Source organism: Carlito syrichta, unplaced genomic scaffold (genome assembly GCF_000164805.1).
Source record: "Carlito syrichta isolate Samal-C Ts95f unplaced genomic scaffold, Tarsius_syrichta-2.0.1 Scaffold310000, whole genome shotgun sequence".
In the NCBI taxonomy this organism is placed as follows: Eukaryota; Metazoa; Chordata; class Mammalia; order Primates; family Tarsiidae; genus Carlito; species Carlito syrichta.
Window position 1 is genome coordinate 193,201 of NW_007254096.1, and position 64,664 is coordinate 257,864.

The 64,664-nt window shown below is 40.0% G+C and overlaps 1 protein-coding gene across 1 annotated transcript; it reads right to left on the reverse strand.

Moving 5' to 3' along the window:
• Window positions 1-20,516: 20,516 nt before the first annotated feature.
• Window positions 20,517-60,550, reverse strand: LOC103270778 (polypeptide N-acetylgalactosaminyltransferase 1). The gene is made up of 9 exons (XM_008068297.2): window positions 60,389-60,550; window positions 54,077-54,284; window positions 48,641-48,811; window positions 46,295-46,412; window positions 44,130-44,310; window positions 42,974-43,113; window positions 28,820-28,918; window positions 28,211-28,345; window positions 20,517-22,505 (listed from the first exon to the last, which is right to left on the reverse strand). The coding sequence occupies exons 1-9, from the start codon at window positions 60,429-60,431 to the stop codon at window positions 22,359-22,361; spliced, it is 1,242 nt and encodes a 413-aa protein (XP_008066488.2). The 5' UTR covers window positions 60,432-60,550; the 3' UTR covers window positions 20,517-22,358.
• Between the last annotated feature and the right edge of the window lie 4,114 nt (window positions 60,551-64,664).

Sequence of the window (64,664 nt, forward strand, 5' to 3'; positions counted from 1 at the left end):
ATTGTATGAAAGCCCAGCTGAGCCCTTCTGGCTGGCACACAGTAGGTATGTGGTAAATATTTGCTGAATAAATGAATGAGGAGGCCATCAGCCTGCAGTGTCCGAAGATATCAACCTAGAATGCTTTGCCTGTTGAGGGAGGGGACTACATTCAGGATCTTTGATGGTCACCCCTTCATTTCACTCAGTTTTCCCATCTGCAAAGGGAGGAGATGGTAATGACAGTGGCTTCCCAGAGTTCTTGTGAGAATTTCTTGTTATTCTTGTTGGAAACAGCGGTATTGAAATCAAAGCTGACATTCACTGAGCGCGTTTACCTACATGAAGCATGACCATATCCTAATCCCTAGAACCTGTGAATATGACTACAGAGGCCTGGGTTGGACGTGATTGACAGAAGGTGGCACAGCAGTTGAGGCAGTGCCTGGCCAGGTGTGGAGCTCTGGCCCCACTGCAGATATAATGAGGCCCTCAAAGTCCATGTCCTCTCTTTACTCTAGATTTGAGCTGGCCTGGGGACTGGGCGGTCACGGATGGTCACCTCCGCCTTGTCCTCTATCCCTTTCCTGTCTCCTGTCCCTCCCCTCATTTCCTTCCTGCTTTATTCTCCAACTCTTGGGCCTTAGGCTTATCCAAGCTCCTCTATGGGCCTTCCCTGTGCATCATGGTGGGAGGGACTGGCCCACCCACAGGCCTGGACCACCTGGAGGCACAAACTTTGACACTCTCCCAAAGTCCAGGTTTCAGCTAAAGGTTGTTTACAAACTCAGAGGCTCAAAGCCCAGCTCTGCCATCACATGAGTCGTGTGATCTTGGCCAAGTACCTCTGGGAATCTGTCATCTCTGTCCCTGCATTAGGGCTGGGGAGGCCCAGAGGAGGCTGGGTATGAAGGCTGGGGGAACCTGGGCTCTTCAGGAGAGTTATTCTAAGTATTGTTACTAATGGCAAAAGTGCTTGGACAAGTCCCCTGGCCTCAACACGGTGGCAGATGGAGGACTTGTCAGAGGCATCTGTGACTTGCAGCTCCTGATTTTCCCCTTGGAGTCAGGCTGGGTGCTTTCCAGGGCATTTCTCAGCCTGTTTCTTCCTCTTGGAGCTGCAGCTGGGACTGAGGCTTTGGGGGCCTGGACTCCCAAGGGATGGTGCTATGCTCTGGTGTGGAAGCTGAGGGAGCCCAGGGCTGGCCCCTCTCACCTTTTGGAGTCTGTTGCACACTTCACAGATGCTTTATAAATAGATGCTTTGGGTCAGGGGCCACCCAGTACACCAGTCCTGGTGACACAGGGTTTGAAGTTCAAGACACAACCTCCCTCGACTCCCTTCCACAGGGCAGGATAGGGTAGGTGTGGACCTGACAACTAAGAAGTCAGGATACTGGTGTAGACACAAGACTTGTCCCTGACTGAGGCTTCTCCATATCCCGTGGTCTAGGCCATGAAAGGGCCTCTCCCACAAAGAGCAGGAAGAAACTGGAACATGGCAAGTTGATGTCATCTGCCCAGGGCCAGAGTGCAACGAGGAAGGAGATGAGGGTTTGAATTCAGGTCTGTTGCTTCAAGGACTGAGCCCTTTCTATGCCAAAAGGGTGCAGTGGCTCACACTTATAATCCCAGTACTTTGGGAGGCCAAAGGAGGAGTTTGAGACCAGCCTAGGAAACATAGTGAGACCTCCTCTCTACATAAATTAAAAAAATTAGCCGGGCATGGTGGCATGCACTTGTAGTCCCAACTACTTGGGAGACTGAAGTGGAAGGATCACCTGAGCCCAGGAGGTCAAGGCTGTAGTGAGTCATGATCGTGCCACTGCACTCCAGCTTGGCCGACAGAGTGAGACCCTGACTCAAAAACAAAAAAATAAATATTGCAGAAGGGGCTGTCAATGCACAGGCAGCTTCTCTAGCTGGAAAGATGTCTGCTTTAGACATCTGGCCCTGTAGCCACAACCCTGCCCTGGGACACCCACAGCAATAGTCTTGTGACCTGGGACAAGATAATAAATCTTCTGGGACCTCGATTTTCCCATCTGCAAAGGGAGATGATGGTAACGATAGCTGTTTCCCAGAGTTCTTGTGAGAATTTCTTGTTATTCTCGTTAGGAACAGTGGTATTGAAATCAATGCTGACATTCACCAAGTGTGTTCACCTACATTAAGTGTAGTGTGGGTGGCAGAATAATGACCTCTCAAAGAGGACCACATTCTAATCCCCGGAACTGGTGACTATGAATATGTTAGGTTACATAGCAATGGGGAATTGCAGTTGTTGCAGATGGAATGAAGGTTGTTGATCAGCTGACATTAAGTAGGGAGATTAGCTTGTATCATCTAGGGGGAGCCATTACAGGGGTCCTTAAAGTGGAAGAGGGAGGCCAAAGAAGAAGTCAGAATGATGCAATGTGAGAACTTGTCTGGCTCTTGCTGGTTTTGAAGATACAGGAAGAGGCCCACAAGCCAAGGACTGTGGGCCACCTCTAGAAGCTGGAAAGGGCAAGGAACAGATTTTCCCCTTGAACCTGCAGAAAGAAACCCAGCCCTGCTACCACCTTACTTTTAGCCCATGTCAGACTTCTAGGCTAGAGAATTGCAGGAATGATACATTTGTGTTGTTCTAAGCCACCAAGTTTTAGTCACCTATCACAGTAGCCATAGAAAGCCGTTGTGGAGAGTAAAGGTGAGGTCCTTTGTAAATCAAGCATGACAGCGAGGTGTGCTACAGAAAAAGGAGACTCTGCATTACAGCTACACTGCAATTCTAAGACATGTCCCAATCACAGATCATTAAAATGTTAAAAATATCAAATAAAAAGGGGTCCTTATGGTTCCAGACAAGATGGAACAAACACACTTCTCCCGATTCATTTTTCTATGCACAGTTAAAGCCCCTGGGCATTACATATCACACAAAATAAGAAGATGCTAAGAGGTGGTAGGAAAAAGGCAGACCAGGGAGGGACTAAGGACCCAAGGAGCAATGGGATGGTGAATTCTCTGAGTGGTTTCTTCTTTCCTTCCTTCCTTCCTTCCTTCCTTCCTTCCTTCCTTCCTTCCTTCCTTCCTTCCTTCTTTTTCTTTCTTTCTCTTCCTCTTCTTCCTTCTCTCCTCTCCTCCTTCTTCCTTCTCCTTTTCTTCCTTCTCCTCCTTTTTCCCTCTCCTTCTTCTTCCTTTTCCTCCTTCTTCCTCCTCCTTCTCCTTCTTCCTTCTCCACCTTGTCCTCTTTCTTCCTTCTCCTTCTCCCTTCTCCTTTCTTCTCCTCCCTCTCCCTTCTGCTTTCTCCTTCTCCTTCTTTTCTCCTCCTTCTCCCTTCTCCTTTTCTCCCTTCTCTTCCTTCTCCCTCCTCCTGTTTTCTCCCTTCTCTCTCTTCTCCTTTTTCCCTCTCCTTGTCCTCCTTTTCCTCCTTCTTCCTCTTCCTCCTTCTCCTTCTCCCTACTCCTTCTTCTCTTCCTTCTTCCTTCTCTCCTTCTCCCTTCTACTTTCTTGTCTCCTCCTTCTTCTTCTCCCTTCTGCTTTCTTATTCTCCTTCTTCCTTCTCCTCCTTCTTCCTTCTCCCTTCTCCTCCTTCTCCCTTCTCCCTTCAGTTTTCTCCTTCTCCTCCTAATCTCTTCTCCTTTTCCTCCTTCTTCCTTCAGCTTTCTCCTTCTCCTTCTCCTCCTCCCTTCTCCTTCTTCTTTCTTGCTTCCTCCTTCCTCTTCTTCCTCTTCTCTTGTTGTGTTTTGTTTTTTCTTACATACCTGCACCAGATACTAGAGAAGCCTGCAACCTGGACACACCAATGAGTACCGGCAAAACCAAAACAAAAACAAAAACAAAATTTGTTCCCAGCTAGGCATGGTGGCTCATGCCTGTAATCCCAGCACTTTGGAAGGTGGAGGTGAGTGAATTGCCTGAGCCCAAGGGTCAAGACCAGCCTGGGCAACTTGAGAGACCTTGTCTCTACAATAAACCAAAAAATCGGTCGGGTGTGGTGTCATGTGCAGGTAGTTCCAGCTACTTGGAAGGATGAGGCAGAAGGCCCATCTGAGCCCAGTAGGTCCAGGCTGCAGTAGCCCTAGGCATGTTGCACTTCAGCCTGGGCAACAGACTGAGCCTCTGACTCAAAAAAAGAAAAAAAACCAAAAACAAATAAAAACCTGCTCCCTCTAGCTAAAGGACCAGGAAAGAGGCAAGTTAACAAGACAAAAAAAAATTTTAATAACCAACAAAAAATCCCACAAACACTGTCCTACTTTAGCTAAACACCACAGAAAAATACTGTGGCCCTACCTCACGCTCGTCGCAAAGGACAAATAGGGAACCTAAACCTCCACTCTTGCCTAAGTATAACAAGGGACCCTAATCCCTCCTTCAGGGTGGTGTCAGAGAAGGCCAAGTGAGGAGCCTGAACTTCCCCGCCAACCCAGCAGGAACCCTCCTAGAGTGTTAACAGAGGCTGAGGAAGGAAATTTCCATTCTCACAGGATAGCAAAAGGTGACACCTTCTTTCCCCCCCTCCAGATTTGCCTGGCCAGTAAGTCTTAAATGAGAAAACACAATGAGCAGATATCAACACTGACATAATACACCGTTTGGAATCATCTGACAAGAATTTCAGAGCAGCTATCAAAAAAATACGTCAATGTCAGGTTGGGTGTGATGGCTCATGCCTACAATTCCAGCACTTTGGGAGGCCAAGGTGAGAGGACTGCCTGAGTCCAGGGATTTGAGACCAGCCTGGGCAACTTGGTGAGACTTCATCTCTACAAAAAATCAAAAAATTAGCTGAGTGTGGTGGCGCTTGCCTGTAGTTCCAGCTACTTGGAAGGCTGAGGCAAGGATCGCCTGAGCCCAGCAGGTCAAGGCTGCAGTGGCTGTGAGCATGCTACTGCACTCCAGCCTGGGTGACAGAAAAAGACTCCAACTCAGAAAACAAAACAAAACAAAACCAACAACAACAAAAAAACTTCAATGGGCAATTGTGAACATACTTACAACACATGAAAAAATTAAAATATCTCAGCAAATAAATAGAAAATTCCAGCAAAGAAAAACAAGATATAAAGAAGGATCAAATGAAAAGTTTTGAACTAAAAACTTATAACAACTGAAATAAAAATCTCACCAAATAGGCTCAACAGCAGAATGGAGAGGGGAAAAAAAAAAATAGTGAACTTCAAAATAGATCAATAGCAATTACCCAGCCTGAGCAAGAGAGAAAACAGACTAAATAAAAAGAACAGAGCCCTAGGGACCTGTGGGTCTATAACAAAAGAGCAAATTTCATGTCACTGGAGTTGCAGAAGGAGATGAAAAAAAGCATGGGGCTGAAAAAGTGTTCAGAGAAATAATGACAGAAAATGTCACACATCTAGTCAAAGGTATAAACCTACAGATTCAAGAGACTGAAAAGCCCAGTTGGGATAAGCCCAAAGAAAACTACAGCAAGACAGATCCTAATCAAAATTCTGAAAACTAAAGGCAAGGAAAAAATTCTTGATATCAGTGAGTGAATAATGACACCTTGCCTATAAAGGAAAAGCAATTCAAATGACAAGGAATTTCTCAACAGAAACCACAGAGGCCAGAGGAAGTGGTACAACATTTTTCAAGTGCTAAAAGAAAGGGACTGTCAGCCCAGAATTCTGTGAACATGTCCCTTAGGAATGCAGAGTAAGTCAAGACATTCTCAGATGGAGAAATCTAAGAGAATGTGTTGCTCACAGAGCCACCCTGTAAGAATGACTAAAAGAATTCTTAAAACAGAAGGGAAATGGTGTGAGAAGGAATCTTGACCCCTACTCTATTTCAAAATATATTTCTGATACAAAAATTAACTCAGAAAGGATTAAAGACATACATTTGGAAGATACAACTATAAAATGCCTAGATAAAAACATAGTTGAATGAATCTTTCTGACCTTGGATTTGGCAATGGTTTCTTAAATATGACACCAAAAGCACAGCAACCAAAGAAAAACATAGATAAATTATATTTCATCAAATTTTAAAACTTCTGGCTGAGTGCAGTGGCTCATGCCTGTAATCCCAGTCTTTGCGAGGTCAAGGCAGGAGAATTGTCTGAACCCAGGAGTTCAAGACCAGTCAAGGCAACATAGAGAGATCTCGTCTCTACAAATAATAATAATGACAATAATAATAATAAATTATCCAGATGTGGTGGCGTGTGCCTGTAGTTTCACTTGGGAGGTTGAGGCTGCAGTGAGTCATGAGCGTGCCACTGCACTCCAACCTGGGTAACAGAGTGAGACACCAACTAAAAACAACAACAACAACAAAAATTCTAAAACTTCTGTACTTCAAAGGAAAATGAAACATTAGCCCACATAAGGGGAGAAAAAAATCTTCAAATCTTATGGACTTGTATCTATAAGATATTAAAAACTCTTACCATACAATCATAATTTTCATATGGGCAAAGGATCTGAATAGACATCTCTTCAAAGAGCACGTATACATGGCCAATAAGCAGACGAAAAGAGGCTCAACATCATTAGCCATCACGGAATTAGAAGCCAATGAGATACCACTCCACACCCACAAGGATGGTGATTACAGAAAAAGACAGATATTAATAAGTGTTGACAAGGATGTGGAGAGATCAGAATCCTCATACAGTGCTGGTGGGAATGTAAAATGTTGTAGCTGCTTCAGAAAGCAGTTAAACAGTCCCTCAAAATGTTAAACACAAAGTTATCATATGAACCAGTCATTTTACTCCTAAGTATGCACTCAAGAGAAATGAAAACATATGTCTACAAAACATTTGTACATAATATTCATAGCAGCATTATTTATAACAGCTCAAAAGTAGAAACAATCCAAATTTCCACTCACTGATATACGAATAAATCAACTATGTCACATTCATGCAGTGGAATATGGATAAACTCTGAAATATTGTTATACGAAAGAAACTGGTCACAAAACACTACATATTGCAAGATTCCATTTTTGAAATGTTCAGAATAGGCAACTTTACAGAGAATGCAGATTCGTGGTTGCCTCGGACTGAGGGAAGCAAAACAGATTGGGGGTGATAATAGCTACAGGGTATGGGGTTTCTTTTGCAGTGATGAAAATGTTCTAAAATGAATTATGATGATGGTTGTAAAACTCTGTGAAAATACTAAAGACTACTGAATTGTACACTCTAAATGAGTAAATTGTATGATACATGAATTACAATAAAGCTGTTACAAAAAAAAAAAGGAATCTTGGGACATCATAAAGGAGAAAAGAAAAAACAGAAAGGAAAAAACTATGAGTAAAGAGAATAGATTTTCCTTTTCCTCTTGAGTTTGCTAAGTTATTTTTGAAAGTTAAGGCAAAAAATTACTGTTTTCTGATGTATTCTCCGTGAATGTAGAGGAAAGAGTGAAGACAATTACAAACAGGAGAAAAAAAGTAAAGAAACTTGAAGGAAGGCAAACTTTTGTGAGAAAATGAATCTTCCCTGAATTCTCAGCATTCCTGTAAAAATTTTAGATGCCAGAGACTCATAAATTAATACTCAATAAAGACAGAAAATGCTTGTTTTTACTTCCCCTAGAAACATGTTACTTTTTACATATCATTAGGATTAGGTCTGCAGTTATTAGTTGCTCTAATGGAAGAGTTAATAGCTTCCATCTGCTAAACCTTCTCTTATCTTTCCATGAGTCAAAAAGTTACAATTCAGGATAGGCACCTAGATAATGTTACAGCACTAGCTTTCAAGTTGCTGAGATTTCTAAAGGGCTAAAAATCCAAGAAACAGAGTCATTCGTACACATTGGGCTTATTTGGCTTCTAGGGGAATTTAATCCAATCGTTAGAATAAGACATTTTCAAGGAGACTCTTTCAGAAGGGGAGAGGGAGGTGCCTGCCCCTCTCTCTCGTTCCTAAATGGCAAAAGTAAACTTTTCTGCATCCCTCACTTACAATATTGGCCTTGTTTGGGACATTTGACCTGAATCGCATCACATTGTCCTAGGACATGAGGGGAATACATACTTCTAATTTTCTGTAAGGTAAATAATAAGAAATTTGCTTCTGATCCAAAACCCTTGTGTGTATATTCACAACACAATTAAAAACGATGAATGTTAAAAACCTAAAAGTGCACTTGAACTGAACACAGTAGACTGTGATATTATATATGTATATTATAATATCTTGAGCAACTGCTTTACAAGGATACACATTCAAAAACACTACAAGAAAATTAAAACTCTGGAAGGTGAATGAAATGGAAGTCTAAAACCTACAAGAAGGCAAGAAAAAGAAAACCAAGAAATTGAAAGCAGAGGAAACAACTAGAAAATAAAAAATAGTAGCAGACTTAAGTCTAACATATCACTAATTACATTACATGGCAAATTATCTATATCTACCAATTAAAAGACAAAGAATATCAGATTGAATTTTTAAAATGTCCCAATTATATGTTGTCTACAATAAATTAAATTCTAATAAGAGTATATGTAGGCTGAAAATAAAAGAATGGGAAGAGTTACACCATGAAAACATTAATTGAAACAAAGTAGGTGTGGCTGTTATCAGATCAGGGCAAAGAAAATTGCTAGAGATAGAAAAGACTCTTACCAATGAGAAACAGAGTCAATGAACTAAAAACATACAACAATCTCACATGTGTATGCACCAAACAATAGCACTACAAAAATCTGTGCAGCAAAAATGACAGAACTGAAAGGAGAAATGGACAAATCTACAAATATATTCAGAGACTTTGACATTCCTCTCTTAATAATTCATAGAACACTTAGAAGATTAGCAAGGATATAAAATAACTCAACATCATCATCAACCAATAGACAACCGGCTAACTTTCTGATTTATTGTAGAGATGAGGTCTCGCCTGCCCAGGCGAGTCTCGAGCCCATGGGCTCAGGCAATCCACTCACCTCAGCCTCCCAAAGGCGCAGGATTACAGGCTGAGCCACCGAGCCCGGCAACCAATAGATTCTAATTGACATTTATAGAACACTCTACCCAACAATGCAGATTAAGTTTTCTTTTCAAGTATTCATGGAACATTTACCAATATAAATAATATCCCGGGACCTAAAACAAACCTCAACAAATTTAAAAGAACTGAAATCATACCACTTGTGTTTTCTCATCATAATGTGTTTAAATTACAAATCAATAACAGAAAAAATAGCAAAAAATCTCCAAGTACTTGGAAACTAAACAACACATTTCTGAATAATCCATGGGCCAAAGAAGAAATCTCAATGACAAAAAAAAAAAAAAAAATTGAAGTGAATGACAGTGGAAATACCACATGTCAAAATGTGAGACACAAGGCAGTGTTTAGAAAATAAAAAGTATAGCACTAAACATGTAAGTAAGAAAAAAGGAACAACCCAAATCAATTATGTAACCTCTCATCATGAGAAATTAGACCAAAATAAGCTCAAAGCAAGCAAAATAGATAAAATAATAAAAATAAGGGCATACATAAATGGAATTGTAAACAAGAAAAAATAAGAAAGAAAGAAAGAAAGAAAGAACAGAATCAATGAGACCAAAATAGATTTGTTGAAAAGATTAATAATATCGACAAACTTCTAGCAAGACTGACAAATGAAAAAAGATAAATTAGCTATCAGGAGTGAAATATGGAATATTATTACAGACCTTACAGATATCAAAAGGGTCATAGGGAAGTACTACACATAACTTTATATGCAAAAATACTACAACTTAGATGAAGTGAACCAATTCCTTGAAAAGTATAAGCTACCAAACTTACCAAATATGAAATAGATCATTTAAATTGTCCTATAACTATTTCCAGCAATTTTTAGTTTAAAAATACTGTTAAAGAAATATCCAGGTCCAGATGATTTAACTGGATTCTTCTCCCAAACATTAGAAGCATTCTATACTAATTCTATACATTTTCTTCCACAAAATAAAAGAGAAGAAACACTTCTCAATGCATTTCATAAAGTCAGAATTAACCTGCTACTACACTACAATGATAGTACAAAAAAGTAAACTATAGACCAATCTCCCTCATGAATATAGATGTTAAAGTTCTTAAAATATTAGCAAACTCAAGTCAGTGTATAAAAGTATTATATATGACTAAGTGTAGTTTATACCAGGGATGCAAAGATGGTTCAATATCTGATTAAGCAGTGTAATCCAAGATTGTATTTTTTTCATATTGGTTCTGTAACAAATTGCCACAAACTAGTCGCTTAAAATAAAAACTTACAATTATGGAGGCAGGAAGTTCAAAGTGGGTGTTTCTGGGCTCAAATAAAGGTATTAGTAGGACTGTATAATTTCTAGAAGTTTTAGGGGATAATCTGTTTTCTTACCCTTTTCAGCTTTTAGAGCTGCTTGCATTCCTTAACTGATGGCCCCCTTCCACCTTATTTTTTTTTTTTTTTTTGAGTTGGAGTCTCACTCTGTTGCCCAGACTGGAGTGCAGTGGCCACTCCCAGCCACCACAGCCTCGACCTGCTGGGCTCCGGCGATCCTTCCGCTTCAGCCTTCCGAGTAGCCAGAATTACAGGCATGCGCTACCACACCCGGCTGATTTTTGATTTATTGTAGAGATGAGGTCTCGCCAAGTTGTCCAGGTGGGTCTCAAACCTGCAGGCTCAGGCAATCCACTCACCTCAGCCTCCCAAAGGCGCGGGATTACAGGCTGAGCCATCAAGCCCGATTCCTTCCACCTTCAAAGCCTTCAGTGGCCAGCTGAGTTTTTCTTACATTATATCTCTCTGGCACTGACGTTATTGCTAGCCTCTTCCACATTTAAGAACACCTGCAGTTACATTAAGACCACCAGTTAATCCAGGATAATTTCTTCATCTCATGGTTCGCTGATTAGTAACATTAATTCCACCTGTAACCTAAGTTCCCATTTGTTAACATACAGTTACCAGGGATTAGGACATGGCCATTTTGGGGGGCCCTTATTCTACCTACAATAATTTGCCCTCTGACTTCCAAAGATCGCATCTGTCTCACCTGGAAAATATATTCAGCCCATTCCAAATTTGCCAAAAGTTTCAACTCATTATAGCACAAAGTCCAAAAATCTCACCTGAGTCTCATCAGCTCAGAATTCTCAAATTTCATCTAAATCGGATATGGGTGAGGCTCTGTGTATGATTCATCCTGAAGCACAAATATCTATTTATCTACTCATTATTCAAAGCATTTGGTGTTAACACCCCTGTGCTCATTTGGCATCATAACTGCACATACCTCCTGTTCCTGCTGCCTCCTGTTCTCTGATGGTGATCACTGGTACTTGTCCCTCAGGCCGAATGCTGGTGCATTGTCCTTGACACCTTTGTTTCTCTCAATTCATCCGCAAGTCTACTGGTTTTTCTTCAAAATTCACAGCCTCTCACTCACTGTGTTCTTTTTTTTTTTTGAGTTCGAGTCTCACCCTGTCGCCCAGACTGTAGTGCAGTGGCCGCTCCCAGCCACTGCAGCCTCGACCTGCTGGGCTCCGGCGGTCCTTCCGCCTCAGTCTTCCAAGTAGCCGGAATTACAGGCGCGCACTACCATGCCCAGCTGATTTTTTGATTTATTGTAGAGATGAGGTCTCGCTGCCCAGGCGGGTCTCGAACCCACAGGCTCAGGCAATCCACTCACCTCAGCCTCCCAAAGGCATGGGATTACAGGCTGAGCCACAGAGCCCAGTTTCACTGTGTTCTAAAACATTCTCTTTACTTGGACCCCCCCCCAACACTCTTCTCCCTAATAGAAAATTTACACAGCAGTCAGAGTGACTTTTTTGAGATTTATATCAGTTCATGCCACTCCTCTGTTCAAAACCATCCTTCCTGACCCACTCGGATCTAAGTCCTTGCTGTGGTCAATAAGGCCTGTGTGATCTGGCTCCTGCCAGCTTCTCAGCCCTGCCTTGGACTGCCCTCTCACGATGCCTGGTCATACTGCCTCATTAGTCCTCCTGCTTAGTGACCTTGTCCTTGTCCCTGGACCTTGGTTCTGACTGTTCCCTCACCTGCAACACTACCCAATTGCCCTGTGGTTTGTTTTTTCGTGTCTTTTGGGCTCTGGTCAAACATCCTCTCCTTGGGTAGGTTGTCTATCTGCTCCAGAATGGCCTCTCCCCTCCATCACTCTGTCAGCTGATCTTGTTTTCTTTATGACACATTCTTCATTGTTTTCTCTTTATTTTTGTTTTTTAAGTCTGTTCCTAAGCCGGGCTCGGTGGCTCAACCTGTAATCCCGCGCCTTGGGAGGCTGAGGTGAGTGGATTACCTGAGCCCGCAGGTTCAAGACCTGCCTGGGCAACTTGGTGAGTCCTCATCTCTACAATAAATCAAAAAATTAGCCGGGCATGGTAGCATGCGCCTATAGTTCCAGCTACTTGGAAGGCTGAGGTGGAAGGACCGCCGGAGCCCAGCTGGTGGAGGCTGCAGTGGCCGGGAGCGGCCACTGCACTCCAGTCTGGGCGACAGAGTGAGACTCCAACTCAAAAAAAAACCTGTTCCTGCGCCATGTCAGCCCCTTGAGGGCAGGGAGTTTGGGATTCCGAGTCCTTGAGTGATGTGAGACACAGAGACGGCCCTCAGTGCATTTTTGGTGGATTAATGAACAAGTAAATGGCAACCATCTGTAAATAACATGAACAAATTGCTGTTTTTGATGATATTTTTTGCCTCTCCTTTCTGTTTCCTTATGCGTTACCAGGAACTTCCTGAGCACTGTTAAGCAGTGATGGTGATAGCAGGCATCCTTGTTTTGTTCTTGACTTAAATAGAAACGTCTCTAGGGTTTTATTGTTAAATATAATTTTGGCTGTTGAAGCAAAATTAAAATACAAGGAGACTTTTTAAAAGTATGCTAAACACATGCTTTTGCAACAAGTTATTCGTAATGTTTTATCCCACATCCATTGGTCCAATATGTTAAAAGTTTTTCTACACTGAACCTTAGCTACATTTTGAGACAATTCCAACTTGAAATAAGTTGTTCTTTTAACTTAATGCTGAATATTGTATCTAGAAGTTTTGTGGGGGTGATCATCAGGAAATTGAGTTTTTTTCCTCCTTGGGTCCTCATCTCACATCAGCTTTCTCTTCTCATGGCTGCCTGTGATCTGTGGGTCAGCCTTCCCTGGAAGACACACTCAGGGCGCAGGGTGGAGCCAAGTGGCCTGGGCTTAGTAATAATGGAATTGCGGAACAGTAAATACTATCTTGCTTCTTTTCACAACTTCTATGTACAACTTTAAATGTTTTCTTGCTAGAGGTGAGTGGAGTCGTGCATTGGTTAAGTGGGACCAGATTTACATGCTTCTGGACTAGATCCTTTTCCAGCTGCCCAGCTGCAGAGGGTCCTTGGTCTGGTCTGGCACACAGCTAGGTACAGCTGCCCAGCCCCGACCTACACGCCCACCACAAGCTCCAGTAGAAGAAAAGCATGGGAAGAGTGGAGGGACAAATCATTTGCCAATGCCATCTCCATTGAGGTGTTAAAATTTCCTGATGAGGCAGGCATTTTACAGATGACAAGACTAAGGCCCAGCCTGAGCCTTTGCATTTGGACCTATGGCAACCTGACTTCAAAGCCTGTGCTCTTTCCACCAGTCTCCTTACAGCTGGTCCCCTGAGTCTGGCCATTCAAATGGCACAATCATGAACAGAGACTTGTCCCCCTCCCTCGCCTTACTCCCCACGGACACTGCAGTGAGATGTCACCTGCTGTCCTGAAATCGGGTAAAGGCCCAGAGCTGAGGATAGAAAGGGAAAAAAGATCTTCAGGGCCAATGAGGCAGAAGCTCTGGCCATGGGGGCCTCCCTGACCCCACAGGCATTCACAGAAGTATCAGACTGTCACATGTTGTACTGGAGTCTGAACAGGGAGGGATGGGAGAGGTGAGAGGGTCAGCCCTTCAGAGGAGGTCAGCCTCTCCCTTTCCCCAGCCTGTGTCCCTCACAAAGCCAAGGACGGGGGATGGGGTCCCTGCCTGCAGGTAAGAGTGGCATTGGCAGCAGCGTCCTTGCTTAACTGCTTGGGTGTGGGCTTGCTGAAGTCCCTCTACCACCAGGGATAGAAGGGAGAGTGTCTGGTGAGAGCTGCCTGGTGGAGAGGGCCCCCTAGTTCCTAAGAATCAAGCAGCAAGATGGCAATGGAACCTAACCCCTGGGAACTGACCTCAGAGGACTGCCCCCACCCCACACTGGCGTGGAAGTGCAGGTGTGAAGGGGTGTGAAGATCCCTCCCCACCAAAAACTCCGTGGGAAGGAGAACATAAAGGAGTAGCTTCGAATCAAGCTGAAGATTAAATATTAGAGGGAAAGAACTGGAGGTGGCTAAAAAGTTGTGGAGTTAGGCCAGAGTGTTAACGGAGCTACTCCCAGAAGAAGGGGGCCTGAGAAAGACAGCTGAGGGACAGATGTGGAACAGGCAAGACCACTTCAGACTGAGGCTCCCCAGCAAGCTGGTTCCATGCTGTTGGTTGACTAAATGGGTTCCTGAAAACCTAAGTGCAAGTCTCTGGGAAGTCCTGGACACAACAGGCATCTGGGGAAGTAGATTCCCAATGGGGCCTTTCCACACCCTTTAGTTAGATTCGCTGATTGTGGACTCAGTTATTCCAGATAGGCCTTCAGAGATGTCATTGATTACCTGCTCGGAAGCTCCCTGCAGCCCCTGACTTCAGGGTGTTAATATAAAACACACACACACATACACATATTTGGAAAAGAGAGAAGACTTTTTTTTTCTTTTTTTTGAGTCGGAGTCTCTCTCTGTTGCCCAGGCTGGAGTGCAGTGGCAGCTTCACAGTCACTGCAGCCTTGATCTGCTGGCTCAGGTAATTTCATACCTAGCTAACTTTTTGATTTTTTTTTCTTTTGTAGTGACAGGGTCTTGCTATGTTGCTCAGGCTGGTTTTGAACTCCTGGCCTTGGGTAAGTATTTCTTCCTTTTCAATCTGGATGAGTTTTCTTGCCTAATTACCCTGGCTGGAACTGCCGGTACGATGGTGAATGGATGTGGCAAAGGTAAACATCCATGTCATTTTCCTGATCTTAGGGGAAAAGCATCTGGTCTTTCACCATTAAATATGATGACGGCTGTGGATTTTCCATAGGGGCCCTTTTTCCAATTGAAGAAGTTTCCTTTTATGCCCAGTTTATTGAGTATTTTCATCATGAAGTGGTTGGATTTTGTCAAACTCCTTTTCGCTGTCCACTGAGACGATCATGTGGTTTTTTTCCCCTTTATTCTATTAATATGGTGTATTACATGAATTTATTTTCATATAGTGAACTAACATTGCACTCTTAGGAGAAATACCATTTCATCATGGTATATAATCCTTTTCATATGCTGCTGGATTTGGTTTACTAATATTCAGTGGAGGATATTTGCATCTACAGACATACTTTAAAGACATTGTGGTTTGTTTCCAGACCACTGCAATAAAGTGAATAATACCACAATAAAGCAAGTCACACACACTTTTTGGTTTCCCAGTACATATAAAAGTTATGTTTATACTATATTGCAGTCTATTAAGTGTGCAATAACATTATGTCTAAAAAACAATGTACAAGCCGGGCACAATGGCTCATGCCTGTAATCCCAGCACTCCAAGCCTGAGTGAGAGACTCCAACTCAAAAAATAAAAACAAAAAACAGTGTACATACCTTGCTTAAAAAATACTTTATTTCTGGCTCACCTGTAATCCCAGCACTTTGGGAGGCAGAGGCAAGAGGACTGCCTGAACCCAGGAGTTTGAGACCAGTCTGGGAAGCTTGGTGAGACCTTGTCTCCACAATAAATCAAAAATTAGCCGGGTGTGGCTGTAGTTCAGTTACTTGGAAGGCTGAGGCAGAAGGATAGCCTGAGCCCAGCAGGCCAAGGCTGCTGTAGCCATGAGTGTGCCACTGCACTTCAGCCTGGGTGACAGAGTGAGACTCCGACTCAGAAATGCTAATGTTCTTCTGAACCTTCAGTGAGCTGTAATCTGTTTACTGGTGAAGGGTCTTGCCTCAGTGTTGATGGCTGCTGATTGTTCAGGGCAGTGGTCGAAGGTTGGGATGGCTGTGGCAAGTTTCTTAAAATAAGACAACAATAAAGTATGCTGTATCAGGGACTTTTCCTTTCATGAAATATTTCTTTGTAGCATGTGATGCCATATGATAGTATTTTACCCACAGAAGTTCTTTCAAAATTGAAGTCGATCATCTTAAACTTTATCAAGTTCGTTTATGGAATATTCTAAATCCTTTGTTGTCATTTCAACTATGTTCATAGCATCTTTACCAGGAGCAGATTCCCTTTCAAGAAACCGTTTTCTTTGCTTATCCAGAAGAAACTCCTCATTTGTTAGGTTGTTCGATTCCATAACACCTTCAGGCTCCGCCTCTCATTCTAGTTCTGCTATTTTACTTTCACCACATCTGCAGTTACTTCCTCCCCTAAAGTTCTGAACCCCTCAAAGTCACCCATAAGGATCGAAATTGACTTCTTTCCAACTACTGTTCGCATTGATATTTTGATCTCGTCTCATGAATCATAAACATTCTTAATGATATCTAGAAGGTGAATTCTTTCCAGAAGGTTTTCAATTCACTTTGTCCAGGTCCATCAGAGGAATCACTGTCCATGGCAGCTATAGCCTTATGACTTGTGTTTCTAAAAGTAGTAAGACTTGGAAGCAAACATTACTCCTTGATCTGTGGGCTGCAGAATGGACATGGGCACGGAAACATAAATCTCATACATCTCCATCGTAGCTCTCGGGTGACCGGGTGCATTGCCAATGAGTAATATTTTGAAAGAAATCTTTTTTTCTGAGCAGTTAAGTTGCAACAGTGGACTTAAAATATTAAGGACAACACGCTTAACATAAACAGATGTACTGTCATTCAGGCTTTGTTCTTCCATGTACAGGATACAGGCAGAATAGATTTAGCATAATTCTTAGGGGCCCTAGGATTTTGGAATGGTAACTGAGAATTGGCTTCAACATAAAGTCGCCAGCTACACTAGACCCTAAAGAGAGCCAATCTGTCCTTTGAAGACAGGCATTGATTCCTCTTTAGCTATGGAAGTCCCAGATGGGGCTCCCTTCTCTTGCAGGTGTTAGTGCCTTTGAACATCTCAATGATGCAGGGATCTTCAGTTCAGTTCAGATCCAAGGCCTAAACTCCCATTCCTCACACTCTGGGCATTATATTTTGTTCGTAGAGGAAACGTTTCACATTTAATAGCTACTATTGTGGGTCCAGTTTACATTTATCATTTTTCAAAATTTCCCTGGCCTTTAGGGATTTTCCATATTTTCTGGTGAGATCAGCACTCCACTTAACAAAGCATGTTTGTTGCAATTTATTCATCTGAAGGTTTTGTAGAAGTGGAGAATTTTTTTTTTTTGAGTTGGAGTCTCACTCTGTCGCCCAGGCTGGAGAGCAGTGGCACTCTCACAGCTACAGCAGCTTTGACCTACTGAACTCCGGCGATCCTTCTACTTCAGCCTTCAGCTAGAACTATAGGCACATACTACCACACCTGACTTTTTTTTTTTAAATTGTAGAGATGAGGTTTCACCAAGTTGCCCAGGTTGGTCTCAAATCCCTGAGCTCAGGCTATCCTCTTGCCTCAGCCTCCCAAAGTGCTGGGATTACAGGCTTGGCCCAGTCAGGAGTGGAGAATTTTCTAGAAAACTTTGATGCCAGTAAATATCTTCATCATTTTCCCCATTGCTTTATTGAGGTATAATTTACATACAGTAAAATGCACACATCCTAAGTATACAGCTCAATAAATTAAAAATACATACAAACATATATGCATATGCTACCACTATCTTAAAGTATCTAAAGACAGAGTATTTCCATCATTCCAGAAAGTTCCCTCATGCTCTTTTCTAGTCAATACTTGTGCCCAAATGTAACCAGCCCAGATTTGTCTGTTCTTGAGCTTCATATAAATATTTCTAGCTTTTCAATTTGTTTTAGATTTATCCCTGTTATCAGTACTTCCTTCAACTGCAGATTAGTATCCAGTGTATAAACACACCATTACACAATTATTTCTTAACTTGTTGATGAATATTTAGGTTGTTTATAGTTTACAGTTGTATTATACAAATTGCTATGAATATTTTTATATGAGTCTTGTAAAAATACACCCCTCATTTCTCTGGGTGTATTTCTAAAAAGTGGAATCACAGACACAGGGTAGGAATATTTTTACCTTTACAGCAAACTGACCATTTACTGAGGTGGTTATGCCATCTCACACTTCCATCAGTTGCTCCCACATTCTCACCATTTGGCAGGGGTACAGTGACATTTTGTGGTTTTATTTCACATTCCCTGTGACCGATGTTGAGCACCATTTCCTATGCTAACTGTGCATGTGGATAGCTTTGGAGAAGTGCACGTTCAAGTCACTTACCTATTTTCATGTTAGGTTGCTGTTACAGTGGTTATCAAAAGTTATTTGCTTTCCTTCGTCAGTTCTAGGCATTGTGAATATCTTTTCCTAGGCTGTGGTTTTTTGCCTTTTCACTAACAGTGTCTTTTTGATAAGTATCTAATTTTGATGAAATTTATCAGAATTTTGTTTAATAGCTTTTGGGTCCTAAGATATCTTTGTCTATCTCAACATAGTGAAGTTTTTTTTATGTTTCCTTCTGCAGGATTTGTTTTGTCCTTCAGATTTAGGTCTATAATGCATTTTGAATGACTTGTGCATGGTATGAAGAAGTCCTGTTTTTTTGCTTGTTTTCCCTAGTTACTCCAGCACCAGTTGAAAACAATTTTCCTTTTCCTATTGAATTGCTTAGTGCTTTTGTTAAAAAGTCAATGACCATATATTTGTGGGTCTATTTCTGGACTTGTCTACCTACTGACCCATTTATTTACCCTAACTCTAGTACTCACTGTTAATTACTGTAGTTTTAGAGCAGGTATCGACACTGGGTAGTGCAAGTACTCCAATTTTGTTTTTCTTCTTTAAGATTATCTTGGCTATTCTGGGTCTGTTGCATTTCCATATGTATTTGTCAATTGCTACTAGAAAGCCTCGTGGGATTTTGATTTCATCGAATCTATACATCACTTTGTGGGAAATTGACAGCTTAGCATTATGTAGTATTTCAATGCATGAGCACAGTATATCTATTTATTGTGATGTTCTATAATTTTTCTCAGCAAGCACTGTTTTGTAGTTTTCAGGGTAGAGGTCTTGCCCATCTTTTGTTAACTTTCTTCCTAGATAGCCTTTGAGACTACCATAAATAGTATATTTTAAAGTTTAATTTTCAAGTGTGTGTTGCTAGTGCAGAGGCTGTATACTGAATTTCATTATATTTGTCTCATATTCTGCAAAATTATAAGATCTGGTAGATTTAGCAAGCAAATGATTGGCAACCTTCAAGAAATCAGAGAAGGGATAAAATGTCATATAACTGAAAACAGATGTCCTTTTTCGAGTGGCATCAACAGTGACTTACTCTTTGCATACAACCTCTCACAGTTACTACCCGGAAATGCTACCTTCCAAACGTCTTTCTCCTTTGGAGAACATGTAACTGTGGGATTATTAAATCTGTTCCTGGCACACTTTTTTTTTTTGAGTTGGAGTCTCACTCTGTCACCTAGGCTGGAGTGCAGTGGTACTCTCCTGGCCACCCCAGGGTTGATCTGTTGGGCTCTGGCAATCCTTCTGCCTCAGCCCTCCAAGTAGCCAGAATTACAGGCACATGCTACCACGCCCGGCTAATTTTTGATTTATTGTAGACATGAGGTCTTGCCAAGTTGCCCAGGCGGGTCTCGAACCCGCCGGCTCAGGCAGTCTACTCACCTCAGCCTCCCAAAGTGCTGGGATTACAGGCTGAGCCACTGAGCCCAGCCTGGTACACTTCTTGAAAGATGAGAAGAACATCAAATCCCTACAAAGAAGAGTCTCTGTTTTTCAGTTAAATGTAGAATGGAGGCAAAAAGGACATGACCTTCACAATGTCCTCCATCTGCAAAATGATGAACATTCTCAGTATTTAATGGCAGAATGATTTCTCAAGATGCCAACAGAACAGAGAGACATATTAAAATGGATTGAAGCTGGGATGCAGTGAGATTCAAATTATTCTTATGAATTCTTCACTGGTCAGATGATAATCCCATCTTTTCATCCTTCGTTTCCTTTTTCATTCATTTTTTTCTTCCCAATTTGATTTATAACAGGGTGATTAGCATGTGCCTAACTTACAAATAGCCAGGTATTTATAGCAGGGATCCACTATAGCTTCAAATAAAACCAATGTAAGGCACAACTATTCAGGAATATTTTGTATTTTCAAAGTATTTGGAATTCTTTAATTAGAAAAATAAAGGCAATGAGATGATCTATCAGGTTCTAAAAGTACTCATGAATTAAATCGCTTGCATCCCCCACTTAAAAAAAACCCAACAAAATAAGATCTTAAATCACATTGCTGTTAAGCTTTCTTACAATAAGAAATAAGAGCAAATTATGCTAGAGTTCAAGAACCTGAAATTCTGAGCATGAAAATAATTTATTGATTAGACATCTTGTTTATTCAAGCAGTAGGCCTACTGAAGATAGAATTAATACAACTCATGGAATAAGAAAAAATTCCATCCAGCACCTGCTTCATTACAAATTTTCTGGGGACACAGTTTATGCATTCCATACTAGCGCCTCACCCTACAGTATCCCCATGTGCTGATGCTAACAAATTTGAAGAGGATATGAGAAACTCTGTTCATCCAACTTGGCAAGTATCACTCGTGATGTGACTTTTGGAAACATTCTTAGGTACAAGAAATAGCACTGCCTGCAGTGAGAGTCTTTGATAATTAAAGAAGAGAATTCTATTAAATATAATCTTACAAATAGGAAATAAAATATATGCATTTTTTGCCAATGGATTGCTTTACAAATCAGGAAAAAAATGTAACAATGAAATTCTTTTAAATGAGATTAAAAGATTACCTTTTAATTGATAACTTTTAATTGACAGGTGATTTTATGGTATTAAAAAATCAGAGAAAAATAAACACAATTTAACCTAAATGGAATTTGGGGAAGAAATGCAGGACTATTAATATGTAATAATAGCTGCACTTCTTTGGCTAAGTCATTAAAAAATGCCACTTAAATATTTTCAGTCAAATTTTATTTTTAAAAAAGCAGCAGATCAACATGACAATTCAAGAATCTAATCTAAATATGCACTTGACAATGAAGCACATCTGAGTATGGAGTGTAAAAGGTTTTCCAAAAAACCATCACATATATTATCTCCAAGTACCCAAATAATAAACCACTTCTGCAGGCCTTTTAAGTGGAATCATAAACAAAGAACTGAAGATTTATTGCTGTGAAAACAAATCTGTAGTACAGTAGTATGAATCTTGGGTATTAAGCATCATCAGCTGGATCAAGTTAACAAGTTGAGAATGCGATAAGAAATTTATGTGTAGGTGTGTGTGCAAATCTATAAGCCAGTTGACCCAAGAGCAACTGAGATATCTAACTTGTTCAGTTGAGACCAGACATTATGTTAAATCTCCATTTTTTAGAAGGCAATTAAAAATTACAACTCCAACAGCCCACAAACCAAATAAACTGTAGAAAGGAATTAAAACTATGTTCAAAGAGCCTTTTTTTTTTCAGCTCAATTTCAGCACCCCAAGGAAAATATAAGCATCCATGACTATCACAGATGAAAACAAAATGAATGTCATTGGAATCAGTTATTTTTCCCCACTGAGGTATAAAAATCTATATAGAAATTTGATACTATACTATAACAAATTGTACTTCTCATAGTTCTGTTTTAATTTCCTTTAAACCTTGTTTAATATAGTTTTTTAATGTTGTAAAAATGTCATCTTCATGATTCTGAATCTGGTTCCAGTTCTTTTATTTTTATATCAATAATTAATATACTGGCTACCAGTTCTAATCAGGAAAAAAAGAATCTTGAAAATCTCTTCATTATGACAGCACGTTCAGCAGAAAGTACTGATGTGCAAGCAAACACAGGAGGCATAGCTCTCCGGAAAGCACATTTTGTTGATTGTTTCACTGTCTAAATATTCTTTACCATGATTCTTGATGAAAGACTCTTCCAATCTTGTAAACATCAGTGTGCACAGTCTCACTCCTATGCAGTTTCACGTCCGTGGACAAGAAGGCTGGTTCACAGCTAGTGAAAAGCTAGAGGAGTCTAAGTTTTAATGGCTGATAAACCTTACATCCTGCAGAGGAGGAAAGCACTTTTCCTTTTTTGCTACTTAAGAATGTGGCAGAAATGTATGCTGAGGTAGCCCAGTCAATCCTTGTGTTTTTTTCTTTTTTGTAAATTTGGTCTCAGAATATTTCTGGAAGGGTGACATTTCGAAGAAGCCACTGCTGGGACCGGCTTCCATTGCAGTCTCTAATACTGGGCACCTGGCTATCCTCTTCTGTGGCTTTATCCAGGCACTGGTTACTGTTCACATGCTGCAGGGTTAATTTCTGAAAGTAACAACAACAAAAAAATCTTAACAGGAAAGTGGAAAAACAACAAAACACCTCAACCATCATATCTAGTGACTATTAAAATCCTCAGTAAGAAAAGGTGTTGTTTTTTGGGGCAGTATAGATTACTTAAGAGACAATGGAAAAATGGCATGTATTTAAAGATAGCACTGAGTGTTGTGCAGGAGAGAGAAAGACACTGGGGTACAGTGGGGCACAATGAACTTGCAGTAAGATGACCTAAATTCTAAGTCCTAATGCTGGCATAAGCTTTATCACACTATGAGAAGTTTCTATTTTGGGGGGCTTCAGTTTCCTAAACAACCAAACAAACAAACAAAGACCAGATTAGTGGTTCCTAATTCAAGATCCTTAACCTATAAAGATGTGGGGTACAATTCAGGGTTAGGTATACAAATGTTGATTATGCAGGTATGCTTGTTGATGAGGTATGCCCCTCCCTCCCCTAGCAGTTTCCCTCAACTGCCAATCCCACCCACCCCCAACAATTTCCCACTACTGCCAATCCCTTTCTTCTAGTATTAAAGTTGTTCAAGGTCCATTTATGAGTGAGAACATATGGTACTCTGTTCTTTGTTTCTGTGACAGATCACTGAGTATGACTGACACTAAATCCATTCAGGTTGCTACAAAGTTCATATGTTTGTCCTTCTTTATGGCTGCATAATATTCCATTGTATATATGTACCACATTTTTAAAATCCAGTTCAGCTTCGATGGGCAACATGGTTGGCTCCATGTTTTGCTATTGTGAATAGAGCTGCAACAAACATACGTGTGCAGGTATCTTTTTTGTAGAATGATTTGATCAACCTATTTTCAAATAGTTATTATTTCAAAATAGTTTCATTTCCCTGTGATAAGGCTGTTCAAGTTAACTTTGTGACTCTAAATCTCAAGTTTTTAGAAACGCAGGTTTTTCTGACAACTCAAAATCCTAAGAATGCTGGGATGGCTGAGAGTTAGTACAATCTTATGATTGTTCCCATCAAATCCAGAGGCTGTTCTTATGGCTACGGAAGGTGGTGTGGTGCAGAAGACAACACAGGAATGTGGAGTTAGACAGTCGGGGAGCACAGCCTCGGTAACTTGAGTTTTCTCATTTTTAAAAGGAAAATCACGACTTTGAGCAGATTTTATGAGATCCAGAAGTTAAAGTATGCAGTGCCTCGCTGACAAAAGAGGTACTTACTAGTAGATATAGTTCTGCATCTTTCTATCTACTTATTTACATTCTAAATTTGATACTGTCATGTTGATTTTCAGGATAATTTTGAAAGAGCAGAACAGATAAAGGTTAACAGATACATAGTTATAATGATCCACATCAATGATTCTGATAATGCCCTCTGGTCACCTGAAGAACTTTAAAGTAGTTGTATAAGAATCTGCATTAAGGGCTACCTTTAAGCTTAAATGATTAAAGAAACATGAAATGTTTAACACACAGTTACCTAATTATTTTACTCATGGATCTATTTTACTGTAGTTCTTTTATATGAAAGATTTCATTTTCTTTCTTTTTTTTTGAGTTGGAGTCTCACTCTGTTGCCCAGGCTGGAGTGCAGTGGCATGCTCATGACCACTACAGCCTCGACCTTCTGGGCTCAGGCGATCCTTCTGCCTCAGCCTTCCAAGTAGCTAGAACTACAGGCGCACACCACCATGCCTACGTAATTTTTGATTTATTGTAGAGATGAGGTCTTGCCAAGTTGCCCAGGCTGGTCTCAGGCAATTCTCTTGCCTCCACCTCCCAAAGTACTGGGACTACAGGAGTGAGTCACCATGCCTGGCCGAAGATTTCATTTTCGTGAGGCTTCTTTTGCACTTATCTGAACTTACAACAAAACCTAATGTTTCTGTAACTATTTTGGCTTCCTGTCATTGATTATTCCTCTGTGCTGTCAAAGTGGGAGCTGGTAAATGACAGTATGTGACTATCAGCATTAACCTTAGGTTCAGTATTATATCTTTTATGCTTACAAATGCTTAAGAAATGAACTTTCAAGACAGTAGCATGGCTGTGTGGTTTTTATTTTGTATATAGGTGTTGTTTAGTTCATTGGTTGAGAGGATGGGCTTTGCAGTCAGACATTCCTGGAGTGAATTCCTTTTTGACACTTACCAACCACGTGACAAAAACTTAACCTCTTTGAGGTTCACCTTCCTCATTTATTAAAAGGGGACAAAAATACTCACCTCACTGGGATTTTGTGAGGAAACACTGAGATAATGTACATAAAGTGCTGTCTAGCCCAGAGTAAGTGCTTGATAAATGGTACTTATTATGGGAAAGCTCAACATCCTAACAACGTCCTGAGCAACCATAGTCTAGCAGCTAGCCAGCTGGGGCATAGCACACACACTGCTGAGAGTCCTTCAGTCTTGGGTCAGACAAAAGCAATAGAGAACAAGAACCTCTCAAACACTCCAGCAGTCCCCATAAAGCATCCTTCATCAGGCCTATAGTCATTGTTACTAAAAATAAAAATAAAAAACACTAAGCACAACAAAAAATTTAGTTGGGAGAGTTGGTCTCTCAACCTAATTTCTAAAAATGTGTATTTCACTTATCTAGATTTATTAAAATAAACCCATCACAAAGACAGGTTATTGCTCCATGCTGTATATTTAACTATTCAGCATCAAGACAGAATCCCGTAATTTAGGAGGTGAGCAATGCCCAGGAGGTCTGACCTCTGGTGAAGAACCAGACAACTCTGGCTTCTGACAACAGATGCAGAGTTCTGTGGCTCAGAACCCTGTGGGCGCTGTCATCACAGCACTCTACAGAGGACCCAGGTGATATTGACTTGTCTACACACAGAAAGCTGGATTACCTGGACAATCAAGAATATATGTCTAACTGTAACCTTTGAAGGGGAATATAAAAGCTACAATTAATCATTGCACAAAGTCTATCTGCAACCTAGAAGAAATAATTTGCTCACCTCTTGTCCTCACCTGTAGCTATAACTGGGTCTAAATCTAAAGACAGATACAAAGAGTCAAAGCAAAAGAGCCTGGTGTCATAAATTTTATGCAATATGTAATAGAAACAAAACTCAAAAATATTAATCAAAGATAGCATGGTGTAGTGCAAAGAATCCTGGATCTAGTCACACCATTTACCTGTTCTGTGACTTTGGATAATTAAGTTCCAATCTAAGCATCAGTTACTATTTACATTAAAGAGTGTCCTATGTTATTTCTAGGGATCCTTTAAAATATAAGACTTCATGCTTTTTGGTTTAGAATATAACTCACTGACAAAATTATTCAGTTATTTTTCCAGACCGTTGCTTTCAGGGTTGGAGGCAGCCAATCCTGACAGCTGGTCTCCCAGAACTCCTATGCATCTGCTCAGCTGTTGGACCTGTGTCCCAACTTGATGCCTTCTGCCCAGCCTTGCCGTCTCCCTTTCCTTTTTACAGGTACTGATCCAAAACATGCTCCCTAAGAAATGTCCCAAACACTAAACTTTATTTTGGAGTCTGCTTCTGGGAGAAATGAGCCTGGGGCATTAAAAGTTTATCTTAGGGAGTAAAGTGACCTAGAAGTTTTGAAATGTCACACTTATAACTGGCTCTTTCCAAATACTCCAAGCAACCTCCAGCTCTCTACACATTTTGTTAAACATTTACTTTTGGCATACCTCTTGTGGTAGACTGTATCAGATGGACAGCCAACAGTCATTTTCAACCCCCATCTCTTGGCCACCTTGTACTACAGAGTCTAGAAAACCAGCTGCTTGCTTTCCCAGCCTTTCTCGCAGCTGGGGGTCACTATGGGATGACGTTCTGGCCAATGACACATAAGCAGAGCCTGCTAAGCAGCTTCCAAAGAAAACTTCTGCCTTCCTGATGAAGAACAGCACATGTGGTAGCGTAACACTCCCCCCACCTTTCTGCCTGGAATTGGGATGTGATAGTGAGTGCCGCAGGACCATCTTGTGGCCACAGGAAAAGCCAAGAATATTCAGCACTGTTATCTTTGACATCATGCCATTGGATCTACTTACTTCTGGACTTATGTAAGAAAAATAAATCCCAATTTTTTCAAGGTATAATGAATAGGTTTTTACATTGCCTAATTAGTATATTTTCATTTTCCAGTGAACTTAAAAGTGGGAGGATTTTTCATTTTAAAAATTATATGGTTGTCACAATGGTTGTGTGGTGCCACTGGCACTCACTGTCTAGAACCAGAGATATGAGACATTCTGCAAGGCATGGGACAGTCACACCCACAGTGACGGTAGCATGCCCCATGAGGAATCCTTGGACAGGACACTTGAGTCATTTCCAATGGCCATACTTTCTGAGTTATTATTGTAGTTAATTTTATTTTTACTATACTTTGGCACTGTGAAGGGAGACCCAGGATTTATAAAACATGGCCTCTGTCTTCTAGGATCTAACAATCTAATAGTGGAGAAAAGACTAGATAAATAACTACAAAGAAGCATGGCATACAGGGGTCTCAGATAATATTATAATTAAGTTAGAACTGATAGAGCTAATTTCAGGCTGGGATTCATGGAAATGATGTCAAAGCTGGGTTCTTAACAATGGGGAGGGTTTGTCAGGCAGAGCAAAGAGTCATCTTAAGATGTGAAATAGGAAAGTTCAGGGTATCTCCAGAAAACAGTAGATTAATGACTAAAGTAGACTATGGTTTGTATATGACACAGGATAGGGAGAAAAGATAGCCCAAGTCATAACTTTGAACATCTCCATTTAAGGGACAGGATGAAGTATCAGAGTGAGCCATGCAGACAAAAGGAGCAGATAGAAAGCTAAGAGAAGAACCTCAGCAGTAGTTTATCTGAAGCCAAGGGATGAGAGGAGATAAAAATAACATCTGCTTAGCAACAGTAAATGACTTAGAAAAGTCAAGGAAAAAGAGATGCTCCTGGTTGTGCACTCTGGAGCTGTTTCTGTACAGTCAGGCCAAGGCAAGAACCAGGACTGGAGGTCATGAATGTCAGCTACTCACTCTCCATCACACAAAGCAGGACAAAAGAAAGATGGTGTGCAGAAGGTAAAGTCAGAGCTAAAGTTCTTCCTAACATGAAGAAGAAAATTAGTTATGTCTGCAAACTGAAGAAAACAGAATCCAAGAAAGAGATACTAAAGATACTTGTGCTGGTTCCAGAACAACAGGTCAAAAGCACAACTGGAAAAACTAAGCAGATGGGGAGGGGGAGGTTTACTGGGGATGCTTTCATTGTACTAATGCCTTTTAAGTGCCTCTATGTGAACACAATTTATGGAAATATGAAAAATTGAATATATATCATTGAAAAATCATCACAAGCCAGAGTTTTATTAATTAAAATTTTCCTTTTACATACATGCATAATTCAGTAATTTAAAAAGCCTACTTTCTGCTCCGTTTCTCCTAAGCTAGACTATAGAACTGGAGGACAGACGGAAGGAACAGTGGCCACTTAAAACAAGGATCAGGGACTGGAGGCAACTGTAAGGTTAATTTAATATTAGGGAGAGTAAAATATGTTTATGTTACTTATTTTTCCCACTTGCCAATTTTTATAGAATAAGAACAGTTTGTCCATATTCAAACTTTGTAAGAATTCACTCCTTTAGCTATAAAGTATATAAATATCCCTTATGACACACATAATTAATTGTATTCCTATAGGCAACTGTGTAACTTACCACTGGGTCATACTCCCAGAGTTGGTTTCCTTTTAGGTGGTGGCATTTGAGCATTGTAACTGGGCCATTAAGTTTGGAAACATCCAAGCAAAGGTCATCTGTTCTAATTTCTTTGTTGGCAGTATAAGAGAAAACCTGGAAAACAAAAATGCACACATATAAGTTTAAATTAAAAAAAGAAATTATCGTTGTAGATGCCCACTTATCTGGCATGCAAAATACAAATATTTCAAGATACATGATTTTAGCACTTTATTAAAGCAGTGGAGAATAAAATGACTCAGAAGAGCCACCACTAAGTTTACACAGAGGAGAGAAAAATGTCCTTGAGCTTTCTGCCTACAGTGAATGTGTTGTCAATGGATGTCATCTATTTGACTAAAAAAGGACAAAATAAATTTCATGCTCAGCAATGCAAACACAGTTCTCACAATAGGTAGGCCTTTTACAAAGACTTCATTAAAAAAAAAAACCCTTTACCTAAAGGTCTTTATTATTTTTTCTTTAAAGGAAGAAAATTATTTACTTAAAGAACATCATGGGATAAGAAGAGCAAAGTAAAAACAAATCGGAAAACTATCCCTTCTAAAGTTTTACAAAAATACTCACCTGATTACCTCCCATACCATGACAATTAAAAATTCCAACTTTTTCATTCTCTTTTCTAGCCATGTTATCTAGACACTGATTTGTTTCCACATTTCGTATCTATGAAACAATGAATAATGAAAATATCAGGAATTAGAGAGATTAACTAGACATACATACAAATATACTAAAAACTAATCTAAATGTACCTTGGTACTACTCTGAAATAACCTCAAATTCTCCAGGTAAAGGCTATAGGTTGGGGGAAAAAAAATCTGTCTGGCTATCTAAAATTCTTTGGTCCAGAAAGATCTTACAAACTGTTTATATAATTTCTGTTCCTAAGAGGAAAAATCCTTTAAATTGTAATTTCTTTGACTTTTTCAAGCTGTTCCTCTAAAATTTGTATTTAGTTCAATAAACTCTGCTTTGGCTAGTACTTTAAAGCTATTGAACAACTCCCTGAGGACACCATTAACAACCAAGATAAGGGCATTAATTTTGATAACTACTCTGATTACTTCTTAGGAGACTAGGGTGGGCATTTTCTAGTCAAAGAGCTTGGAACTTGGCTCACCTAAAAGCCTAAGTGTGGCATGGTGTAAACACCATTCTTTTACTAGATAATTGTTGATTACATAAAAGGAATTTAAATCAGTCACCAGAATTAGGAGGAATATTTTAAGCAATGCCTCTTGGTATTTGTCTCCTCTTAACTGTTGCAGTTTAAAAGCATATGATAAATTAATAGACATTTGAAAGTCTTAAATCTATTCTTAGGAGAGGTATTGTTAGCAGGTAAACCATAAAAGAGATTTATCTGTCATAACACATAGATTATAAACAAAGTAACTAATTTTGTGTGATAAAGTAGGGGTAAAATTAAAACCACAAATAAGCCATTTACTTTTATAAACAAATATACAGTTTGCATATTATTTCAATATTTTAATAAGGCACTAACAAGTCCAGATACATTTTCCTTACAAAGGTACAAGGGCACAGGTATAAAAACTCCATTGTTCCCAGGCAGCCAGGAATAAGAGCTAGGGTTCTGGCATAAGGGAGCCAGGTTTAAATGCCAGTTGCCCAAACCCTTTGAGATCAGTAACGGGGGATAATGTTAGCTCTATGCATCCAGGTACCTAACAGAGTCCAGGACAAGCATCCTCAGAGAGTGATAATCTGCATTGCCACCTTATCACTAGTCACCTCCGTCTTGCTATTCTGCTAAAACGTCAAATTTAGTTCATCCAAAACATACAATGTCCAGGAATTCTTTTACCATATAATTGACATCATTTTTAATCCATTACTTTAATTCTGGAACCTATTGCCTCATAAACACATTCTATAAAAGATATACAAAGCTGCATAAAGCACACCTTTTTGCACCTTGATGGGCAATCAATTAAAAGGTGATGATGATGATGGCTGTCTTACTTGAAAAAGAATTTAATTCCGATTGTGACAAGATGAGTCTTTATCTCATATATTCACATGAAACAATTATTTCATTGTACTTTTGATAAAAACTATAAACTTTCTGATCCTTCGTTTTCCTCAAAAACTTTCCCCCAAATATAGATGTAAAGGTTGCTAAAGAAAAGTGATAAATGCCACAGGAATGATGAGCGTTGAACCAATGTTATCCTCAGCTTCTCTGGCTCTTGTATGGAATAGACATTTGGTTAAATAATTACCCATCTTTTACCAAAACTCAAAACAAGTAAAAAAAAAAAATTCTCTCAACAGGGTTTCCTGTCACTTTGCAAATCTCTTGAAATAAGTTTACTTTGGCTATTCTGTTTCCATAAATGATACTGCTAATAAACTATAGCAAATAAATTGTGCTGACTCTGTGCTGGACACAGTTCTGAGATTTACACATAACAGCTTATACCATCCTTATAACATTCCTATGACTAGTTCCAAGTTGTTTTCTGCCATGTGAGATCGGGGTTTCTATTCTTTGGGGTTACTACTGACCACTAGATGTTGAAAGTGGACTTTCTCCAGGTCTGGACACCACTTGCTTCCCACTAGCTGCTAGAGCGGGACAACTGATCTCGATCAACAAGATGTGGTTAATGAGACCAAGTGAGAAGGGTGGTCAGCTACCCAGTTTGTGGCCTCTGGTGGAACCAGGAGGTACTCCTCTAAGTGCGGGGGAGAAGTGAAGAGATGCCCCATAGACTAGACTTCTGGAAGAAGGCAGCTATGATTTTTCAGTTTCTGAGTGGATTTAACACTAGAGGGCAGAGAGGATGTCCGCTTGGCTCAACAAATATGCAGCTTCTTTGTAGCTGAAGGGGTATGTGCTCTCCAGGTGGGTTCCTCTACATGCTGCCTGGATAGACAAGAGTTTTCAGGGAATATTCTCTTTTCCATGTAGTAATACACATGGACTATCTCATCTAAGGGGTGTGTAAGATGTTTTCTTGAAAACATGAAAAAGTAAGATGACTAGTAAGTTTTGTCCTTTAGGATTTTAAGAGGAAGAGGATCACCTAATAGGTTTGGTGGGTGTTAAGTTTGAAGAGCTTTTGGACAAGGGAAAAATTAGAAACAAACATTTTCTAGAGATGTCAAACCAAATGCTCAAAACTGTAATTCCATATAGCTTTAAGGCTATGTAAAGTCAATTTCCAGCTTTCTAGTGGGATGTAGAAGGTAGAAATAGTGATAACATATATTTGTTTCAATGTTTATACTGGGGTAGAAATACGTATTTGGGTTGGTTATTCAAAATCTGATACTTGAAAAAAATCTTTAAAACACAAGCATCTGAAAAAATATAGAGGGAAGAAAAAATACACAAAAGAATTTAAGACTAGTGTAAGGAGGTTCCAGGCAAATGTCTTCTTCAGTGGACTTCTAAAAAACGTGGGAAACTTCTGGTAAGTTAGGGGGTATTCTGAAGTTCAATCTAAGGAACAGATGGGCTGGTTTCTTTCTGGATTCTCCCACTCTTTAGAGGATCTTATCCCATCTTTTGGAGTACTTATAGTTTATAGCTAACTGCTCAGTGATCTTATTACATTATTATTTCCTTCTAGTTCACTCCATTCCAAGTCATATCTTGATAACTATCTTGGAAAGATAAAGCAAGATGCTCTTGTTTGGTAACATATTTAGTAGTCATTAGGATGTATAACAGCAACTGAAATTCCGAATTATCAGAAATCCTTAAACTAAAAGGCTAATTTGACATGGGAAAGGGAGTTTTTCTTGGTTGAAGTAGATACAGCTGAGTACCAATAAGGTCCTCATGTTCTCCTTGATCTAGCAGGAAGGGAACTCCTGACAGGATGGCTTGGAAATTTGATTTGTACATCCTGTGAGCTGTTTTAAGGTAACTCCAATCATTTCAGAGTAAAGAGAATTATCAAAGGTATACATTAGTTATGAGATTTGAAAACACTAGCTTTGATGAGGAACATACGGAAACCTCAACTTAGGACCTGGGCAAGGAGACATATATGGAATGACGGGGTAGCAGTGCATGACACAGATAGATGGATAATTTCCTGTGTAAGGCTGTTTGTGTTAATGTCTCCGGCACCGCCCAGTAGAACTTTCTGATGGAAATGTCTATATTTGTGCTGTCCAACAAGGTGGCCACTAGTCACATATGGCTGCTGAGGACTTTAAATATGGCTACTGTGACAGGATAACTGGATTTTAAGTTCTATTTAATTTTAATTAAATTTAATGTGGCCAGAGAAAGTCATCCACCATTTGAGAGAAGCTACTTGTCAATGATGGGAAATGATATACAACACTCTGATAAACCCAAGTCAGCATACTCTTGGCCACTCTGTGAAAGTCAAATGGAAAGTGCCTAAGTTTGATTTGTTCTTTCTGAAGACAGTGTAAGTCCTCAAGGAGCTAAGATTTCTAGGGGGGATGATGAGTGGACTAATGGTCCTTTTCAAGGGAGTTGCTTATGGCTGAGTAACACTTCTTTCCGTACATAGCCAGGTGTGCCATGGAACCAAATAAAAACCACCTCGTGTACCATGTCCAGAGGTAAGAATGTCATAAAAGGTGAGGAAATGTAAGAAATAGGAACTTTTCTTCTTGAATCACAGCAATAACTTACAGTATATGAATATCCACTCTCTTAAGGTGTCTGCAGGGGTGAGGGCCTCAGCTGTGGGGACATGCAGACCAGGAGGCCTCACTCCTGACTCTACCATTGCTAGCCATGAGATCCTGAACAGGTTAATTACTCTAAGACTGTGATTCCCAAATGCATGACCTGAACAACATCATTTTGCAAGTTGTGCCACTAAAAAACAGGTTTTCTGATCAAATATGTTTGGCAGATACCAGATTAAATAAATTTAACTAAGTTTCTTTATTGAAGGCTTCTCAAAGTCTCTCAGTAGGTGTAGGAAATGGTGGTTCTTCAAATACAGAAGAACATTGCCCAAACACTCTTGGGCACAAAACCCACCCCCTTCTCCCAAATACTTTGCCTTTCTTTTTCTTTTTGAATTTGAGTCTCACTCTGTCACCTAGGCTGGAGTGCAGTTGCACACTCATGTTCACTCCAGTATCAACCTACTGGGCTTTGGCGATCCTTCCGCCTCAACCCTCCAAGTAGCCAGAACTACAGACTCATGCTACCATGCCTGGCTAGTTTTTTTATTTTTATTTTTTTTTACTTTTGAGTTGGAGCCTCACTCCGTTGCCCAGGCTGGAGTACAGTGACACACTCATGGCCACTCCAGCATCAACCTTCTGGGCTCAGGTGATCCTTCCATCTCAGCCTTCCGAGTAGCAGGACTACAGACGCATACTACCACACCTGGCTATATTTTATTTTATTGTAGAGACAAGGTCTCACCAAGTTGCCCAGGCTGGTCTCGAACCTGCAGGCTCAGGCAATCCACTCACCTCGGCCTCCCAAATGCTGGGATTACAGGCTGAGCCACAGAGTTTGGTCAAATTTTTTGATTTTTAATTTTATGGTAGAGATAAGGTCTTGCCAAGTCGGCCAGGCTGGTCTTGAACCCATGGGCTCAGGCAATCCACTCGCCTCGGCCTCCCAAAGTGCTGGGATTATAGGCTAAGCCACTGAGCCTGGCCTACTTTGCCTTTCTAACACACAGTTACTTTGGTAACATACAGTAACTGTCGGTTTTCTTTCCTTCTTCCACACTTCCAACATCTCTTCAGGCCCCTTTCTGACGTAGCAAATTAGCTGTACCTGTCTATCACTTAAAAAATATTATTTTTGGCCAGGCTTGGTGGCTCACTGCACTCTAGCCTGGGTGACAGAGTGAGACTTCAACTCAAATATATATATATATAATTTTTGACTTTAGGAGTTAAAAATAATTGTGAATGCACTCATTCCTGGGAAACCAGGCAAGGGGTTAGAGTCTAAGTTTCTTAGTTTCTACTATAATCTCCTCTAGAATCAGTACCTCCATTAGGGTGGACAATGTAAGAGCTTGATTAAAGCACTTTTGGAATTTAGTGTTAGGGAATCTGGGTTCACTTATCCACTCTCTGCAACAAGGGAAATACTGGTCAGATCTGAGAAAGAATACGGGTGTTAGTGATTAAAAGTGCAGACCCTCAAGCCAGACTGCCTCTGTTAAAATCCTATATTTTCTATTTTGTGGTGGTGACCTTAGCCACTCTCTTTAAACCATTTATTTGTGCCTGAATTTACTTATCTGTGAGGTGGGGGATAATAGCACCTATTTCACAGTGTTGATATGAGGATAAAACAAGTTATTATTCATAGAGCATTTAGATTGGTGCTTGACTCAGTACATGCTCAGTAAATGTTAGGATTATCGGGTCTGCCTGGAAAAGCAATAGGTCAGCCTGTAAAACTGGCTAACTGGTAAAGGTATAGATTGCTTACTTCTTTTTTTTTTGAGTTGTAATCTTACTCTGTAGTACAGGCTGGAGTACAGTGGCATGCTCATGGCCACCGCAGCCTCAGCCTGCTGGGCTCAGGCGATCCTTCCTCCTTAGTCTTCCAAGTAGCTGGAACTATAGGTGTGTACTACCACACCCGGCTAATTATTTTTTGATTTATTGTAGAGACGAGGTCTCCAAATTGCCCAGGCTGGTCTTGAACCCCTGAGCCTAGGCAATCCTCTCACCTTGGCCTCCCAAAGTGCTGGGATTACAGGCTTGAGCTACTGCATCCGGCCTACCTGTTGGATTATTAACAACTATTACATACCACAATGAAACACATTTATTCAGTTTCAGGTCCTACAAGAGCTACTGAGGTCAGAGATAGTTGAAGCCAGAGACTCTAAAGTATATCTATTATCCTAGTCATATTTATATTTTTAAATTTCCCTTTCTGCTCTAAAATCCTATGTTTTCAGGTTTTGCTGGGCTCTTGAAACATGACAAGAGGTCTCTGAAAAGCTAAACTTCTATCACTAGCAAAAGAGGGTTCACATATATTAAACTATGATTATAAACAATAGATCCCTGGCTGCACTATGGTAGGCGCTTGAAAATGACCTTGACCCCAGAAATCAGACCTTTCACCTATATGATGTGATCTGATATTAAGGGCATACAAGGTTTAAGACCAGCTATTAAGTTAACAGGCAATAACAAGCAGGCCATAGAAGGTCAACGCTGAGACTTGTCCAGAAGCCAGCTGGCAGGAGACAGGTAAGACACAGGCTTGCTTTGGCAGTCATCTACAATGGGTCAGACAAGTATCTCTTTGTCATACACCTATACTCTGGCCTAGCTAACAATGCCTAGGCATTGTCCAAAATTGGGTCAGTTTGAAGGAAAAAAAAACAACTCCTCCTTGATTCTAAAGACAAGCTGGAGTGACTGCTATAAATCTTTCCAGGGCACATCACTCAGTCTGGGCCTTACCTGGCTGGAATGAGGTTACAGCAAAGGAAACAAATTCTCACCAATGAGGGATCAGTGAGAATCGAAGGCTCAAGAAACTCAACGAAGCTCTCACTTGTTTGAAAATGAATTTCTTAAATGACAACAAGATTCAGAGAGAGGGAGCTGAAGTCAACCCTAAAGTAGTCTTTTTGTTTTGTTTTTGAGTTGAGTCTCACTCTGTCGCCCAGGCTGGAGTGCAATGGCATGATCACAGCCACTGCAGCTTCAACCTGCTGGGCTCAAGTAAGTGATCCTTCTGCCTCAGCCTTTCAAGTAGCTGGAACCACAGGTGCGTGCCACTACGCCCAGCTAATTTTTTGATTTATTGTAGAGACAAAGTCTTGCCAAGTTGCCCAGGTTGGTCTTGAACCACTTGGTTCGGGCAATCCTTTCACCTCAGCCTCCAAAAGTGCTGGTATTACAGGTGTGAGCCACAGTGCTTGACTATCCTGAAGTAATCTTAGTAACTACTAAGGACAAACAGTCTGTGTCTACCCTGGCACTGGAGAAGACACAACCAGGCCAGATGGTCTCACTAACTCACCACCATCTGGCTCCCTTCTGTGATCTATTTGCTCTCTCATATCTTACATTTCTATTTTATATTTTTTTTCCTCTTTCCTCAAACTCTCATCAACACCATCTTCTTCACTCTCAGCTGATAACCTTGCATTCATCTGCAAAAACAGTCCATCACACTTCCACCACAAATGACCAGCTTCCTCCTCTAAAACTACAACTGCCTACCCTTGTCCCCATTCCGTCCTTCTTCCTTCCTGTTACAAGAGATGAACTGCCTTCTCCTCACCCCCAATCAATACCCTTCATTCGTGCACTGAAGCTCACCTCCCATCTGCTCAAACACGTGACTCCTACAACCATGACTCTTTCTTTTGTTCTTTTTTATTCTGTTAAAAAACACATAGCCTAAAACTTACTGTTTTAACTACTTTCGTGTGCGGTTCAGCAGCGTTTAATCACACTATTGTGAAACAAATCTCCGGAATTTTTTCATCCCACAAACATGAATCTCTGTACCCTTTCTTTTTTTTTTCGAGTGGGAGTCTCACTCTGTCACTCTGGCTAGAGTGCAGTGGTATGCTCACGGCCACTGCAGCCTCGATTTGCTGGGCTCAGACAATCTTACACCTCAGCCTTTCAAGTACCATCACGCCCGGCTAACTTTTCTTGCTTTATTGTAGAGATGAGGTCTCACCAAGTTGCCCAGGCTGGTCTCAAACCCGTGGGCTCACGCAATCCTCCTACCTGGGTCTCCCAAAGTGCTGGGATTATAGGCATGAGTCACTGTGCCCGACCTCTCTATACCCATTAAACAACTCTTCAGTTTCCTCTACCCTCAGCCCTACTAACCACCATTCTACTTTCTGTTTGTATGATTTGACTACTCTAGTACCTCATATAAGTGGAATCATACAGTATTTCTCTATTTGTGACAGGTTTATTTCACTTAGCACAGTTTCCTCATGGCGCATATGTGAGAATATCATTCCTTTTTGAGGGTAACATTCCATTGAACCATGTTCTGTTTATCTATTCATCTGTCGATGGACATCAGGGTTGCTTCCACCTACTGAATATTGTGAATAGTGCTGTTATAAACACAGGTGTGCAAGTATCTCTTCAAGACTCTTCCATTTCCTTTGGATTAACACCAGAGGTGAGGCTGCTGGACCATATGGCAGTTCTATTTTTAATTTTGCGAGAAACTTCCGTACTGTTTTCCAAAGCAGCTGTACCATTTAAGATTCCTACCAACAGTGCACAGGGGTTCCAATTTTTCCACATCCTCACCAACAATTATTATTGCTTTTTTGATAGTAGCCACTTTAATGGGTATTAAGCTGGCTACTTTTGTATCTTTAAATTTTCTCTTTTGCATCACTCATATCAGCACATAGTTTATCTTTTTTTTTAAATGTTTTTAATTTTTTTTTTTTTTGAGTTGGAGTCTCACTCTGTCGCCCAGATTAGAGTGCAGTGGTTGCTCCCGGCCACCACAGCCTCATCTGCTGGGCTCCGGCGGTCCTTCCCACCTCAGCCTTTCAAGTGGTTGGAACTATAGGCATGTACCATCATGCCTGGCTAACTTTTCTTGCTTTATTGTAGAGATGAGGTCTTGCCTGCCCAGGTGGGTCTCGAACCCGCGGGCTCAGGCAATCCACTCATCTCAGCCTCCCAAAGGCGCGGGATTACAGGCTGAGCCACCGAGCCCGGCTACATAGTTTTATCTTAATAAAAATAAACAAATAAAGCCCCCTTCCTTAACTCCATATTCTCCTCCAGCTGCCACCTGTTTCTCCTTTTACAACAAAATTTCTTGTAAGATTTGTACACCCAATTATCATCTGTGCTTCTTTTCCGGTTCTCTCTTGAAGTCATCATCAGAGTCTCTAATAATCTCCATGGGAACTCTCCTGACACTGTGATATGGGCTACTGGCAACATTTCTTTAACCAAATACAATTCTCAACACTCATCTCACTCGACTTCTCTGCAATATTCAACATAGTTGATTACTTTCTCTTTCTTGAAGCACATCTTTCACTTAGTCTCTGGGACAGCACACTCTTGGTTCTTTTACTTCCCGCTCACTTCTCAATCTTTTTGGCTGGTTTTTTCTCCATAATTTCTAAACTGTGGCGTTCCCAGTGGCATGGTCCTCAGTCTTGTCTCTCTTATCTGCCTTTGCTCCTCCTAAGGTGACTTCATACAGTTTTGTGGCTTTAAAAACCATCTATATGCTGACAATGCTTAAGTTTAGATCTCTACCATCAATTTCTCCCCTAAACTGAAAAGTTTTAAGTGTAACTACTTATTCAACATCTTTACATGGTTCTCAGACTTAATGTGTCCCAAATGGCACATTAATTGAATCCTTTCAGGACCTGCTCTTCCTATAAGCTTTTCCATCTAGTAACACCAACTCCTTAGTCAGTGTCTCAGGCTTGATGTAAGCCTTGGCATATCCTTGACCGCTCTCTTCCTTTCACCAATACGCTGGCTCTCCTCTTGAACCCATACAGTTAATCTCTATACGGCTTTTTCTCTGTACTCTTTCCCCTTGTAGTTATCTCTCTTTGGCTTCCCATTTTAGAGTAAAATTCAAAGTCTTTGTCATGACTATAAGCTTTATATGATTCAACCATCACTATGTCTTTGAACTTATCTTCTACTACTTGCCAGCCTGTTCACTATATTCCAGACAACTGGCCTCCCTGCTGTTTCTGGAACATGCTAAGTACACACTCATTTTACAAATGTTTGTACTTGTTCTTCTCCTGAGCCCAAAATACTCTTTCCCTAAAAATTCACATGGTCTGCTCATTTACTTCCTTCAGCTCAAAAGGTGCTCAAAAATCACCTTTGAGAGGTCCCTTTCAACTTACCTACATAAAACAGGACCACCACCCATGTTCACTAGTCATTCTACATAAAACAGCACCACTGCCTTCACTCACTAGTCATTCTATATCCTCTTTCCCCTTATCACCACCTGACGTATATTTTTCATGATCTGTCTTATTCATAGACAGTAAGATCAATAAGAGCAAGATCTTTGTTTTATTCATTGCTGCATTTTCAGTACTTGTCATGTAGCAGGTACTCAATATTTGTTGAATGAATGTAAGGAATGAAGAAGTAACAACCTCCTATGGGGGGGGCTACTTTTCCTATGTGTCAGGAAGATTCAGTCCTGGCAAGGGCCTGGTTGTGGCCTTGTCCACACGTATCATCATTTGTTACTGTAACTTACAAAAGGAAACTTTGTAGTATTAACTTCTATTACAGAAAGGTTGGATTTCTTTTCCTACCTGGATTCATATTTTTTCTAAAAGCCATTTTATAATTTTTAGAAGTTCATAAAGAAGCTGGGCTCGGTGGCTCAGCCTGTAATCCCGTGCTTTGGGAGGCTGAGGTGAGTGGATTGCCTGAGCCCGTGGGTTCGAGACCCGCCTGGGCAGTGAGACCTCATCTCTACAACAAATCAAAAAATCAGCTGGGCGTGGTAGCGCATGCCTGTAATTCCGGCTACTTGGAAGGCTGAGGTGGAAGGATTGCAGGAGCCCAGCAGGCGAGGCTGCGGTGGCCGGAAGTGGCCACTGCACTCCAGTCTGGGCGACAGAGTGAGACTCCAACTCAAAAAAAAAAAGACTTGCAAAGAAGTATTTTTTGCAGATTTTACAGATCTGAATTGCAGATGGTGCAGACTGTTAAGGAAATACAACACTACAGTGAAAGATTAGTGGAAAAAAGGAATGACTCCACAGTATACATTTATGAGAGAGTAAGAACGTTATTTGGACTTATGGAGTAAGAAGGAGGAAGGAAGAAAGAGAAATTTAATTTTAGCTCCATCGACTGGAGAAAATGCCACAATAAAGGGTGATGAGAAGACAAGCTGGAACAATAGGAAGGATAAGAAATGATTGCTCCTGACTGCATAGCCCAGGGGTCAGTAAGCATTTTCTTAAATGATTAGAGAGCAAATATTTTAGGCTTGTGGGGCATGTGTTTCTGTTGCAACTACTCAACTTTGTGGTTGCAGTGCAAAAATAGCCAAAGGCAATAAGTGAATACATGCGTGTGCCCATGTTCTAATTAAAGTTTATTTACAAAAACAGGCAGCAGGCTGGATTTGGTCTGCAGGCTGTAGTGTGCTTGTCCCTGGCATAGACCATCTATGCCTGTCCCCCTAGAAGCACTCTCTTCTCTTACCTTTCTAGTTTTTTTTTTTTTTGAGTTGGAGTCTCACTCTGTCGCACAGACTGGAGTGCAGTGGCCACTCCCGGCCACTGCAACCTCGACCAGCTGGGCTCCAGCAATCCTTCTGCCGCAGCCTTCCAAGTAGCTGGAACTACAGGCGTATGCTACCATGCCCAGCAAATTTTTTGATTTATTGTAGAGATGAGGTCTCGCCAAGTTGCCCAGGCGGGTCTCGAACCCGCGGGCTCAGGCAATTCACTCACCTCAGCCTCCCAAAGCATGGGATTACAGGCTGAGCCACCAAGCCCAGCTCTAGAGCCTTTCTTCAAGTCAAGAGATTATAGGGTGAAAATGAGGATGGTTATATCCTTATACAAAGGGTCTACATGCAAATAAGGTCTTTTAACTGCTAAGACTGTAACAGGGAAAAAGGCGGGGGGCAAATTACAAGCAAAGGAGTTTGAGTAAGGTGAGAGAGGGACAAATGACTATATCCTAACAAGGTTGAAATCCTGTGTTCTCGGAGGGGGGGGCATGGGATAGAGAACAAGTTGTAAATCTACAAGAAAGGTGAGCAATAAAAAAAGGGGCTAACAAAGAGACTTAAAACATCTAATAAGTAAACTCTACAAACATGAGTATGAGGAGGTTTAGAATAGAACCGTCATCTACTCTTTAAAAGACAGTGGCCTTCAAACACTTTCATCCATAACTCATAGTAAAAAATATATTTCACATCTTGTCAGTAAACATAAAACTCCTTTACTGCAAGCAATGCACTTTCATATATTCTTTTCTAGACTATTAAAAAATGGTCACAGGCAGCTAAATTGATTTACAATCTACTACAGGGCTATGTTGAAAATCACTGCCTTGATTTAATGAAAAGGAGGATCCTGGGGGAGTTAGAAAATTATCAAGAAGAATATCTAGAAATCTTTATGGTCCAAAAAGCATAAAGTATTATACAGTAATAAAGAAGTGAAGGAAAAATACTGCTTCCAGATAGGGCATAGTAGCCCAACACTTTTGCTCCAAAAACTAGGGGGAAAAATCAGTTAATCTGCAAACTAGTAAAAGTACTAACTTAAGACAGACTAATAATTCAGGGATGCATACTGAAATGCTTAGGACAATCATGAAAACAATAAAAAAAACAAGAATGATAATAATAAGAAATCAATAGAACAGAAAAAAAATGAATGAGAAAAAGAATGGCTTTTGTTTCTTGGAAATGAAAGGGAAAAGCCTGGGTTTACTAAGGCTAGAGGTGACAGCAGTTGTGTCTCCTTCCAAGGGAGGGGTGGATTTGGGCTTCTGAGGGAATTTTGAACTAGACATTGAATATTTGGGGTTAAAAAAAAAAAATCAGACCCCCTCGGCTAAAGAGAAGGACCTAATTAGAATCCTACACATGGAACCAAGGTTTGGCTGGGAGACAGAACAGATGGCGGCTGACATTCCAGAGTATGGTAGAACAGGGCACAAGAAGCAGTCCCTGACACCATTCTGATCGTTGCACAGGAAGGTCAGAATGTATGTCTCTCTCATACTAGACGCTATAGCATGGGAACCCTAGGGATAAAAAAGCTAATAAGCTCCAAAGCACAGCTAATTTGTTTTAACCAAATACAAACATTATTAAGCAAATATTTTCAGAAACCTTCCTGCTGAATTCTAAGAGAAATAACTAAAGGCATTACCAGAAACACACATGTCTACCAAGATTTTTTCCTACCTTACTGCCCAGAGAGATTTAAAACTCCCAAAGGAAAATAGACAAGTGCTGAAAATACAATTTATTATGAATGGTCTTTCAAGTTTCCTTGTCAACTCTTTAGAATTTATCTTGGCTGGGTGTGGTGACTCAACGCCCTTTGGGAGGTTGAAGCGAGAGGACTGCCTGAGTACAGAGGTTCAAGACCAGCCTGGGCAATTTGGTGAGACCTCATCTCTACAATAAATAAAAAAATTAGTTGGGCATGGTGGAATGCGTCTGTAGCTCCAGCGGAGGAAGGCTGAGGCAGAAGGATTGCCTGAGCCTGAAGGATTGCCGGAGCCCAGAAGGTTGAGGCTGTGTTGGCTGTGAGTGTGCCACTACACTCCAGCCTGAGCTACAGAGTGAGACTACAACAACAACAACAAAAAAAGAATTTATCCTGACTTTTAAGTTCCTCAAGCTTTGATTCAGGCTAGTTAACACTAAGACATTAGCTTCAGGAGTACATGGTCTCAACTAACTGGGTTTCATTAAAATAGTTAAGCCACCGAAGACACTGCTAGATTGTAACAAGGGTCCAACTGTGAAAGGTTAGAAGTAGAGCATTCTTATTTAATAAAATATAGCATGATAAAAAATTAGAAATATTTCAAGTTATGAGGTAGACTCTGTCAACTATCAAGAACTTCCCCACACCTGAGGTTATATAATGTTAATATGTAGGTAGGTAATTCCCTTGTTGAAAGTTTTTAGGCTCTATTGTTTTATATAAAGAAGAACATCATAACCACATATATATATATATATGTATGTATATATATATTTTTTACCTCTCCCAATGAGAAATAGTGACGTGGAATTTGAGAATCAGGATAAATATTCTCTAGGTACCAAGAAAAAGGATTACATTGTAGTTTGTGCCTTAGACCAAGTCTCGATGATATATCTCCATAATCTACCTTTGTAACACCTGTTGAAAGAAATAATTGACCCTGAATTATTAATGTTCTGTTAAGTAACACACATCTACTTATACATGGAATCTAATAAGACAGATGAGCAGGAACAAGTATCACTTGGGTGATGGGTGACTATATATAAGTGATACACCCTGAATCCACCACCCAAAGAATAAACCAAGCAAAAGACATTAAACTGGGTTTTGATATTCTAAAGAAAAATTATATTTATGTGAGAATGAAATATAAGTTAGAGGAAATCAGAAGACTTTAATATATGTTAAAGCAAAGACCAAAAAAACCCCACAAACTCTCTGTTGTTTAAATATTAAACAGAGCAATTGTTTCCAGTCAGGCTTCTCTCACACAACTCACTAAATTGTGCACATAGCCACTGGACTGCCTTGCAGCAACTGAAAAATGAAAACAGAATAGTAACAATGTCAGGCAGACTTATAGCTGATGGAACAACTATTCCCACAAAACTCTGACTAGCAGAGAAAAGTTCCTGGAGAGAAGTCCCTTGAGGCATGTAATGGGGTTTTGCATTGGCCTTGTGATGCTTGATGAGAGCCAGTATGACGGCATTGAGGGTCTGCTTATGGGAGGATGCTCACGGCCCTCTGTCAAAACAGCAATTTTGGGATGCAGAATGCAAATGCCAAGAATTAAGAAAAAGTCATTCAAGCTAGGAAAATGGCTACAAGTTTAACAAGATGAACTGTCAACAGGAATAAATATCAAATGCTACAGTTAGGTTAAAAAAAAAAAAAAGAAAAAAGAAAAACATGGGTAACACCTAGGCTAGCAATACTGACCTGGACCATTTACTATTCCTGCTGATTATATATTAACCAGGCATACTGCCAAGCACTTTCTATACTATGTCTGATTTTCTTATTCCTTACAACGACCTTAGGAGGTAGGTGTACAAAGCTTCACTTTCACCCTTCTTATCTCTCCTCAGAATACATAGGGAACAGAGCCAAGCTACGGCTTTGTGTTTCTAATGCAAAACAATGCTAACCCGGAGAAATTATATAGAAGAAATTTTTGAATTCATCCATCCACACTTCTGCAAGTCGTCTGTTATTTTTATTGATAATCTGCCCCGTGCCTCCTGGAAACGTGTAAGGTGTGGCTTTCCGAAACACATGTCCAACATGTGAGCATGTAACAATTTCCAAAGTTCCTCCACACTGCCAGATCTGCAAGTAACAGCAAAGATAACAAGACATCACTGAGTAACCAGGAAAAGTTCATCTTAGTCTTCCCATGGCATTTTTCTTTTCAACTGAATAGAGGTTTGGCTTTTATTTAAATGGGAAATATTATAGCTACCAGTAAAAACCTTCCAAAGCACCTTCACACTACCAAATCTGAAAATGACAGCAAAGAGGACCATATATCACATTGATTAAAATAAAAAAAGTTGACACCTATTGAGTTTCATAGTTGAAATTTCACACAATCAAGGCAAACGGTGAAATTTCACATAATCAAGGCAAAAGCTTTGTAACTTAATATATGGTTACAAAGCTAGTGCTTCCCGAAGAATAAAAGTTTCTCTAATTTTTGGTTCTGATCAAACCAAAAGTTGAAGGTTGAAATGAAAAAAGATAGGCTAAAGGCTAAGTACAGAAAAGGCATGAGATCTAGAGCAGTATGTTTTTAACTACAGGCCTTGATTCATAAAAGGACCATAAATGCATATTGATAAAATGCAACCAGTGCTTGTTAACAAGAACATACTGTTTCAATTTTGTGTTGTATGTGTGCAAAATGTATAATGTCTTTAGTATTATACTACGGAGTATCCAGCAGATTCATATCTGTTCACCCCTCTTTAGAAATGTGTTACAACATGAAACAGAACTTAAGAATCCAAACTGGATCCATTGTGAGTTCTTCGTGTGATAGTGAAAGCATGTTTGGTTACCTTTGTTAGAACAAGAGAAACAAACAAACAATCAAAAACAAGGGTAAAGAAAGACTATCAGGGATGGGCTCACATCTTTAATAGAATCCTTCTGCTTTTTTTTTGTTTTGAGGTGGAGTCTCACTGTCGCCCAGACTGGAGTGCAGTGGCTGCTCCCGGCCACCGCAGCCTCGACCTGCTGGGCTCCGGCGATCCTTCCGCCTCAGCCTTCCAAGTAACTGGAACTACAGGTGCACGCTACCACGCCTGGCTAATTTTTTTGATTTATTGTAGAGATGAGGTCTCGCCTGCCCTGGCGGATCTCGAACCCGCGGGCTCAGGCAATTCACTCACCTCAGCCTCCCAAAGGCGCGGGATTACAGGCTGAGCCACCAAGCCCGGCCAGCCACCAAGCCCGGCCCCTTCTGCTTTCTTCAACATATATTTCCCTCTTAAATTAAAAATCTCACAACTCATTGCAATTAAAATCACATTAAAAAAGTTTTGATTTGTTAAATAGTCAGTGTTCCTACCTCCAAGTTTCCCAGGATCATAAAGTGTTATAGCTGGACAGGATCTCCAAGATGAGCTGGAGTCCAACCCTCTCTTTTTACAAGAGGGCAAAGCAATTCACTGAGAACAAAGTGAGTTTGCTGATTCAGATTACAGTACACTTCAGTGTACATTATTCAGTTTTCACTATAAGTTATGTGTGTAAAGTTTATTATTTTCAAAAATATACAATGTCATTTAAATAATATGTTGATTTTAGTGAACATAAAATGCAAGACTTTATATAAGGTTGACTGGGTTAAATAATTTAGAGCCATTTCAGGATTCTTTTGTCCTTTTCTTTTTATTCAAAAATATAAAGCTGGTAAGGTGACCAGGTTTTATATAAGACATCAATTTTCACACCAGAAGGAAAAAGCATATTACAAAATGTGAAAATTAGGTTTTTGGCAGTTAAGTAGTAAAGTAGCATATGCAAACTACATATTATGTTTTGTTAATTTTTTAGAGCATAAATTACTTCCTTGAAAGTAATAAAAATTAAAAACAACTAGAAAAGGTTTTACAGCTGGACTTCAGATGACTGAATTATTTGTTTAAATAGTTTATAATGACTCTAACAGCATCATCAAACTTTCTATAGACTGAAGTTTCTGAAGTCAGATTAAACTTAATTTTTATTTTTTATGCAGAGGTAACATAAATAATCAAAGCATACCTGAGGTTAAATAAAAGAGTAATTTTTTTCAAAGGGAACTTACCCTAAAGGAAATTTCTAGGTTTTCTCCTCCCCAAATATCCATTCCAGCATCATACGTTCCAATTTCCTGAAAGTAATCTCTGTCTATTGAAAAAAGGCCTCCTGCCATTGTAGGTGTTCTGAAATTCAATCATAATGCTATAACATTAATTTTAACAACTTAAAATTTACCATCAGCTTTTGTTTTTAATAGTTTTAAGACTGTTTATAACCACTGAATAAATACTTATTCTCACACTCTTCAGAAACATTCATAGGCCCCAGGGGCTTTCTGTGTCACTCTGCTGTGTGTCTTTAGACAAGACCCGCACTTTGGTCATGCTAGCTGCTAGACCTGCTCTGTTGTAGCTTCTGACCAGACATCCCTCTCTGCCCCAGTCCGAAGGATACTTCCCCTGTAGTTAGGAATATTACTGAGCATCCTTCTTGGTCCTCAGGTCCTGACTGAGCTTCCATCTCAAACTCCTTAAATCGAAGCTATTCCTCTAACCATCTCCATCTTTTGGGTACCCACTCCATGGTTTCTAGCAACTATCAAGGCAGTTGACTGGATTAACCAACTAGACTCAGGTTAGAGTTAACATGCCAGGTTCTAAAGAGTGCCAAACACTGTAAACACAAAAGATGAAAACAATGAGGCCCTTTTCCTATATCTACTAGAAATTTTTAAGGAAAGGAAGAGACAGAATATAGAATAAATTCAGTATACTCCTTCCTAAGTATGTTTTGTTAATCAAAACATGGCTTGGGGGTGGGAGGTGGTAGGAATAGGTGAAATTAAGCACAGAAATAATAATGGAGGAATATTTAAATACAATGAATACCAGTGCATTTGATTTTCATGAAGGGTGAGTATGGAGAAAAGTTAGGATAAAATAAATTACGCTCCAAGGACTGAGGATACTATGAAGACCATAACTTAAGAACTGGCCACCTCTGTAACTCTAAAATATACTAACTGCCTTTCCAGGGGGAAATAGCTGTTTCCAGAAAAATATTTGGACTTATCTTGATTTTAGAAGAAAAAAAGAATGAGAAAAATCTTCTATATGCACATATGCAGTTTTTCCCTATCAGTGAAGACCCATAGCTTTTCTGAAATTTTCAAAGAAGTTCATCATTTTCAAAAAAGTTTAGGGATCCCTTATTTAGACAGTGAACTGAACTAACAGTTAAAGAGGGGGAAAGTCCCTTGTACTGCTGAGAACTCAGGCGGGCAAAGGAAAAGCACACAGTTCATTTAAAAAAAAAAAAAGCTCTGCAGTACCATGAGACCTGGACTTGAATTCAAGGAAAAGCAGACCTGAGAAGCCCCAAGATAGAAGAAAGCTCATGTCTGATTCTGAAGGAACTCTTAACTACTATACAAACAGCACGCTGATACATTCTAGGATGGCTCAGTAAGCTCAAAGTTCTCAACTTCATGTTCTGAACAGCATGGAGATTTTTATCCTTTTCTGGAAAAAAAAAAAATCTACATATAACCAAGGGCAGAAAAAAAATCAGAAAATGCATCAATGGAAATCTTCTTGCATTTTGTATCAATTCTAGTTTCTAAATTTATTTTTTTTTTGAGTTGAAGTCTTACTCTGTCACCCAGGCTGTAGTACAGTGGCACACTTACAGCCACCCCAGAGTCAACCTACTGGGCTCCAGCAATCTATCCATCTCAGCCTTCCAAGTAGCCGGAACTACAGGTGTACGCTACCATGTCCAGTTAATTTTGTATTTACTGTAGAGAAGAGGTCTTGCCATGTTGACTCAGGCTGGTTTCGAACCCCTGAGATCAGGCAATCCTCTTACCTCCACCTCCCAAAGTGCTGAGATTACAGCATAAGCTGCTGCACCCAGCCTATTTTTTATGTTTGATGTAAGCTTTTCTAACTTTACCAGTCAATAACTGTCATCTAGATGGTACAAGTCTGAACTTAAAATCTTACATTATAATGCAAGGACCAAGTTTTAGGTGATATTTTCACATACTGACACATTAATTGAATCAGTTTGCTTTAAGCTAAATATTATTCTTAACAACTGAATTAAAGCAGATCTGACTTATACATTTGAAAAATGTTCATTAAAGAAAGAAAAAATACATGCATGTCACTGTTATTTCTCATGTGCATTAGATTTAATAGAATGAAAAATTCTAATTTTATCAATTGATCAGAGGAAAAGTCCCCCTTTAAAATACTGATCTATGTGAAATATGGATCTTAAGTAAACATAAAGTGCACAAATGCTTCATGTTTCTCAAAACACACTTATCCATTAGATATAATTTCCAAAGCTTCACAAAATCCTCTGCCAGTAACACTTTAGGGAAAGCATTTTACAAACTAATTACCTGACAGGAAGAGTCCGATCACCTTTCCTTCTGTCCATTTCTCTTTGGGGAACAGGATACCAGCGAAAATTGAGCTTCCAGTTGAACCCACCATAGGTCATATCGGAGCCTGCCATGTACTCGAAAGTATCGTCACTGATCACGTCGATGATAGGACATACCACTGTTCTCCTGAAATCAAAAGGGCGAGTTCAAGAAGTTTTCAAAATGTCCCTGTTTGATGTCTACTATAACAATCATATAACACTTGTATACTAAGTGGTTAAAAAAAAAAACATCCAAAAGACAATGGTGAAAAACTCTTATGCTATATCCTATACCAAACTAGTCTCATAATTACATACTGGTTGATAATCTTCCCTCCCTTTTTCATTCATGCTTTTACATATTTGCCACATGTTCTCAAAAATAACACTACTAGTTACGACATATTTAACTATTTTAAGGTAATGATTATCTTAGTATTAACAACTCATATATTTGTATTCTTTAACATGTTCATGTACATAATATTTTGCTTTTGTTTAAGAATAAACTTCTAGCAGTGAGATTACTGAATTAAAGGCACTATTCTTTATTGCTTTTCAGAAGTGTTATACATATATATTTCTTCCTGTAGCTTCCTCATAATGCTATCAATTTTGGATGTTATTTTCTCATATTTTTGCTATTACAACATTAAATAATATCTCTGGATATTTTTATATTTGTATTTTCTATTTATTAGAAAAGACATTTTTCCTGCACATTTGTAATTCTTTATACAAATGATCTGACCATATGTTTAAGAATTTTTCAGTTGAACTGCTATTTAAAAAAGAAAAATCTGAAAAAAACACATAAATGACCACAGCCCTTCCTAAGAAAAGGTGCCCTACTCACAGCCTGTGGCAGCCCTATTTCACAGTACCCATCTAGTTGGTGTCTTACTTAAGAATTTTTTCTCTACCTGAAGATCATAAAGATATTTTCCTATATGTCTTAAAATGAAGTATATTTTGTTTTTTATATTTAAGGTTTTAATCCCCACGGAACTGATTTTGGTTATATGCAGTAAGTATCCAACTACATTTATTTTCCTTATGGATAAACAATTGTTCCAGCACTATTTATGCAAAGGACCATTTTCCTCTGCTGTAATTATCAGTGACTATTCTGTCATAAGTCTATCTAAATCAATATAAGAAAACATAAAAATGGGCTGGTTTCTAGATGCTACTCTGTTTCACTAGTATGTCTGTGAATTCCTGCATCAATACATTTCTACTACAACTAATATAGCTTTAAAATAAGTCTTAATGCCTGGGGGGCAAGCCCTCTCACACCTGACTCTTCTTCAGGAGCATCTGCACTATTTTTGTTCTTTTTGCAGTTCTGTACCAATGCTAGAATCAGCCTGCTCAGTTCTCAAAGAAAATTCAGATTGAGATTTCAATTGAAAATGCACTAAATTTACAGATCAATGAGGGGAGAAATGATACTTTTATAATATCGACTTTTCTACTCATGAATATCATTCCTTCTCTACTTGGATTTTTTTAGTGAATTTCAATCGTTTTATATTTTATGCATCTTTTGATAAATGTATTTTTATGTATAGTCTATTATTTCCATTGTTATTATAAGTGGGATCTTTTCTCTTTACATTGTATTTTCCAACTATTCCTTGCTGGTGTGGAACTGACACTGCTAAATTCTTAATTCTATTATTTTTCGTATAGATTATTATTCTTCACAGACAAGTATATCATCTGCAATTGACAACACAAGTTCTGCTTTTCAATAAACAAGTACTCTTCATTTATTTACTTCTTGTATGACTGCAAAACCTAAGACTTTGCTTTTTTTTCTGAGTTGGAGACTCACTCTGTCACCCAGGCTGGAGTGCAGTGGCATGATCATGGCACACCACACTTTCCAACTTCTGTGCTCAAGTAGTACTCCCGTGTCAGCCTCCCTGTGTAGCTGGGACTATAGGCGTGCACTACCACAGTGGGCTAATTTTTTTGTTTTTCTTTTTTTTTTTTTTTTTGAGTTGGAGTCTCACTCTGTCGCCCAGACTGGAGTGCAGTGGCCGCTCCCGGCCACCGCAGCCTCGACCTGCTGTGCTCCGGCGATCCTTCCGCCTCAGCCTTCCAGGTAGCTGGAATTACAGGCATGCGCGACCACGCCCAGCTGATTTTTTGATTTATTATGGCGGGCTCAGGCAATCCACTCACCTCAGCCTCCCAAAGGCGCGGGATTACAGGCTGAGCCACCGAGCCCGGCCAATTTTTTTGTTTTTCACCGAGAAGAGACCTCACTATATTGCCCAGGCTGGTCTCAAACACCTGGGCTCAAGTAATCCTTCTACCTCAGCCTTCCAAAGTGTTGGGGTTATAGGCGTGAGCCACCAAGCCCAGTCCTAAGATTTCCAATAATATTAACTACTGATTCAGGGCATTCTTATCTTGCTCCACATCTTTTTGAGAAATGCTTTTGGCCAGGTGTGGTGGCTCAGCCTGTAATCGCAGCACTTTGGGAGGCCGAGGGGAGAGGACTGCCTGAGCCCAGGGGTTCAAGACCAGCTTGGACAACTTGGTGAGATCTTGTCTCTGCAATACATCAAAAAATAAGCCAGGCGTGGTAGCGCACACCTGTAATTCCAGCTACTTGGAAGGCTGAGGTGGAAGGATCGCCTAAGCCCAACAGGTCGAGGTTGTGGTGGCTGTGAGCGTGCCAGTACACTCCAGCCTGGGTGACAGAGTGAAACTCCAACTCAAAAAATAAATAAACAAATAAAAGAAAAATGCTTTCAACATCTCTCCATTAATATGATGTTTGCTAAGTCTTTTTTAAAAAAGCTATTCTTTCTTGAATTAGTAAATTTCCATTCTATAATAGTTTGCTAACTATTTTCTAATCATAAATAAATGTTAAATTTTAGTGAACCCTTTTTCTGTATCTATGGAAATGATCACAGGTTTTTGTTGTTGTTGTTGTTTTTAATTTTAAAGATGTGGGGTATAATTCAGGGTTAGGTATACCAATGTTCATTATGCAGGTGCTCTTGTTGATAAGGTGTACTTCCCTGCTCCCAAACAGTTTCCCATGATCACAAGTGTTTTATACGTTTGTAATCAGAGTTTTTAAAATGTTAATAAGGTATATTACATAAATTGGTTTTGTAATATTAAGCCAAACCAGTAAGTCATGATACATTTTATGTAAGTGTATATGTCTTGCTGGCTCAGTTGCTGGTATGTGAGATTTCTGTACTAGCATTCATGAAAAGGTCTGCACTGATTTTCCTTGTAGTTCTTTTCTGGTTTTCATATTACAGTTATACCAGCCTCACAAAAATAGTTTGGTTGGCCCCCTCTTTTGCTAAAGTCTTTTTACAAATTCTTAGGGGAAATTTGTTTCCCCTCTTCCACACTATACCAAGGTTGAGACAGGCAAGTTTTCTTTGATGGAATTAATTTTTCATTGTCACTTATACTGAAGTATTGAAGTCAAGATCCCAGCTCTATACAGGTGACTCTTTTGCTATAGAGTCATCCCCTTAGGCAGGGCCTGGGCTTTGTCTCCTATCCTCTTGTCTGGTCTGTCTATCAGGCAGAAGTTTAGTGTCCCAAAGTTCAGCAGCAAAAGCTGGCTTTAGTGTCTGAACTGTATATTTGCTCTCAATTTGTTTTGAGATCTGCAAATTTCTTACTTGTGTGCCCACTCAGTGATGCATTTATAACATGTTTTGCCTTTTATCTGGCTTTTTCTTTTCTTTTCTTTTTTTTTTGAGTTGGAATCTCACTCTGTCGCCCAGACTGGAGAGCAGTGGCCACTCCCGGCCACCGCAGCCTCGACCTGCTGGGCTCCAGCAATCCTTCCGCCTCAGCCTTCCAAGTAGCCGGAATTACAGGCAAGCGCTACCACGCCTGGCTGATTTTTCGATTTATCATAGAGATGAGGTCTCGCTGCCCAGGCGGGTCTCGAACCCGCGGGCTCAGGCAATCTACTCACCTCTGCCTCCCAAAGGCGTGGGATTACAGGCTGAGCCACCGAGCCCGGCTTATCTGGCTTTTTCAGTTGGAAAAGTTATTCAGAATATTTAATTCACCACACAGCCCAAACTGGAAGTCACTGTGGTTGTTTCAGTTAATTCCCTTCCTTACTTCTGTTAGCATCTCACATTGCTTTCTCTCAATGGGCTCAGGCTCCTGTTTCTAAAGGTTATATGTTATCTTTATGCAAGCAAATATTTCCTAAGTCAGTCATCAAGTATTTATAGAAAACAATTTATAGAGATATTCTAATCCTCTGATTCTGCAGGGCAATGTTCTCTTTTCTAAAGCTGCTATACTTTCTCATGGGTTTTGCTATGTATTCATCTTTGAAAGGGAAAAAAATATAGCATTTACTAACAAACAAAAGATGCAGTGGCGTCAGTTCCCTCATGTTCCACTTGACTGGTAAAAGTTTACGCCACTAAAATTCTAAATTTTAAGTTGACACAGACAACCTCTAGTTTAAATTACAATGACAAGTTGAAATTCAACTAACATAGACCTAGCAGACTGAAGTTAGGTTCTCCCCGATGCACAAACACTAAGCTAGAGCCAAGCAATAGGTAGTTTTTTAGAACTGTGTACCTGAAAGACCACAACCACAGGTGTGCACTGCACCAGTGTTCTTCCTATGTTGTCAAAGCCGATGGTGCCTTCCACATATAGCAGACATTTTGGTATACAATATGCTTCTCTTCACGCTATTCTATGTTCTGCTGCACTACACAGTGAGAGCTATAGTCCCATCAAGGATGTAGATAGACATGAGATGACCTGCCTGTTCCAGTGTTGGCTTTAGAGAGCAGGGACAAGTGAACAGTGTCTCTCTCTTCCTTGAGTCCACTGTACATATGTTCTGCTCCCGTTTGGTGAAGGGAGCACCCAATATATATTCCAACAATATGCTTCCTAACCCATCCCTATTAACAAGATAGTTTGCAAACACTCCTGCCAGGCTTTAGATTGTAATCTTTTTTATATTTGATTTAGTGTTGCTCATGGATATATATATGTTTTTTTGAGTTGGAGTCTCACTCTGTCGCCCAGACTGGAGTGCAGTGGCCGCTCCCAGCCACCGCAGCCTTGACCTGCTGGGCTCCAGCAATCCTTCTGCCTCAGCCTTCCGAGTAGCCAGAATTACAGGCGTGCGTTACCACGCCCGGCTGATTTTTTGATTTATTGTAGAGATGAGGTCTCGCTGCCCAGGTGGGTCTCAAACCCACAGGCTCAGGCAAACCATTCACCTCAGCCTCCCAAAGGCACTGGATTACAGGCTGAGCCACCGAGCCTAGCTGTTCATGGATATTTTAAAGGAAACTTATTTAAATTATTTTAAACCATACAGTTTAGGGCAAATGTACTGAAAACAAACTTACAGACACCAGAAAATTACCTGTCCTGTTTGATCCTGGCTAAGAGAGGCTCCAGCCATCCCACTGTGCACTCACAATGAGCATCCAGGAAGGTGATCACTTGGCCTTTAGACACAGCAGCTCCCTTTAATCTAGCTCTGATCAATCCAGAACGCTGCTCCATTCGAATGACATGAACTGGTACTTTTAATTTTTTCACGTAACTCTCTAGAGGTCTTTTCAAAAAGTCTGAAACATTAACAAAACAAAACAATAACATGAAAAAAAGTGTGGCCCAGCACTACCCTGATGTAAAACAATTTTGATTTTCAACTGTCATTCAACACACACTTACTGAACACTCAGCGAGGATCCCTGATTCACAAATTCATTTTGTTAAAGGAAACCTTTTTATTTCCTGAGAGCAAGGCCTGCAGCTGCTGCTACTTTATTACATGTAGAATTACATGGACTTTGGACTCAGGCTTAACCAAGGACAGACATAGTACTAAATTTCTCTGAGAAACTCTCTGTCAGGCTCTATTTTTCTTTTTCTAATCATGTTTAAGAATCAGCAAAAGAAAGTAGTTCAGAACATCAAATCCAGACCTAAACAGACAGAAGACACAATACAACAGCTGTAGAGTTCAGAAAATTATGAAGTTTCTTCAAAGGCAGAGACAAACTGTCTTGCTGATTGCCACAGTATTTGACTACACTTTTTTTTTAAACGAGGAGGCAGGAAGTGAGGTCAAGTTCGGAAAAATGCTAGACTACAACTGTAAGGCCAAATAGAGATCCTTAATAGATAAGTAGGTGTCAAGAGAAGACTTTTTAAGAGGGAAGGACAGTTGAAGGAGAAAAAGAAGGGAAAGGAGAAAGGGAGAAAACGTAAATGAAATCAATAGCTATCTTGGAGAGTTCAGGTAAAAGGTTATGCCCCTTAGGACATAGGTAAGGTTATAGGACAAGGCAAGGATGTCCTACCACCAAAGTTCATAACTGACTTCAAACAGCAGAAAAGACATAGCTTCCTCAAAGCAAAAGAAAGGATCTGTCAGATCAGGTTGGTTTGCAGAATTTATGCCAGAGAACCTATTGATGGTGATATGGTCAGATGTATTGCCAACTAGTACCCTTACAATAGGTATAAGGATAACTACTGGGACTCAGAGAGAGATTACCCTTGGCAACAGAGTGAGACCGGACACAATAACAACAACAACAGATAAATACTGAAAGTAGAGACCCAAAGGGCTTCCTATGTAGTGGGGTGAGAAAGACAAATGGGAGTGAAAAGATTCTTGCCTAATTGATTGGTAAGACATAGTGACTCAATAAAGTAAGCAGGCATAGGAAAGCCGTGACAATGAAAAGTCTGTGTGTCCCACTACAACAGAATACTGATCACTGTCACTTTTGCTAATATACTTCCTAATACTTGAGTTTAAAAAAGTATCAAAAAAGATCACTGTGATTTTATGAACCAAGTCTGAGGGTCAGAAAGATCTAACTCAGGGTAAGGGTAGTGCCAATCCCAGAGACAAGCAACATTTTGCAGTAGTAGCTAACATTTTGTGTCTGTTTAGCACAATGCTAGCCTCATCACATGTTTTATCTCATTTAATCACCACAATGACCCTATGAGGTTGTATTATGCTTACTTTAGAAACAAAAATCCAAGGCTCAGAATAACACATGAATTTGATCAAGGTGATACAGTTTGTTAAAGGGTAGATCCAAGACTCAAACTCAAGTCCACCTGAGTTTAAACCCATCTTTTTATTCACAGCAAGAAAATTCTAGAAATAAACTCTAGAGAGAACAATTCAGGACTGTGGAAGAACCTAATCAGACACAAACTTACAACATTTTATGTCTAGAACTTGACAGAGTTTCATATGGTATGAGATATATTCTAGTACCACAGACCAGTTAAGAATGGTTGTATCATAAGTAATATGTCTCCCAACAAGTTTTTCAAAAAATATTAGTTAAAATTCTTCTTAAAAACCAAAGCAATATAATCCCCAAGTCCCATATCTTTGAAAGTATACTACTCTGTCCTGTCTATGAACAAAATAAAAATTGCATGACTCTGGTCTGGTATCTCAAAAACTTTGCTCTTCCACAAATTTTCTTGGCATCTTTGTGGCTTTCATGCAATAACACTAAGTAATAAGTATCTTCCTATAAGTTGTTATAGAATTATGGACCCATGGATGGGTAGGGGATTAGGAACCATCTATTCAAGCTTCATTTTACAAAAATGAAGCCTTGAGTTAAGTGATTGTAGTTAGAACCTACTATCTTATCTAAAAATGAGAGAATCTTGTTTATTAGAACATCTTTACAATTACTGGCCTATAAATTGATCCTCAAGCATCCCTCAGGTTGTCAGAAAGTATGAATGTCAGAGAAAATTTTACTATTACAGCAAGATCTGAAAAATATAAGCCAGAACCAGAGTAGTAGGGAAGAGCAAGGAATCTAGGGTCTAATAAGCCTGACTCCTAATCTCTAATAAATATAAACCTCTGATTCCTTTTGTATAAAATAAGAAAAATAATAGCCACCTCGGATAGAAATATCATATAAATTCTAAGTCTTAAGATAACTTTCTGAGATGACAATTACATAACTTTGGACACAAACTAGGAATCCATCCAAACATTGCCTTCATTACAGATTCTTTAACAGAAAAGCTGCGTCAGAAGCAATCAGGAGTGATGTACACAGCAGTCAAGAGGTCAAGCCCTGGATCTGTATGGTTTACCATGCTAAACCTATTTTCCTCACCAATAAAACAGGAATAATTATAGCACCTACTTCATACTTTAAGAAACAGTTACTCAGCAGGTTAACTGTGAAACCAAGCATCCCGGGGGTATGGGTGGACTATCCATGCTATGTTACCGAAGTAGATGTGAAGATTAAATGACTGGCAGATTATTGTTTCATTCATTCACTCACTACATAATTATAGACTGTTGTTACATAACAGGTACTGTGGGCACTGAGGAGATAATAGTGAGAAACAGCCCTGATGGAGTATACAGTCTAACAGAGGAAGGTAGCCATTAAACAGACAAGTAAATAATTAAACTCTGGCGAGAGGTGTAGTGGAGTAGAGAGTGTACTGAGATGTTTTCAGAGGGGCACGGCAGGTCTTGGGAGGTAAAGAAAGACCTCTCTAAATAAATAATATTTAAGTTGAACGCTGAAGGATGATTAGATGTTAACTAAGCTAGCGAGAAGGTGGAGAAGAACATTCCCTGGAGAACAATATTCTAGGGGGAGAGAACAGTACCAGCTCAAGCGAATGCCCTGAGACAGAAAGGAGGATGATACTTTTTAACAAATTCAAAGAAGAAAACTGTGGTCAAAGGGCAGAAATATGGTAATGGGGTGTGTAGAGAATGATTCAAGATGTGGCTGAAGATGCCAGGTGGACCGGGTCGTACAGGCCTTAGAGGATGGGTTTTAATCAGAGAAGTGATATGATCAGATTTGCATCTTTAAAAAAGCTCACTGTATGCAGCGTGGTGAACAGATGGGAAGGGTAAGAGAAACTGTGGGGAGATTAGACCAGTTAGTCTATTTCAGCATCCAGGTGAGAAATGATAATGTTTTGCATGTGTCTCATGAATAAGAAACAGCAGATTTAAAGAGTTACATAAAAGTAAAGAGCTTGCTCTTGTTTCTGGGCCCAACAAGTACCTCTTAAACAATGGAGCCGCTGAGTGCGCTCAGGCCTATAATCCCAGCCTTTTGGGAGGCTGAGGTAGAAGGACTGCTTGAGCCCAGGAGTTCAAGACCATCCTGGGTAATATAGCGAGACCTCATCTCTACAAAAATTAAAAAATCAATGGGGTGTTGTGCCACATGCCTGTAGTTCCAGCTACCCGAGAGACTGAGGTGGAAGGATTGCTTGAGCCCAAGAGGTTGAGGCTGCGGCGAGTCGTGATCATGCCCCTGCATTCTAGCCTGGGTGACAAAGTGAGACTGTAACTCAAAAAATAAATAAATAAACAAACAATGGAGCCAAAGACAAATACGTTAGATGAGTCTAATCTGGCTGGCAAGTCTGCATAAACCAATACCTAGTGTCTCCCACATATCAGAAAGGGTGACCTACATATCGAAGCTTTCCATGCAGGAAGATAAAGGAGATTCAGATCTGGCCAGGGACTCTGGAATGGCACTCAGGGATCCTGCTGTGTGACTTAGAGCCTCTGGCAGAGCAGGGAAGCAGACAAGTAGATACCCTCCCACACCACTTTTCTCTCACAGATACACACAGGTTGGGGTGTTAGGTACACAGACTGGCATGAAGGAAGGGGAAAGAGAACTGGTATATGTGAGTTTGTCACTTGTTATAGGGACATGTCCTTTTCTAATTAGGCCATATACTACAAAAACTTAATATTCTATACAGCCTTCCTGGGCATTTACAGAATCAGAGCAGAAACAAAGGAGAAATTGTAAAATTAATTTATTTTATCTCAGGATAAATATCCTTGTGAATGTAGCAAACACATAAGTAAACCAAGCACAAATCACTTGCAGGATAAATATGTGTATACACTGCTCCCTATATTAACTTAAGTTGATTTTGTTAAAGAGGGATTGACTCTTAGCAAACAAATCATCCATGTGAGGTTTATACTTCTACTGTCAACAGTAACTACTTCCTTAAGTATGATATTCTTTTTTTTTTTTTTTTGAGTTGGAGTCTCACTCTGTCACTCAGACTGGAGTGCAGTGGCATGTTCCCAGCCACCGCAGCCTTGACCTGCTGGGCTCTGGCAATCCTTCCGCCTCAGCCTTCCAAGTAGCTGGAACTACAGGCGTGCGCTACCATGCCCGGCTAATTTTTTTTGATTTATTGTAGAGATGAGGTCTCGCCAAGTTGCCCAGGTGGGTCTCGAACCCGTGGGCTCAGGCAATCCACTCATTTCAGTTTCCCAAAGCACTGGGATTATAGGCTGAGCCACCGAGCCCAGCTAAGTATGATATTCTTAATGTATACTAGTTCTCATTCATTTTCATATTTAATTATGTTATGTATCATACTATTTAAATGTCTTGTGTGATCCTAAACTATCTCTTTAATTAGATTAAGGAGGCAAAATATAAGGTGCTTGAGAAGGTGAGACTCTATCTTGTTCCTCATTTGCACCTGTACCATCTGGCAAAGCAGTAATATTTAAATTGCTATTAATGCATAAGCTATTCCCAATAACAGATATGATAGGAATAAACTTAATTTCTGTGAAATGCATGTATTTAGTGTGGGTACAGAAGGAGAAGGTATAATACTTGACTAAATCATCTTAGCAGATGCAATGAAAGAACAGGTGAAGATATTAACAAAAGAGGTTAAAATGATGGGTCATGAAGGTCAACCCTGGCAAAGGAAGGAAGGAAAAACACTGGGGAGTTATTTTCTGTACCTCCTTTCAAATTTTTCTCATGTGAACACAGGAACATTGGAGAAACACATGACATGATTTTTAAATAGATGTGCTACAAATAAGAAAATCGGGAAATGCTGAGTATATGAGTTAAACAAGTTCTGGACTAAGCAGAACTTTTTCTGTATAGTACTCGGCAGTATGAAAACCCCAGGAAGGATTCAGAATAAATAGGGTTGGCCAGTCCACCTTTAATTAGCATATCCTCTCCTGAAAGAGTGTTTTATGGGATAGCTGGGGAGATTCTAAGCTTGTGAAAAATTCTGAGATTCTTGGAAGGATATTTGGGCAAGAATTACTGAAGAGACTCATTATGAGAGGAAAGTCATGTCACACCACTTTTTCATCATTCCTAATCCTTTTATGCACCTTGCTATAGATCATTCTTGAAACTCAGAAGTGGAGAAAATAGGGAAACCTAAGAAGTACCTGGAGAACAAAGGCTCACCCAGCTAAGGTCCATTTTGCTAGCAAGATACTTCTTACTAAACCTGAATGAAATTTCTCCATTCATGGATGTAAATAGGATATAGTCTCTCTCCACTGACTCAGGGTTGCAGCTTCCCAAAGAGAAGGTCCTAACAAAATGATGTTGAGTTTTTTTTCACGGTTCTGCATAATCATTTACATTACATAGCATTATTTCTTTTTAAAACAAGTTAAGATGTGACACAAATTAAATGCTAATTAAACTCGTATTTTAAGTTTCAAAAGGGTGTACTTTTTGCATATGCGAATGAGTACAAATGCCATAAGTATTTTGGGAATCAATTAGAAGTTTGAATAAAACTATTAGGTTAAAAATTACAGCAACTAGTTTTAACCACTAGTGACAAAAGGTGCAGCAAATTATTGGCATTAAAACTTAAAATTTACCTCTTTCACTGGCATCATCTACTAGAACAATTTCTTCTATCATGTGTCTTGGTGAGCGATTAATGACACTATGGACAGTTCGCAGAAGTGTGCTCCAAGCCTCATTGTGGAAAACAATCACCACACTTGTTGTAGGAAGATTATCTGGATACACCTTTGTTTTACACCTAGAGACAAAGCAAATGTCTTTATAAAAAGTGACTGTTAAGATTGCATAATAAAGGAATCTGGATCAGAGGGGCGATCGAACATAAAAGCAGTTTGCTCTAATGGGGAGGCCTTTGGTACCTTTTTATTTGTTTAAGTTTTGGTTAATGTTACATGTTAAATAAATGGTACCTATTTAAAGTTATACATTTAGATTAAAACTATTTCAAAGATGTCATTTGTATACTTAAAATTAGGCACCTCTTCCTGATGAATGTTTTTAGCTGATTCACTTTAATGGAGAATGAACTAAGGCTATATTATCAACCCCAAACTGAATGTATTTTAAGAATCCAACTGGGCAAAAAAATCAGAACTACCAGAGTTTACACAGGTTTAAAGAAAAACGTAGCTTCTACAAAGGAAGATAAATATTTACTGATGACTATGTACCAGGCTCTTAATCTTCCTAGTCATCTGTTAGGCAGATACTTGGAGTCACATTTCACAGATGAGAACCTGAGGACAGAAACTGCAAGGAGGCAGCAGGGCCTGACTGAAGATCCCTCAGCCCATGCTCTGCTGACCAAACTCTTGATGCTGCCACCTCCATAATTAAACACCAATATACATCTCGTTTAGGAAAGGCTACTTATGCACAAACATGCAATCATCAGAAAGGCCAAACACACCCAAAACATGCATACAAATCAAATTAATTGCACACTTCTAGCACTTTGTTAGATAACACGGTCTCTTCTTTCAACTGTGTTAGCTAGATGGAATTACTAGATAGCAGACTAGTGGAGAACCGTACTAGCAGTAGGTAACCAGATGTCAAGGGTAGGAGGGCATATATAACTCTCTCTTAGGTAGATCCCACTGTAACTGTTGCTCCAGCTCCACCCCCCCTCTGGCCCAAGCTCCTCAAACCTTACATTCTCCAGTCTCAACTGTAATCACCTGCCAATGGGAGTGGAGAAAAGGAAGATGAGGGAGGAAATGAGAAGAACACCAAGAAAACCCCTCTTCTGAAGCTGTGAAAACAACCCCTCCTACTGAACACTCTACCCTAGGGCTGCTGGTTGGCAGCTGGAAGAAAAGTAAGAGGGAAGGGAAGAAAGACAGCAAGGTAAAGGGGCTGAAAGGAGAAACAGAAGGAGTGGTCACTGCAGGGCCCCCGTTGGCCCTTGCCCGTTCTCTCTCCCAAGAGAAAAGGAAAACAAGCAGTTTTCATTGTTCTTCATTACATGCCACTGTAGCCCTGCCATCTTCATCATCCCCAAGACTCCCCCTTCAGCATGGTCTCCACCTCCCATTACCAGGAATCTCATCATCGATTCACAGAGTCAGAAGACCCGCAGCCTCATTTTTCCCTCACTGTCCACTGCCCTCTCACCGTGTCCACACTAAGAACCACGAAAAGGCCCACACAGCCTGCCACTCTCTCTGCAGTTTCCCCCTTCCAAGTCTGGGCTGAAGAGGTGGGGCCCAAAAGACCAGCTGCCCAGGCTACAAGGGGAACAAGTGTCCTTAGCATTTCTAAGAATACTTCTGAAGAGAGTTTTCCATCAAAACTCTGTTATAAACGGTGGCTAGATTATTTATGTATATAATCAGTACTATGCTTCAGGCTTAGCCTATGTGAGTTGGCCAAGACACTCAGTGTTTTTATGGGAGGATGCACCCTGAATGCTGACTCACAGACTCTTGAAACAAGACTGTGAAGTCAGCAATAGCCTGTGTATAGGTAAAAGAAAAGCGTTTCTTGTATTATTTAGCTGAATCGTGTTATGTCCTATATAATTTCTTTTCCCATGTTAATCCTGATTATGATAGAAGCAGAAAACAGCCAGGGTGTCTACGTAACTGCTAGCTTGCCCCCTACAAAAACTCTACAAAAATAATAAAATCAAGTTAGACATAGAAGAGGATTAGGTGAAATGTAGTGTCCACAAATAGTATTGTTAGCCATGTCTATGGCTAGGAGGCAGAAAAGAAAGAAAACAGAAAAATCTGGAGACAGAAGGTTCTGCAGAAGAGAAGTGATAACCCAGATTTATTTCTCAGAATTAAATTCTAAAATTGTATGGAAAGGAAATAAGATTGTAAGAACACTAGATAGAAACAGGATATAAAAATCACAAAGAGAAGTAAATATTAGGATAGAAGAATAGAGGATAAAATGGAAATGATTTTCTACACCAAACAGCTAAATTTAATCATTTGGATAATAACAAATTCATAAAGGATAATATTCTCTCAAAGCACATCAGAAAATAAAGAAAAATCAAGTATCTCAAACAGGTACAAACTCTCTCCCTTTCCCCCTCCCTCTGCCTTCTCCCCTTCCTTCTCCCACATGGAAGAGTCATAAAGCACTTGAGAAGAACCAAAGTCTTTCAGCATTCTAGCTAAGCTTTTCCAACTGAGAACACTTTTGTCCTTGTATGTTTGTGTCTGTGTGTTGGGGTTTGGAGGGCTGTCCACAGGACACAGAGCTGACTAGCAGGTGTAAATTTAGGCTAATTTTTGAAAGTTGCATTCAGGTTTAACAAGGTATGGATTAGGAAGAGTGTAAAGAGTAGGAAATTTCTACTGAAATATAAACATACATAAAGTTGACAAATCAAAAACGTGCAGTTGAATGAATTTCTACAAAGAGAATGCATCAAGCAGTCAGAACCCAGATGAAGAAACAGACCATTCCCAACACCCCAGAGGTTTCCTCTGTGCCCATTCCCTAGGCAGCTACTCTACTGGACTTCTGGAATTAGATGAGTTTTGTTTGCGGTTTAAAAAAAATATTTTGGAACTTTATTTAAAGGGAATATAAACCAACAGTGCTCCAATTTTTTTACTTATAACCCCTTTACATGTTAAGAAATTGAGGACCCCAAAGAGCTTTTGTTTATGTTATAGCTACTGCAGTTTCCCATGTTATAAATTAAAACAAGCATTATAAAAACACAAGAATCCACAAGCACGTAAGACAATTAGCTCTGAGAGGATTTGTCACTGTCAAGTAGAGTGCCCATCATCAATGTACTGCCTCTTAGCTTCAAACACACCTTTATTACCTGCTCTGTAATAATGGAACTGGCCCCTACAAGCATTTCTCCTTTGCAGCGGGCATGATGCTCACATAAGCTTTGTCAGTGGAGTGTTGGGGGGACACAGCAGGAGGAAACCGCCCTTCCTGGCTTTGGTGTGCTTCCATTTGTTTTCTTCTTCTACTGTGTGGCTGCCAGTGGAGTGTGTGACATCCAGAGCATTCAGTCTATTGAGTTTCAGCAGCACTCCCACAGGCTGACTTATAGTATGCCTCCCAAGCACCACGGCTACTAGGTTTAGTTGCCTGCACCCTGGAAGGGTGGTTCCTGTCTGCCTGTTCTGACTTATCAGGCAGATAGGAACCCACTGGTCCGCACTCCAAAAGGTACTGTGCACCAGGTCTGGATGAGGGTGACAGTCAAGCTTCCATGGTCCAGTGAGCTGCAAATCAGACCTTCCCCAATGAGCTCTGAATCCCCACCCTAGAGAGGTGGCTCGCTTTCACAGATTTTTCCCTCCTTGGTACTCTCCCTCAACCCCTGCATATCCTTTATAATTGTTCTCATTTCTTTGTAGTTAACAACTATTTACATTAAATTCCTGTTCAAATTACTACGTGATTTCTATTTCCTGCCCGCACTAATCCACACAGCCTCTCAAACTTCACCGTATTACCAACTGAAGAATAAAAGCAAAGAGAGCAAATACTGGCTTAGCATCATTATGAAAACTGTTAGGATCTTGCAGACACCCTCAAAAGGTCTCAGGGACTCCCAGAAGTCCCAAGACAATTTGAGAACTATTAATGCAGAGTATTTTTGTGTCTGAATTCTTTCATTCAATACTATGTTTGTACAATACCATGCTGTCATGTGCAACAGTTTACTCTTACTGCTGTACAGTATTCTATTATATGAATAGGTATCATAATTTATTTTTTCTTTCTACTATTGATAGACAGTAGTATGAAAAGTGCTAGCTGGGCTCGGTGGCTCAGCCTGCAATCCCGCTCCTATGGGAGGCTGAGGTGAGTGGATTGCCTGAGCCCGCGGGTTTGAGACCCGTCTGGGCAGCG

Coding starts and splice junctions, on each gene's coding strand:
- LOC103270778 (XM_008068297.2), bottom strand. CDS start 60,431: ATGATAGAAGAAATTGTTCTAGTAGATGATGCCAGTGAAAGAG. Junction 48,812..54,076: donor GCCAGGATCAAACAGGACAG/GTAATTTTCTGG, acceptor TTTTGATTTCAG/GAGAACAGTGGTATGTCCTA. Junction 28,919..42,973: donor ACTATTTCTCATTGGGAGAG/GTAAAAAATATA, acceptor ATTGTTTCATAG/ATACGAAATGTGGAAACAAA.